At 43.9% G+C, this 72089-nt stretch overlaps 1 protein-coding gene across 1 annotated transcript; it reads left to right on the forward strand.

The window, feature by feature from the left end:
* Positions 1–21513: 21513 nt before the first annotated feature.
* Positions 21514–58234, forward strand: tekt3 (tektin 3). The gene is made up of 8 exons (XM_028792893.2): positions 21514–21669; positions 26506–27102; positions 39428–39511; positions 45729–45799; positions 46817–46960; positions 47436–47658; positions 57531–57685; positions 57797–58234. Exons 2-8 carry the CDS (start codon positions 26524–26526, stop codon positions 58011–58013), a joined length of 1473 nt encoding a protein of 490 aa, XP_028648726.1. The 5' UTR covers positions 21514–21669; positions 26506–26523; the 3' UTR covers positions 58014–58234.
* Positions 58235–72089: the final 13855 nt, after the last annotated feature.

Below are 72089 nucleotides of genomic sequence, written 5' to 3' on the forward strand. Positions count from 1 at the left end.
ACCAGCCGAGTGACTCATTTAGTAAGTTTAACCACCTCAAGTCAGACGTAGTCAAGCCGTTCACACAAGGCCTGTAGTCCAGATATCCTGATGAACTAAAGCAGGAGCTCTTGTAACATCCACACATCCCACCCAGGATCACTTACAATAAATGCTGCCAGTGTACCGAGGTGTACATAAGAATGGAAGGTGGATTTAGGTTAGTGTTGGATTGTGTGTTGGCGGTCACCAACCGTGACTCATTCACAATAGTGAGGATCTCCAGCATCCCAACGTTTTAATTTTTCCCTTTAATTCTTCACACGAGGGCACTTGGAATGGCATGGGTCTGCTTACCCTTCTATTAGATTGCAAGCCCACCTTCCTCCGCGGTGGTCTGATGGTAAGTGGTGTCCACTCCTTTGTTTTCTGTACTCTGTACTCCATTGGACAGACTCACAATGGGACATGTGTGGCAATATAATAAAGATCCTGTGAGTTCACGCATTCATGCCAGTCACCTAACACCGGATGTTAAAAATGGCGATCACGGGCCCTTTGTCAAGGTAATGGCGCTTATGCTCACACCATGGACATGACTAGGGACAGTGCCCACCTAAAAGGGATGTCTGCCCCCCAGTGAAAAATCAATAAAAGCATTTTTTGATATCAAGTTACTCTTCCAATGCCCACCCCAGGATGACGTCCTCGTAACGCCACCAGCTCACACACCCCCTGTGCTTAGTGTTGTCAGCATTTGGAGTAAAGATGGCAGAATGGGACCAACAGCGTAATTCGTGCCCTGCATCTGTCCTTTTAGATATTAATAGCCCATGAAGTCAGGTTAGCCCCCTTCACCCCCCCCCCACCATAAGTGTTTGAAGTTTGAGTCTCATGATATGCTTCAGTAATGCAGAGCCAGGTCCGTGCCACTGCAGAATCTGCCCAGGGCCGCTATATATAGCATGGCATTTATTGCAAAACATTTGGAAATTTGAAACTGCACGCGCTCTTGCTCCTTTTTAGAGAAGCCCCTTGCAATTTGAGAGGCCGTAAAGAAGAGCCTAAAAACTGAGAAGGTGGAATTAAAATGGACGGGCTTAGGGATTGAATTGATGCCACATGCTCTGTGCCCTTGAAGGGTCTCACAGATCCCTACGCCATTCTCAGGGTTGTACCCACAATCCTGCTGATAAACGGTCGTCTCGTCAGCAGCAGCATCAATCCCCTCTGCTCTCCTCACTAGCCAAATTGTTGGCACTGTTGGCGCGACCACTCTCTGTTTTGACATGGCTTGGTGTTCATAACGTTTCAGAAACAAGCCCCTTTCTACTCGCGTCACACTCTTAGCTTCCTGGGGTGAACGGCGGTTAAACCACAGGATGCAGCAGTTCAGATTCTGATAAGTGCGCCACGTCTCAGCGGCTCACTGCTCTTCACGCCAGAAGAGGACATAACATCTAAAACCTGACATGATTTAAGTGGAACCCTCTTATGTACAGTCATGTGAAAAAGTAAATGCACCCCATGAAGTGTCGTTTTTGCTTATGTATGGACTTTGGACACCAGGGGGTGCTCCAGCTCCCCAAAACCCACCACAGGACAGACAAGTTAAAAGCTCAAAGATTCATTTATTGTGTGAGAAACGCTTTCCAAAGCGTTTCCCACCACCACAGCCACAAGTACAATACAACACAATTACAATTCTCTGTTCTTCTCTCTCTCTCTGTCTGTCTCTTGGTCTCTGCCTCCTTTGCTCCTCCCAGCAATCTTTGTCCACTGTCCAGCCGACTCTGTGAGGCCCCTTATATTGGCCAACCCGCCATTGCTACTGCTCTTCTGCCCAAGTGGTCTGGAAGCACTTCTGGGTAAAGTGGAAACCCCATGCCATACAGCTCCTCAGTCCCTGCAGCGCCACCTGGCGGCACCCACAGTACCCAAAAAGGGCTAAGGTAAAGAATTCCAAGTCCCACGATGCCCTGTGGGAATGCGAGGCACCACTGCAAACCAGAGGAGCTGCCATCTAGTGTTCTGGGGGAGGCTGTGTCCTAAAGAAGCCGCCTTTCCCCCAATCCTTCCGTCTCCTGGAGGTGTAGGGGGCTCACCACAGAAGTCTGGGAGGCACCTTGGTCTTTGGGGTCCCAAGCATTGGGTCTGGAGTGGGCATATTATTACAACCATGGAGTGGCAGGGACTAAGACCCGAAGAAAGATGGTAAGCGCCCTTCAGATCGCTGTCTCCTCCGGATGCAAGGTCCGGCCATTTTAAAGGAGTGCACCCAAGCTCATGTCTTTTAAAGAAAATTCCATCCATGTTTTAACCTCATTTTAATGGATTATTTATTTTGATTGCTTTTAACCTCCACATAGACACCTTCTTTTTTATGGATTATTTATTTATTTGAGGAAGATTTTTGAGCACTGCACTTTTGAACATCGTTTGGATTTTGAATTATTTTTAATGAAAGCACCGTTCACTTTTTGCGCCACCCCTTGCTTTGTGTGTGTTTGTCCTCATCAAGCTCATCCTGGTCATGACTCTCAATGGTGTTGGGTACAAGAGGCTCCCAAAGCTGAAGTGGCAATGTGGAGTCGACCCGCACCGTCACAATCCCTCAACACATCACGCAGCTGAAGGAATTCTGCATGGAGGGTGTAGGGAAAAAACTTTCCCCCAGTCGATGTCTGAAATATCTAGGCAGTTATAGGAAATACTGACCTGGGGAATTGCCCCATATAATGTCCAGCGGACATTTTGAAAATAGCAACCAAAAAACCAAAGCATTTGATAATGTACAGTGGAAGAATGGCATTATTTATACAAGAAAATGGCTGTCGGATGTGATGTGGCAGGAGATGACATCAAAACTGTTGGACGGAAGTGATGTCATCGGGAAGGAACCGTAAGTGATGTCATCATGATGGAGATGGAAGTGAAGTCATCCTCGGGAGACAGACGTGACGTTATCGTTGGGACACCAGAAGTGACGCCATCCTCGGGAGACGGACGTGACGTCATCCTCGGGAGCCGGAAGTGACGCCATCCTTGGGACACCAGAAGTGACGCCATCATCGGGAGACTGGAAGTGACGTCATTATGGGGAGTCAGAAGCAGAAGTGTCGTTGAGTGGCCATTTGCGAACCTGTAATAGGTGAAGGTGAGGGAATGGAATCTTTATTTTTCTTCTTTAGTTCTGATGAGAAAGAGAGATGCGTTATTATCTTAAATCAACCCTTCACCTTGCGGTATTTCATTCACCTCATGGCTTGTTGACTGCGTCCTAAGCACACATGTGTGACAGGGGGCAATGCCAGCTATTAGAGCCAAGAGTGGACTTACTTTATCCACAAATTTAAATGTCACCTGTTGGTTTTTCATTTATTGCAAAGTTAAATTTTCATTGTTGTATTTCCAGTTACATCACCTTTACATAAAGATACTGTGTAAATGAAGAAACGTCCAAATACATTAAAAAAGAAAAGAACATTTTCGAGATGTAAGGTTGTGACACCTCTTCCATTCATTAACTTTTTCTGGTATTTTCTCTCACTTGAACCAGCAAACGGTGTCTTTTGCTTATCTCTTTGAATTTCTTTCCTTTTCAGGAAATCAGATCAGGTCAACCTGTAGGACAGGCTCATTAGAGAGGTCAAGGAGGGGACATCTCGACCTCTGCCACTCCGGACAGCCCTTTAGCCTGTGGCTGAGTGACCCATCAGGAATCTCCTGCACTTTCATTGGATTTGAGCCTTTGGACAATTCACTGGAAATGGAAAATGGGTTCTGGTGGTATACAGAGTGTGTGTTGGATCAGCATATGATAAGAAACTAAGAAGACAAACTGGGGTCATGCAGGATTAGATGTGAAAAATTAAGAGAGAAAACTATCCTCACATTTGAGTAAAAAATGAGAGTCTAGAAAGAGAAATGGGCCTTGTTTTAAATACAAAATGAGAAACTAGGAAGCTGGGAAGAGAGAGTTCTCACACCCAGGCAGAAACGTGAAACAAGGATGGGGAGACAGACCACTTACCTTCATAGAATTGATAAAACTTGAAGAAGGAAACTATGCAGAAATGACAAACTAAGTCGGGAGACTAGCTACATACTACAATGAGAATCTGGTAGGAGAAATTGGTCTCACATCTGGTTATCCATCCATCCATCCATTTTCCAACCCGCTGAATCCGAACACAGGGTTAAATCTGTCAAACTAAGAAGGGAAACTTACCTCCCACCCAGGTGTAAATGAGAAACTAGAAAGAAAAATCAGGCAACACTCCCAGGTAGAACTAAGAAACCAGGAGGTAAAAAGTTACTTTTAGCAAAGTTACTTTGCTTTCAGGAAGAAATAAGAAAGTAGAAGAAGATAACTGGTGTCTCATATGGATAGGAATGAGAAATCAGGAGAAGAGACTAGCTTCACAATTGAAGAAAAATGGGAGGAGAAGTAAACCTCACACACAGATAAAAATGAGATGTTAGGGAGCTGGAACAACAAACAGGCCTCACAGTGAGGTATAAATGGGAAGCTAAAAACTGGGAAGAGAAATCGGCCTCATGCCCAGGTAGATATGAGAAACAAGGAGAGGGATACAGACCTCTTACCTGGAGAGACGTGTGAAAGAAAGAGGAGAAACTAGCTTCATACATGGGAAAAATGGGAAACCAACAGGCAAAGCTGGCCTCCCAACTGGACAGAAACAGAAAGGAAGAAGGAAAAACCCAACTTATATCTAAATGTGGAACGAGAAGGAGATACGGACCTCACACCTGCATAGAAAAGACAAAAAGTAAGACTCAAGATTCAAGATTTTTTATTTGTCACATACGCAGTTATACAACATGTTGTGAAATCGGCCCATGAGACTGCAACAAGTTAACAAATAGATAAATTAAATTGAATTTAAATTAAAAAAGAAGAAATTTAAAATAATAAAAAGAACATTAACAGGATATAAATAAGGTGATAAAAAATATAGGGAAAAAAGTAAATATCCAAAGCATTAGAATTTAACAAGATCTGAACTGTGTACAAATGTAACAGAATAGCATATATGTGTACTGTAAGGTGCAGTGTGCTAGTCTGATTGTTAAATAGACTTAATGACATGGCGGCAGCTGACAGTGAAGTAGAGAACTCAGTCTGTGTTGTTATAAACATTTGAAAAAAATTGTGGTGGCATTTCCAGGTTACGAAATTTTATAGCCTATAGATAGACGCTCCTCCTGTTTTGGCCATAATACTCCTAAAGCCATCCATCCATCCATTGTCTCCCGCTTATCCGAGGTCGGGTCGCAGGGGCAGCAGCTTGAGCAGAGATGCCCAGACTTCCCTCTCCCCGGCCACTTCTTCTAGCTCTTCCGGGAGAATCCCAAGGCGTTCCCAGGCCAGTCGAGAGACATAGTCCCTCCAGCGTGTCCTGGGTCTTCCCCGGGGCCTCCTCCCGGTTGGACGTGCCCGGAACACCTCACCAGGGAGGCGTCCAGGAGGCATCCTGATCAGATGCCCGAGCCACCTCATCTGACTCCTCTCGATGCGGAGGAGCAGCGGCTCTACTCTGAGCCCCTCCCGGATGACTGAGCTTCTCACCCTATCTTTAAGGGAAAGCCCAGACACCCTGCGGAGGAAACTCATTTCAGCCGCTTGTATTCGCGATCTCGTTCTTTCGGTCACTACCCATAGCTCATGACCATAGGTGAGGGTAGGAACATAGATCGACTGGTAAATTGAGAGCTTCGCCTTGCGGCTCAGCTCCTTTTTCACCACGACAGACCGATGCAACGCCTGCATTACTGCGGATGCCGCACTGATCCGCCTGTCGATCTCACGCTCCATTCTTCCCTCACTCGTGAACAAGACCCCGATATACTTGAACTCCTCCACTTGGGGCAGGATCTCGCTACCAACCCTGAGAGGGCACTCCACCCTTTTCCGGTTGAGGACCATGGTCTCGGATTTGGAGGTGCTGATTCTCATCCCAGCCGCTTCACACTCGGCTGCGAACCGATCCAGAGAGAGCTGAAGATCACGGCCTGATGAAGCAAACAGGACAACATCATCTGCAAAAAGCAGTGACCCAATCCTGAGCCCACCAAACCGGACCCCCTCAACACCCTGGCTGCGCCTAGAAATTCTGTCCATAAAAGTTATGAACAGAATCGGTGACAAAGGGCAGCCCTGGCGGAGTCCAACTCTCACTAGAAACGGGTTCGACTTACTGCCGGCAATGCGGACCAAGCTCTGGCACTGATCGTACAGGGACTGAACAGCCCTTATCAGGGGGGCCGGTACCCCATACTCTCGGAGTACCCCCCACAGGATTCCCCGAGGGACACGGTCGAATGCCTTTTCTAAGTCCACAAAACACATGTAGACTGGTTGGGCAAACTCCCATGCACCCTCCAGGACCCTGCTAAGGGTATAGAGCTGGTCCACTGTTCCGCGACCAGGACGAAAACCACACTGTTCCTCCTGAATCCGAGGCTCGACTATCCGACGGACCCTCCTCTCCAGGACCCCTGAATAGACTTTTCCAGGGAGGCTGAAGCGCTAAAGCGCTTGTCTAATTTCATCAAAGATAGTTACTGAGGTGATCCTAGTTGCTCTGGTCCTGCATCTCCTGGTTTATCCTGCAGAGACGGTAGATCAGATCTGGTACAGCGTTCCGCCACCCGGATCACTCTCTGTAGTTCCTTAATGTCCCATGCACAGTGTAGATGCAACATGGGCTAGACGGGCATCCCGGCCAGAAGAGGGGATGGTCCCTTAACCGGATGGGAAACTCCTAACAGGCAGATAGGCCTTCCAGGTGGGGGAGGAGAAAGGGATCAGACCTGGAATGAAGGAAGGATCAAAAGGGATGGACGGACAGCCCACTGAAAAGAGAAGATGTCACTGGGGGTTTTGTACCCCCCCATCACGCTAGATGGCAGCGTTCCTGGATATCAGTGTCCAGTGGGAAGCCAGCAGGGCATGCCGGGAGATGTATTCTGGCAGATCAGCCCTGCTGGGGTCACTGGATGCCGCAAGATGGCGCTGCAGGGAGAAAAGCTCCCTGTTATAATGGATTTTCACATGACCCGGAAGTGCTTCCATTGGGCAATCACCCTGGCACTGGAAGTACTCCTGGGTCCATAATAAAAGAGACGCACTCCCTTGGCGAGGCAAGTCGGAGCTGGGAGGACGGAGAGCAACACTCAACTGGAGGAGGGTAGTGTGGTGGTGAGAGGTGAATTGTGGAGAGAGAAAAATCTGTGCTTGTGTTACAGTGAAGGTATGGTGGTGAATAAAAACCATCCTTTATTTGAACCCGGGACTCTTGGTATGTTCATGTTGAGGTCTGGGGCTTGCTGGCGCCCTGCTTTCCATCACAACAGCTGTTCCCAAACTAGGAGGTGATGTTCTGAACTTAGACCCTTTCTACAGCATCAGTTTGAAAAGTCCTGAGGATCACTGGAGAAACCCAAAACTTCCTCAATTGTCTAAGCTGGGAAAGACACAGCCTCTCCATTTTGGATTCGGCTTGAATATAATCAGTCCATGTCAAATCCTCTGTGATGTGAAAAGATATTTGAAGCTGCTCACCCTCTCCACTGAGAGATGTTGGTGGTGGGGGGGGGGGTTATAGGTCTGCTGCCCACTCCTACTGAGGTCCACCACAAACTGACATTCAGTTGGAGGCTGTTCTTCTGACACCACAATACCAGGTTCTCCACTTCCACCATGTATGCTGTCTCATAATTGTTGGAGATGAAGCCCAGCACCACTGTGCCATCAGCAAATTTGATGATGGAGTTGGGGGCATGAGTGGTGATGCAATTGTGAGTGTAATAAGTGTAGAGGGTATAGAGAAGAGGGCTGAGCACACAGCCTCGTGGCGCTCCCATTGAGTGTGATGATGCCAGAGGCTCAACGTACCAATTCTCGCACCTGCAGTCTCCTTGTCAGAAAGTTGAAAGTCCAGGCACACAGGAGGCCGTTCCATGCCAGCTCTCTCATCTTAGTGAACAATCAATGGGGGCACAATTGTATTGATGGGTGGAAATGGAGAAACAAGTGGTAGCTCGCCTCACATCCATGTTAGAAATGAGCAACCTAAGGTGGGGAACTCGGTAGAGAAATACGCCTCACCAATCACCTCACATCTGGGCAGCAATGAAAAGCTAAGAGGGCAAAATCACCTCACTGCTGGGTGTAAATGAATAACTACAGACGTCAAGTCAAAATAGAAATGAGAAGCTAGAAGAAAAATTGCACCTCCCGTCCAGGCATACATGAGGAACCCAGAAGAAAAACTCACTTTGGGCCTATCATGCACCTCAGATTATCTGTCTAGAAATGTACTTGTTCAGTTTTCTACGTGTTTCGTGCTTTCTTTCTATTGCAAGATCATTTTGGTGGTGTCAGCACTGAAATGTTAAAACAGCCGAACCACCGTATTGCTTGTAGAAATGACCTCGTTGGTATCCACATGACCCATGACTTCATTGTCTTGCCACTGTAGAAGATGATGATGGACATTCACCTGGTGTCTTTATTTAAATCTCTTTGATTAGAGCTCACACATTTCTCATTTGGTAAAGTCCAGTATTTTCATCTCTGCCTTCAACTGTCCCCTCAGAACAGCCTTCCATCTCCTGGTTATGAAATCTCTTTCTTCACCCTGTGGACACCTACCCTATTAAAGGGGATTGCCAACAAAGACCGTGTAGAAGTGCTAAACTTGGAGGAGGCACCAGTCCAACCGTCTATTTTTAATTTTTTTGTCATTTCCACATTCTTATCTTTGCAGCCTTCCTCCTCTGTATACAGCTATTCTTGAAACACAGGAACCCGATGCAGATCTGTTGTGTGTAAGAGGAACCTGGAAGGACTGTCGTTGCGTCGTAGCGTCTCCAGCATTAAAGATTCATGAGGACGGTGCAGGTGCCTTTATGTTACCTGCTGAATGCCCGGCTCAGCTTGGCCGAAGAGATTCCTCAGCAGATTAGATCTTCGACACCTTTCTAGGAAAATAACCAAGAGGAGATCAAATATGCCATCAGATCATTATGTGAGATCGACCTTATGACATCTCCTCTCCAAAAGGCGGCTTACAAGACTTGAAATACAATTCCCTTTGCTTTTCCAGCTGGATCATGGGAAGCTGAAGTGACTTGGTCAGTAGTGGGGCTTGAACCCCCACCATGCCACACAGCCCACATCATTAAATCCCATGAACCAACCTGGTGTCACCTGTTGGGCCAGGTGGACACAGGAAGATGGCCTGTCCTATCTGTGATCTCGGTCACACTGCGTGGAGGAGGGCTGACCTCACTTTGAAGGTTACTCTTGACACAGTTACATCCTAAGGCTTCTCTAAACTCTAATTACAGGCTTTTATGGTGCAGCCGAAGTGCACTGCAAGCAGCAACTTGTTCCCTAGTCAAATGTTAATTAGCGGCTGCCCCAGCACGGCGTGGACTCTGCACAAACTAAATGGTTCCATGGTGACGGCCTGCACGGTTTTCATAGTTTTGAGAAGGGCAGATCCATGTGGAGAGGCAATGCAAGAAAGAGAGAGTAAGTGGAAGAAGAAATAAGTCAGGCATGGGAAGATACAGGAGAGCTGTCCTGTGCGATCATATGAGGGGTCCATAGAGGGTGGGGGACAGGGGGGCAGGGAGATAAGTCACAAGACTAACCACATCAGAAGGGGCAAGAAGAAAACAGAGCATCCACCAACTCTCCAAATGTCAGGTGCTCTCAGATCTAAGGCAGAAATGTCCTTCTGGTTAAACACTACAGGCGGTAAATGGCCCTGGGGACCGAGGCCTGTCATTCTGGGGACACGTCATAAGCTCAAACCCCACAACAAAGAAAAGAAAAAGGCAGCCGTGTCATGCGATCCAAATGTGAGGTCAGCTTCATACAGTGGGTCAGTCACGAGAACAGACAACTGGGCCAAGATCCCAGGTCGAAAGCAGCATTCTGTTTTACAGACCACAACTCCTAGGGTCCACTTGTTCGTACTCAAAAATGACACATTTATGCTATAAGGTGTGCTATGGATGCACATCTGTGACAGAAGTGACACTCTGGGAGCAGAATGGAGGAGATGATCAGCACTGAGGACCAAGACCTCCAGTGAAAGCAGATAATCAGGTAGCACTCCATAAGTGATGAGGAAAAGGATAAAGAATAGTTGAAGATACCAGAGAGTCTGGTCAACTACTCTTATTAGATATATGTTTCTACATAAAACAAAAAGATGGCCCCCTCATCACACGTTTATGATAATAAGGTACGTTGAAGACCCAAAATGTGGTCACATATGAACTAAAATAAGATAATTGTTATAAGATCAAATGTGGCATTTTCCTTTTAACTCTCATGAAACCCAGTTCTGTATAAAGCACAAATGTGGCACTTACTATGGAGACACAATCTGTGACAGAAGTGACATTCCGGGAACAGCACAGGGAGCCAGCATCTCCGGTGAATGCTGACAATCTGGTTACACACTGATTCCAAATTAAAGGCAAAACTCCTTAAGCTCAAAACGTCAAAACAGAATTGACAGTGACAGATAAATAAATTAATAATTAACAGATCCCACCAGGTTAGACAAGCACCACCAGGCAAAAACCTACACTTTTTTACATTGTCACACACGTGTGCGTGGGAGGCTGCTAGAAGGACCAAAAGAAGGTAATTCCACGCCAGGCCAGTGGGTGGTGGGGTGCTGTAAACCTTTCTCGTTAATCCTTGCAGACCAGACATGGGAGATTCTGCCTGGTCCCGATGACATCACTTCTATTTTCTGGAGCCCCGATGACGTCACTTCCGGTTTTTCCGGGACATATAACGTCACTTTTCCGTTTCCAGACGATGACCTGACTTCCGGTTCCAGCCCTGAGGACGCCACTTAGGTTCCCGCCCAATGACCTCATTTCCAGTTCCGGACCCCGATGACCTCACTTATCTGCTGACCTGCCTTAAAAGCAAGACAACTTACCCACTCTGAATTCAGTTCTGTTTTCGACTCAACCTGTCGACTTCTGTGCTACCAAACCTCAATTTTGCAGCCTTCTTCAAGTATACGGGTGGCTGCCCCAAACCTCTCTTTTGTGTCAAGATCTTTCATTTCACAACATACACGTATGTATTAGAAACCTCTACCGAGGGTCTTGCTGGTATTCAGATTCTAGCATTACGCTTTTGGCCTCCACATTCTGGGTTGTGATATCAGTTTTGATGTTCTCGCCCGTTTGACTTCTTAGCTTGTTCTGACCACCTTTATCTCCCGGTCTGTTTTTACCGTCTCACCCCGAGACAAAAAACCATTTGGCCCAATTAGCTGTTCACCTCATTTTTCTAAAATGGCGTCATGTTGAGTTTCGAATGTTCCTGCTCTCTATCATACTACACGCATGTGCCTATGATGTCAATGAAAATTTTGTAACCTTCACGCAACACCTACCCTTAACTATGCCGTACCAAGAAAGATGAGCAGATGAGCCTACCAATTCCATTCAACACCACAGAGCAGTCATACCTTTCATCGAAAATCCAAAATGGTCTGCATAAACATACTCAAGAATCGAAGCGCTAAATTCCGTAAACTGAAACTCAAAATGAAGAAACCACATACCGCTGAGCAGAGTCTTTTTCCTCAATCTTGGATAAACCGGGGCTGACGTTTACACAGTTGCATAGGTGACATCATGCGCCACCATGTTTGAGCCGAGCAACGCTGTAACAACGAGCACAAAATGGCAGTGCCCGACGCCAATCAAATAAAGTAAAAATATCTGAACATCTTTAAGCACTTTTCCGATAAAATCTTCTGAAACAGGCGTTGCTTCATTCATTGTGATTTTCTGATTTTGTATGAATGATTAAAAAGGTGGATTTTTAGGGTCAGTCATCATTACATCATTATGTGAATTTCCCATTGGGATTAATAAAGTATCTATCTATCTATCTATCTATCTATCTATCTATCTATCTATCTATCTATCTATCTATCTATCTATCTATCTATCTATCTATCTATCTATCTATCTATCTATCTATCTATCTATCTATCTATCTATCTATCTATCTACACTGGGGGGATTGCTGTACAATTGCCAATTAAATTGGGAGGTTTCATTGTGCGCCCCCTAGCCCCACATTTATATGTGCCACCCCCAACGTTTTCAGAGTCATCACCCACTTTTACAAATGGCAAGTTTTCAGCTTATTACCCCCCCCCCCCTTCACTGTCAGCCAGCTTTCAGTGGGACGCCCCCCCCCCCCCCCCATTCTAAAGGGCAATTTCAAGGCCCCATTCTCCAAGTTTCTTCAAACCGCATTCCAGGTTTGTGTTTGTGTTGTTTTTCTATTTTAGAGAAGTAGCCCAAGGACAGACCCAGAAAGAAAGCCGGTCCCTCAAGCATGTTTTGTGTGACTGTAGGCACCCAAGGAAACATCAAACAATGTGCACCAAAGAAACGACATGTGGCTGCCTGAGGGTCCTCCCTGACTTTTTGTACGCTGCACCTGCTCACATTTTTCTGCAGCTTGTGCGAAAGCACATTGTGTACTCTCAACTGGATTGGCTTCTGTAGCTACACCAGGGTGTAGGCACATGTGCTTTGGCGCAACATTCTCAGTTGCCCCTCATTTTGTCCACAGCTGACGAGTCAGAGGTTCTCTTTGTCAATAATGGTGGACTGAGCCGGAAGTTATACATGCTGCAGAATTGACTATGAAACCGTGAATCTCAACTCTTTCTGTATATTTACAGTATGTGTGTATTGTGACTGAGTAGGCAGACCACAAGGATGCTCCAATAAAAATTGGGGCACCGAGTGGGTATCCCCGTTAAATGAATAATAAAACAGCAACTTTAAAATATATATATATATATTCACGGCATTCGTAGTCTGTGTCACAATCTGATTGTATGGGTGGTTACCTACCAGGTAACGCTTGTGGTTGGCCAGCAATCTGCTAACATCCGCCACGGTGCCCTCAGTTTGTGAGGCGCAACGTTAGGGGCATCGCCTCTGACGCTGACGTCCGAGGTTCGATTCCCGAGAGGGAGTGCAGTGGAGTGTGTACACTTAATGAGCCCAGAATTAGGGCGAAACACGTGTCGTGTACTCTTTGCATTTATTTGACAGTAAACTATTTCAACCATATATATATATATATATATATAGTCCAAACAAAAGACTCTCAATCTTGTACAGCTTCCCAAGGGTAACACGTAGGAGCTCTGTCCATCACAAGAACTTGGTTAGAAATGAGGTGACACCTGCTGGGGCCATCTGTTTTCATGGAGCCCAGACCAAAGGGGTGGGGCCTGCTCTGGGCTCTGTGGGTGGAGTTAGCAACCCTCTTCTTGGAGCTAAGGGTGAAAAAGGAGAGACAGTTAGCATCCTAGAGTGGCATCATGTACCTTTGATGTGGCAGGAAGTTGATGTTCAGGCACACATGTTTGACTATATACTCTAAGTTGCTATATACTATATTTAAATCTATAATATCTCTCTATTATATAAAAAAATCCTTCAATGCAACGAGACTTTTTGGAGACAAGACTTTTTGGAAGAGAGATTTTTTCAAGTCCTGCGACACGACACTTTTGCCTTGAGATTTTTTCAAGTCACGCCCTCCTTTCCACCATTTTCAAACAAGACCACAGTCCTCTCAACTGTCATTCGTGTGAATGCTTTTGTCAGAACACTTCCTGTGGTCTCAGCTCTTATACATTTTAACTTTTTCATCACTTTAAGTTTCCAATTAAAGAACATGTATTATGTCCAAATCTTCATCACAAAGGGTTATTAACAGAAGAAATGAGTACACGGGCAATCCTAGCACCGAGAAACGATGAAGTCAAACGAAATAAAATAAAAAATGTCGATCGGTTACACGGCAAATTGATTAAATGCTTCCAAAAATGTCGAACAATTACATGGCACATTGGTTAAATGCGTATCAATAGACTGTGATGAAACAGTTGGTGGAGATCGTCCGGAAGATGAAAACAACGACTTACAATATCAAGAAGAATATCTGAAACTGTTAACCATGTCCGGTCTTCCAGCACACAAATTACTGTAGAAAGAAGGATGTATCCAAGAAAGGTAATGTAGTACATCTTCCGCAGATAACATTAGACACCAAAGGAGATCTTGATATGCCATTTGTATTAAAATGTTAACAGTTTCCCGTTAGAATAGCTTCTGCAAAGACAATTAACAAATCTCAGGAGCCAAACATTCGATAAAGTCATTTTATCTAATAGAGAGAAAGAAATGAAATTCAATCACAGGCAGTTATACGTTGTGTTGATGCATATGTAACAATTCCCATGAAAATAAAAATCTGTTTAAATTGTATATGTGCATCCCCATATGCGAGGGGCAGAACCGCAAAGAGGCTAGGTGTGTAGCATAGGCCAGAGGGTTGGCAAGCGAAGCGTGCAGGGGGTAAAGCCCCTTAGTATACTTATTATATATATATATATAGTAATAAAGAAACAGAATTGCATAAAGGTTTGGGGTTTTTAGCCCCGTATACTGTAACAAAATTCAAGGTCAATAGTTCAAAATAACTCAGAGACATAGAAGGAGGGGTAGGCAGACAATTTACGGGGACGGACCGGAAATTAAACAGTGGGATGCTGGGAAAATTGTGGTGCTGGATGGGTAGCTGATGTCATCACAGGGGGACCAGAGGGAAGAAAGGAACCCGGAAGTGCAGCGGCTCTTTGGATCATCCGGGTGGTATTACGGTGACGGAGCCTTGTTCTTTCTGAAGAAATAAAGAGAGAGAGGTTAGTACGCCGCTGCTGTCCCCTGGCATGACTTGTCACGGTGCGTGTTGGGTCCTTAAACTGCTCCCCATGTGGACGTGCATGACAATATATATATATATATATATATATATACTGTCGTACATGGCTGGGGGTCAGACCCGGCCGGGACGCCTGGAAGGACTGGGTCGTGGCATATTTGTCCTCAGGGCCACGAGGGGGCAACTGCCCTGGAGTAGAAGATGCCCACGGAAGGGTAGCAGGGAGGCTCAAGACCGTTGGGGACTCTGGTCACTGCCAGGGGGCTCCCCGAGCCTCATGGAGCCGGGACTTATTTACTTCCGCCACACCCATGGAGGACGATCCTTCCAGGGTCACCCAGAGTGCTTCTGGGTGCTCTCCTGACGCTTCCGCCACACCAGGATGTGACATCAGGTAGAGCAGCTGGAGCTCATCCGGGTGAGGATAAGAGGGGCCGCCTCCCTCCAATCACCGAGCTGGAGTCGGGAGCAGGAGCAGGATGAAGCTCCTGGAGAGAGAGTACAGGTGGCCCAGGGACAAGGAGAGAGAAGGCCCAGGAGAAGGGAGACTGGGGCTAGAAGCACTGTGTGAGTTGTGCGGGACTGTGAGTTGTGTTGTGGAGAAGAAAAATAAACATATCTTTGATAAAGATGCGGTGTCGGTCTGATGGTGTCCAGGCAAATATCACAATACATAAATATGTATATATATATATACTATATACTATATATTTACTTATTTCCACCTTAAGTTAAGGACAAGTTTCTATGTGGTATCTGTGCGTCCATCTGGTTGCTCATGTTAGAAAGAAAAATGTAAAAATTGGCAAAAAATGTTGAAAAGGGTAAAAAAAAATTATAACAGAAATACCAAATAAGGGTCTGAAAATGAGAAAACTGGTCTTATTGACATACGCCGGCAACACAAGTGTGGTACTGACTTTCTTGCACCCACGTGAATGAGATTTATAGCTTTAAGACTTATGACTGATAACTTCATGTAATGGGCAAAAAAGGAGTGAAAATAACGATAAATGGATATGCACATCGGAAAACCTGGACCCGACCAGACTAGAGGTGTTAAATCAGAACAATACTGTAGTGACCACTGCCGCACTATCCTAGCAAAACACTTCGACTATAACAGTGGTCAGTTTGACGAGTGAATCTATCCAAAGATGAAAAGGCTGCGGCGAGGGAAAGGGATCAGGTGTCTATTAGTATTTCATATCAAAGAGACAAAACATGTATCAAATTTAAAAGCATGAGGTCTACGTTGATTACTTAGATTTCAACTTGTCTTGGATGGGTACTGCAGCTAGTACATATACAGTATATAGTATATACATATTGTGGTCAAGTGAGGAACCACAAGTCTCATTTAGTAAATGCTGGGGTGCCAACATTTAATTTAAATGAGAATAAATTAAAAAAGCAAAAGTGATCAAAGGCACAGAGGCAGTGAAATAATCGATAACAAAATGTAGGCAAATTTGGGCTTTTGTCCTTGTGTCTTTTTCAAGTAAATCAATTGTGCAGGAGCTCCATCCTGAGTCGTGATCTGCTCACAGACAGCCTGATAGGGGCGAGTCAAGTGACCTCACTAGGTGTCTTCTTGGAGCTGTGGAGGGAAAAGGAGAAGAGATGACTAGCAACACCACCCCCTCTTGAATTGGGGTGATATCACATACCTTAGTGGAGCCCCAAGGGTGATTCACAGATGTGCATGCACGACTATATATATTTAATTAATCAGTCTTTCTTTCATGGAATAGCATGTCACAACAGTCATCATCTCAGTTCACTTTACTAGACTAACAAGAACACAAAACACTAGACAACTATACTGTTAAAAGAATTAGCGAGAATGGAAAGTCATAGATTACGGGACGGCAGTTAAAAAGCCAGAGGGAACACTTGGGGTCTTCAGTCTGGATCTGAATTTGTGAATTTGGAAATTGTGAATTTCCCCTTGGGATTAATAAAGTATCTATCTATCTATCTATCTATCTATCTATCTATCTATCTATCTATCTATCTATCTATCTATCTATCTATCTATCTATCTGAATGTCAAGGACCTCACCAGTAAATCATGAGGACTATGAGCTCAGGTCACTGCTCAAAGAAGAGTCAGCCAGGAGGTGTGAAGTTTCTCCTCATTGATTTCAAAAGGCACAGCCGCTCTCAAAGGTATCCACAACAAAACAGGGGAAATGAACACAAGGGCCATGCTGAGCTCAACAAGGCAACTCCTGCCGTCCTCTCTGCTAACAGGGAGTGTGTGAGCTCAGGTGCTGGGCTATCGGATCAGTCCTGTCACAAACCTGACACGACGGACACAGAGCCACAAAACGGAAACGCATTCAATACCTGGTGACAAGTAAATAAAAACTGTAGTGACATACAAAAGCAAGCACATGAATAACAATGTACTATATACTGAAAAGTGCAGAACAAAGAGAATCTATCTATCTATCTATCTATCTATCTATCTATCTATCTATCTATCTATCTATCTATCTATCTATCTATCTATCTATCTATCTATCTATTGTGGCAAACGGCTGGTGGCGGTACTCAGCCAGGATGCCCAGAAGGACCAGAAGAGGGTTTACACCTTTTCCGGACCACGAAGGGGCAGCCGCCCTGGTTGGTATGGGGACCACGAGAACAGAGCATGAAAGCTCAACCCTATAGGGGCCCGTGGTCACCGCCAGGGGGCGCTCGAATGCCTGGAGAGCCCTGGACATCAGCAGTGCTGGCGGAAGGAATACCAGGGACACCCAGAGTGCTTCCAGGTGTTCGTGCGACACTTCCGCCACACCAGGAAGTGCTGGCGGAAGTTCATTGGGAGGCACCTGGAGCACGTCTGGGTGAACATGAAAGGGGCCGCCTCCCTCCATTTGATAGCTTGAGTCGGGTGTAAGTGGACGTAGCTCAGAGGAGAGGAGTGGAGGCAGTCAGGAGAAGAGGCATCATTGTGGAAAGCAGCCCGGACACAGACAGGCAGACACTGATGGTTTAGACCCAAGCACACGTTTATTCATCACTACTATATACAAGTGTACGCACAACCCAGTGCCCCTGCACTAAATCACCCTCAGTCCAGGCCTTTCACGATGATGCATCTTCTCCTAACCGCCTCCACTGCTCTCCTCCGAGCTACGTCCACTTCCACCCGACTCCAGCTATCGTCTTGGCTGCCTTCAGGCATCACGGCCAGACCGTCCGAGGTCGGCTCTCCTCCCTTCTTCCTTTGCACTCACATAGTCGCACCTTGGAAGCCTAGGGAGGGCACCTGCCTTGCTCGCCACACTCCACATGGATGTTCAGTGGGGCGAACTAGCCCCTAGAGCGCCACGGCTAACGCTCCTTCATGGGGCCCCAGCTTGCACTGCTTCCTCCTTTCAGGTGGCCAGATCCTCCTGCTAAGACTGCCTTTCATGTCTTTCAACCTTCTTTTCTCCTTTACTTTGACCTATCTATCTATCTATCTATCTATCTATCTATCTATCTATCTATCTATCTATCTATGCAATCCTGCCAAATACACTAAATTATCTATCTATCTATCTATCTATCTATCTATCTATCTATCTATCTATCTATCTATCTATCTATTTAATAAAGGTTTTTTCACCTATCAGTTTTAAATTGCTCTTTTAGCAAATGTATTTTGTTGTATGTAATATTTTCCTACTGCCTCTTTTCATAGCACCTTTACATAATGGGTGTAATGTATTATATATTAGCAACTCCGTTGGAATGAAAGCCAGTGTTCCTCAGATGTTAAAAATAAGGAGACAGTTTGTATCTGCATTAGGAAAACTTGCTGCTAGAGTAAGTGGTGACACCATAAGCCTTTAAATACAATTGAGTCCGACGTCCATCCAAGAGCAAGTGGTGTGAATGAGCTGGACTGGCTTTCAACTTTCAGGAAATGGTTGTGACCTCTGGACGCCTCTGCTGAGGTGTTTCTGGCAAGTGAATACAATGACTGAGCCTCTCCTCCCGATGTGATGAACTCTGTTTGTTTGCAGACCACGCCACGGTGAAAAATGGAAGAACTGATGTGCCGTCTCTAAATAAAAACATTCGTTTCCGCTGACAGCCTTTGGAATTTCTCCAGTCAGCTTACACCCACCAGAAAGATCAATTGGACCACAGGGAACGGGTAAATCTGCTTCTCCCACGCTGCGATGCGCTTGAAAGGAAGTCCTGAGCAGTTCTGTGGAAAGTGAAGCTGCCGGAGCCTGCCCTCCGCCTGCTCTCTGTTAGACCCAAATGCAGTAATGAGGACATTTCAAATCCGCTGTTTCCAAGTGTGGTGATATTTTAATCTGGATAACAGAAAGTCGTCTATTTGTGATTAAGGAACATTCAAGGTCTGAACTTTAATAAGAAGTGATATAATACATCATGTAAATTTCAAAGCATTACAGAACAACATGGGATCAAATGTATTGTGTGAAGATCTCAGAATTAACCTTGGGGCCTTTAACTTCCATTATAAATGAAGTACCTTTGGACTACAGCACAGCTCCAAAAACCCTAAACAAGGCTTGACTGTTTTGTTGCTTTTTGGGTATAGATATGTTTTAAGGGGCGGCACGGTGGCGCAGTGGGTAGCGCTGCTGCCTCGCAGTTGGGAGATCTGGGGACCTGGGTTCGCTTCCCGGGTCCTCCCTGCGTGGAGTTTGCATGTTCTCCCCGTGTCTGCGTGGGTTTCCTCCGGGCGCTCCGGTTTCCTCCCACAGTCCAAAGACATGCAGGTTAGGTGGATTGGCTATTCTAAATTGGCCCTAGTGTGTGTGCTTGGTGTGTGGGTGTGTTTGTGTGTGTCCTGCGGTGGGTTGGCACCCTGCCCGGGATTGGTCCCTGCCTTGTGCCCTGTGTTGGCTGGGATTGGCTCCAGCAGACCCCCGTGACCCTGTGTTTGGATTCAGCGGGTTGGAAAATGGATGGATGGATAAGACAAAAAACAATTGAACCTACTTGAAATGTGTTTCAAAACGAAAATTTCCAACTTGTCCTTGATTGTGATGATTGTGGAGCCATGGAAATGGAGGGAGCAGTACACACCACTGTACACCCTTGAGGCAGAGGTGGAGAGAGTGAAAACTTTAAAAGTCTCATTTTCTCAAATAATTTATATTACTGAGGAACTTACCTGATCCCACAGCATTATTCAAATGATAAAGTACTCTCAGTAGCCTTTGAGAAATTGGTTTACTGGCCTGTGAGAAGCCTTATTAACTCTGAGAATTACCCGATTATGTGACGATGAAACCTTTAACTGAGTTACCGTTCATAATTCTTTAGTCTGCGCATGTCTGTTGCACTCTGTACGCCTGCGCATATCTTCGCTTCTCACACTGTCGGCAGCCACAGATAGAAGCGTCAACAAAATGTATATCCAGGCGCAAATGTTCGGGCGATCGCATTATTCCTTTTTTCTCTGTCAAAAACAATCCGCCTCAATATTACAGAAGTCTCTAAATTTATGTCGATCAGTTTAACGCATGGTGATAAACTCAGCCGCACAATCTCGAGAGGAGTAGAGAACACGTTCAACATAACGCGCGTTACGTGGGGCGTTTTCTTTTGAATGTAACGAGTAATCTAACGCAGTATTTATCTTTTTAATTAGAGAAAAGCCAAGCAAAATGACACCTTTTATTGGCTAACTAAAAAAATTACAATATGAAAGCTTTCGAGGCAACTCAGGCCCCTTCTTCAGTCAAGATGTCTTTTTAATTAAAAATACTTGCGCTGTTGTTATTCCAGCAGCATTGGGTGTAAGGCAAGAAGCACAGATATGGGGTCCTTTGCAGGGCTCAGTCGCACAGCCAAGCAGAAAAGAGTTGGCAGCCTGCACACCAGTAACAGAAACCTGCAAATAAAGCGTCAAATTGACTGAACTTATTTATAAATTACAAGAAAATAATCGTAGGCATCATGCTTATTTTTCTGATTCACGGTGGCCAATGATGCCGTTTAACTCTTGTTTTGAACGGTGTAGCCTAATTGACATCGGAGCGTGAAGCAGAAATCCAGAATATCAGATGCGCGTGTAAACGCGGGTTATTAAGAAACCAGGTTTGTTCCTCAATCGGCTTAATCCGGTTAATGTGTGTGAATGTGAACGCCCTGATTAAGGGGCGAACAGGCAGCTTTCTGCCTCTTAAAGTCAAATATCATGTTTGTGGTCTTTTTTTGACATTCAGACTAATGTACAGGATTTCTTATTGCAGAGGTTTACCAAACAGTCGCATCAGTTTTAAGTAATGGCTTACATCCTCTCTGCAGATATACGTCCTATCAGCATGGTGTCATCAGCATACTTGATAATGGAAATGCTGGTCATTGTTCTGTTTCGAGTCACTTGTGTACAGAGTGAAAAGTAATGGTGATAAGATACATTCTTGGGGACTTCGTATGTTTTGATGAATGCCTTTTGAAAAAATTGACCTGTGCTTTGACAGTCTGTGTGAACGTATTTAGAAGCAATTTATTCTCCTGAAAATCATTTACTTGCCCACATGCCATGTCTCTCTCTCTCTGTTTCTCTCCCTCTCTCGTCTGTCTTCTCCAAACTTTTTGGTTTCCAAGAGCAGCCACTGCTATAGCAACTAAGTTACTTCGAACAACTTAACTATGGAGGGTAGTAATAAGGCCCGCCCACCCGCACTACTCTTCTTTTTGGCGTAGCCCCGCCTTCTCTCCATTCTTGTCAGCCTTTGGCCCGTGGGCCTGTCACTCAGGAGCTTTCGCGGTGGTGATCTTGTCGAGGCTTCTGAAGTGCTGCTCAGGTGTGAGGTACACAGGCAGATAGCCAGCAGGCAGGTAACGAATCCGACGCTGCGCCACAGGTAAGTGCTTCTCATCCACACACTTCGATCCGCTCCGTCGGTCTTTGTAAACAGACCCCTCTAAGCCCGGCCAGGTGTACTTGTCCAGACTAGCTGTTCATAGCATCGATGCAAGTCGCTGGCAGACGAGTTTGCTGTCCCCCATCTCTCTCGCTCCTGTCACTCTGTCTCTGCATCTTATCTGAAATATCTTGTGATGGAAAGACCGTAGCAGCAGCAGGCGCCAGTGACAGAACAGAATTAAAGTTATGACAATCCACACCTCCACGGAGGGTCTGAACTTAACAATACCAGTTAAAGCTACGGGGGGGACATGAAGTTTAGCATCTTGCGCAAGGATGGAACTTGTCCTGGACGCGGCGACAGATAGGATTATAATGAATATTAAACGGTAAAGTTAATAATATATATGACGGTAAAGTTAATAATATATATATATGACTCTGCTCCGTGTGTCATATATGTAAATCCCCTGCCTGTTCCACAATGCAATTAAACACCACGAAACAAAGGAAAGAAAACATTAAAAATGCACAAGAAATCTCTACAGAGTTCTTTTTCCTTTTGCTACATAGACAATAATAACCTAATTTACTTTTTCGACTACTGAGTGTCTATCAAGAACAGATTTTATTTAAGAACGTAACATCTATAAACGCAATTAAAATATATATACAAATAAATATGTCTGTTCCTAAGTTGCACCAAGTGGTGTCAGGAAAGTCTACAGGTCCACATAAACCTTGAAATATGTAGCGATTTAGAAAAAGAACAGATTGATGGACACACACATACACAGTTACTGGAAACTTAGTCAAAGAGAAACATTAGGGTTACTTATAGAACATGAAAAGGAAGGTTATCAGTTCAACACAGTAGATGACCAAGGAAGAACTTTTCTTTCTTTTGAATTTTTGTGCTTTATAGTCAGGGTGTGCTCAGACCAAATGGTGTCTGTATATTCATTTATTTCCTTAATCTTTTTTATTTATTATATAATTATAATTATATAGTGCCTTTCATATCTATCTATCTATCTATCTATCTATCTATCTATCTATCTATCTATCTATCTATCTATCTATCTATCTATCTATTATATAGTGCCTTTCATATCTATCTATCTATCTATCTATCTATCTATCTATCTATCTATCTATCTATCTATCTATCTATCTATCTATCTATGTTTAATTTAATAGAGAGGCTTTTTGGGGGATTGGGAATGGTGTACACTAGGGTGGGCTTTCTGTTTTGGTTTTAAAATAACAAAAAGAAATGTAGACAATGTAAATTTGACAAACTTTATTATGGGGAAAAGTAAATTAGCTATTTGGAAAACTGGAAAATATAAAATTGTAGGAGGTGGTTTGCAAGATCCAACTGTAGTTTTTAAAATACTGAGCATTAGTCGCATTTTGATAGATTTTAATTTTTACAAATCCACAAAAATCTTGACAAGTTTAAAACCATATGGTGTGTGAATGGTATGTTATGTGACTGTATTAATGAAGAACTGCGGTTTGTTTTTTAGGGGAGTTTGTGGGTTCAGTTGTGTTTCCAAAAATATTTAACATGAAAATGTATTTATAATAATATAGCGTCAGTGCCGGATTAACCAATAGGCACATGTAGCATATGCTACGGGCCCCCACAATTTCGGGGGCCCCCCAAATGGTGAACCCAATATTTAATGAAAAAGTGTAGCATTGAAAAACTGGTCTTTAAAAATATTATCTTTACGTTTTTAAACTGTAAATTTCTTACACAACAAAACTTTAGGGGCCCAACACATAAAATTCACATAAATATTATAAGATTCTTATTATAATCGAGAGTAAAATAATTATTTAGTCTGGTTTGAACTGTTCAGAATCTAAACTTCAGATGATGCACACCAAAAGGGCCCCCAAATTTGAAATGTGCTACGGGCCCCCAAAGCTCTTAATCTGGCCCTGTATAACAATATAATGTGTAAGTTGTTGTATAGTTGCCTGATGTTTTTGTCAATAAAGTTTGTTTTTAAAAATAAAAAAAATCTATCTATCTATCTATCTATCTATCTATCTATCTATCTATCTATCTATCTATCTATCTATCTATCTATCTATCTATCTATCTATCTATCTATCTATTATATAGTGCCTTTCATATCTATCTATTATATAGTGCCTTTCACATCTATCTATCTATCTATCTATCTATCTATCTATCTATCTATCTATCTATCTATCTATCTATCTATCTATCGTTAATAAGTCAATGACTAGATAAAGTGTAATCCTTTTGTCATGACCAAGTAGATGTCACCACAGAAACGATCAATTATTTGTCCTGCTTTGTTGCTTTGCTCTCGATAATTAAAAAGAAGGAAACTGAAATGGGGTTTGGCATGGAAACTGTATGAGTCCGACAGAAGAAGGAAGCAGCACCGAGAGTGACGCTGCCCTCTTACTTTATCATATGATTGTGTGATAAACTTTTTTTTCTTATTTTCATTTTTCGGAAATGCAGCAGCACAAATTAATGTCAGGCTTTGGCGAGTGAGTAATGCCAGGCAGGATTCCTACCCAACGTGGTCTGTCATACGCCTGGTAGACACGTGGCGTTTTTTTTAAGAGGCATTTCTTAATTCACATGACTTTATATACGATGACGCTTCAAATAAATGAGGGATCGTGCAAATCAGCTCTTGTCAATGGGTCACTTGAGAACTTTGGATTTTAGAAACGAATGTTAAACTGGAGCTGTGAGGTGGGCATGTTCTACCTGTGTCTGTTTGAGTTTTCCTAGCGATGACCCGTTTTTCTCTCACATCTCAAACACTCGAGTGTGTGTTTGGCTAATTGGCAGCCATTTGCCCTGTATGTGTGAGAGTAGGTGTGGCGGTGGTGGACTGTGGTGGTGTCCCATTCAAGACTGGTTCTTTGTTTGTGTCAAATACATCCAGGATTACCTCCTGCTCCCTAAGACTGTGATCTGGATTAAACCACTTGATGGTGGAATAAGTGATGGTGATCTGTGATATATACAAAGCAAAATGTACAAACAGAGAAAGAGGTAAATCCAGCAGAGAGATAAGGATGATCTTAGTGTGCACTGTGTCACCATTTTATGACATTCACCTACTATCTATTGGTGAGTTGACTCTTCGTTTGCCTACAACAGCCTGAATTCCACAGTGAGATTTCATACTTTTGGCACAGAAATATCAGCCCCTTTGAAAACCATGTGGTGGACCCCTACTCAGAGTTTCTCATTCCTTTTCATCCTAGAGATGCTCGACTGAATTGGGATGGCCCCTCCATAGTGATGAATTCACGGCCAAGTTATCTGAACCACTCCAGGTCTTTGTTAGCTTTGTGGTGTGCAGTGTTAGTCTGCCTAAAAGCCCATTTACAAATGGGCACACTGCCACCATGAAGGGAAACACCAGGATGACATTGGTTTTCATATATTTTGTGGCACATTAACATCTCTCTAGTTCTCTCACAAAGACACAATGTTCAACCCTGCTAGTGGGGAAGTCTGTATTGTTGTTGTTCTTCCAGTAGGAAGGATCCATGGCCTCCAGGGGTGTTGCACGGATGATCCACATCCAATATGATGTGTTGTAGGAAGGACCCATGGCCTCCAGTGTTGTGGTAAAAATGATCCATGGCATCAAGTGGTGTTGTAGGAAGGATCAATGGACACAAGAGGTGTTGTATGGGTGATCCCCGTCCTTATGATGTGAAGTAGGAAGGATCAGTGGACTCAAGGGGTGTTGTAGGAAGGACCCATGGCCTCCAGGAATGTGGTAAAAATGATCCATGGCATCAACTGGTGTTGTAGGAAGGATCAATGGACACAAGGGGTGTTGAAGGAAGGATCAGTGGACTCAAGTGGTGTTGTAGGAAGGACCCATGGCCTTAAGGGCACTGGTAAAAATGACCCATGGCATCAAGTGGTGTTGTAGGAAGGATCGATGGCCTCAAGGGGTGTTTTATGGGCGATCCAAGTCCTTATAATATGAAGTAGGAAGGATCAGTGGACTCAAGTTGTGTTGTAGGAAGGACCATGGCCTTAAGGGCTGTGGTAAAAATATCCCATGGCATCAAGTGGTGTTGTAAATAAGATCTATGGCCTCAAGTGGTGTTGTATGGATGATTCATTTCCTTATGATATGTTGTAGGAAGGATCAGTGGACTCAAGGGGTGTTGTAGGAAGGACCCATGGCCTCCAGGGGTGTTGTACAGATGATCCGGGTCCTTATGATGTGTTGTATGAAGGATAAGTAGACTCAACGGGTGCTTCAGGAAGGATCAATGGACTCAAGGGATGCTGTAAGAAGGACCCATGGCCTTAAGGGGTGCAGTAAGAATGATCCATGGCATCAGGTGGTGTTGTAGAAAGGAGCCATGGCTTCATGGGGTGTTTGTAGAAAGAATTCACAGCATCATGGGCTTTTCTTCATATCAGCAGGACCCACACGTCATCAGAACAGGTGATGTTTTTCCACTTTTCCAGTGTCTAATGTTCCTTATGTCACTACCACCACACTTTCTTGTTTTCACTGATGGGTCCTATCTTTGAGACAGAAGCAATTTGTTTACAGCTGATTGACTGTAACCTGTATGTTATGCTGCCCAAGTTGGGTCAGCTTGAGCCTTTTATCAAGTGCTGCAGTGTAAATAGATAATTTATGTTTCCCTCAACCATAATGTTATGTCAGATACATAACCAAAGGCAGATTGATGCAGTGAGATAAGTTCACCTAACATGCATCGGTACTTTGAAATCCTTCTTTGTGACAGTTCGCCTCCTCTGACTAACCATTCTCCTTTTGAATTGCAGAAACAAGCAGGTCCCACTATGGACCTTCTGGGCTCAACTATGACTGCCACCTACATGCGACCCCGATCAACAGCGACTAACTTTCTCCCTGCCATTTCCACGATGGCTTCCAGCTACAAGACCCATTTCCCCCAGCTGGCTCTGAAGCAGAGCCTGAATGTGCCTTGGAGATCCAACACTCAGTACAAACTGGCCTCGATCGTTCCTGGCTTCGGCTCATCATCCAGAGCCAGCTCTGAGCTCCTCAACACCAACATGAAGTTTTATCCATCCAACAGGGCCAGCTTGTTCACCCGTTACAACCCAGACGACTGGCACAAGTCCAACCAGACCAACTACAGGGAGTCAGAAGTGGCCAGGCATAGTGCCGAGAGGCTGCGCCTCGACACGGCCCGGCTTATTCAGGACAAAGACCAGATGACCAGAAGGAGCCAGGACACCACGAGCAGGACCATTGGTGAACGGGTCAATGACATTGTATTCTGGAAATCGGAGCTAAACCATGAGATTGAAAACATGGTGGGTGAGATCAACATGTTGAATGAAGCTAAGAAGAGGCTAGAGAAGGCCCTAGCTGAAACCGAGGGGCCACTACAGGTAAGGAAAGAGTGAAGTGAAGTGAAGTGAAGTGAAGTGAAGTGAAGTGAAGTGAAGTGAAGGGAATGCATAATGATTTAGCAGACCATTTCAGCCATAGTGAATAGATAACAGGCTGTTAGGACATTTCAGGTGGACATCCGCATGGACTTGAAGGCTCACCGCCTTTATACATAGAAGGTGCAGGAAAGGCTCCATCAGCTGGGATGCACGCTGTGAATACTCCTGAAATTTAACTTGAAGCATCTGACTAATGCTGGTCTCGTGAGCTCCCAGGTGGTTGTGGGAAATGTAGTCCTGAAGCACAAGGCGGGCGATTCACCTTTAATTGAAAGTGAGCTGAGGTGACTGGGAAACAATCAGGCTCTAAAGGGAACGAACAGAAACAGGCAGGTTAAAAGCATGGGGAGACAAAAGATCAAAAGGACAAGGGGCCAAACACTAATTAAAAGATAGGCATTAACCAAATGAACATTTTAAAACAAACGAGGAGAACACAGCAAGTCATCGCAAAGTAGAAGAAGCTGCTTTGTGCAGCACCATCTTAAATAAGGCAGTGTTGTGATGTCACATAGAGTGACACCGGCGGTCATTGTTTCTATGAACAATAAAGCTGTCACCACAACTACCCCAAAATGGCAGTGCCTGGAAGGCAGAATGCTGTCACAAAATTATGTCAACGGAATAATGCGAAAATGAATAATACTCAAAAAATAGTGACGACTCAAAGTTCTGAGACAGTAATAGGCTTGTTCAAGCCCCAGATCGTGACATACTCTTGCTGAGTTTTAATATTTCTTTCAATCTGGTGATCCCTGTGGGACATCCTGAGATTTTGCTCGGTCCCCTCAAGGTTGCTGGATATCATGGCCGGCCTGTAAACTGGTAAGGTGAGTGCTGTGCAGAGTGGAGGCAGAACCTCTGCGTTGTTTTCCCGGTTGATTCTGGGGTCTGTCAGGGGTCTGTTTTTGCTCATACTCTGTTCAATGCTTGCATGGGCTGGGTGTTGGGCAGGGTCATGGGGTCCAGCGGCTGGGGGCATCTGTTGGTAATGAGAGATTCACTCATCTTGACTTGCCAATGATGTTGTGATCTTCGCGGAGTCAATGGGGACTCTGATCAGGGCTCTCGAGGGACTGTGCAAGGAGTCTGAGTATCCTGATAAAAACTTAGATCCAGGCCTTTAATGACCTCTTGGGCACGGCCATCAGCAGTGTGTCTGTCTGCGGAGAGAATGTCGACCGTGTCGAGAGGTTTACTTATCTCAGCAGTGACATTCATGTGTCAGATGACTCTTCCTATGAAGAGTCATTAAACGGATTGGGAGAGCATGGGGGGTCAAGAGGTCATTGGAAACAGGTGTGTGGTGCTCCTGATGTCTCTGCTAAAAGACGAAGGTCCAAGTCTTTGGAGTCCTGGTGCTTCCTGGCTTGCTGTATGGTTTCGAGACATGGACGCTATCCAGTGACTTGAGATGAAGACTGGACTCCTGTGTCTCCTCAGAGAGTCCTTGGGTACCGCTGGTTTGACTTTGTGTTGCTCATGGAGTCCCGAATGAGGCACATTACTTGCATTGTGAGGGAGCGTCACTTATGGCACTACAGCCATATAGCGCGATTACCCGAGGGTGATCCAGTTCACAGGACCCTCATTGTTGAGGACCCGAGCAGCTGGACCAGGCCAAGGGGATGTCCACTTAACACCTAGCTGTGGCAAATAGAGGGTCATTTCCTGAGGGTGGGACTGGACCGTGTGTCTGCCCTAGGGGTTGCCATCCAGGATCCTGAGCCTTTTTTTGTCATGTGATGGGTGCGGCAACATGCTGTACCAGTGCATGCTGCCCAACCTGACCTGACCTGACCTGACCTGACCTAATCTGATCTGATCCAATCACCCTGGACTTTAAAGCTCACGAGACAATGGAGTGCATCCTCATTTCACACAGTCAGCTTGGCGTTTCAGAGCTATTGGGCCAAATGTATTTACTTTGAAGATAGTGCTGCTATCTCCTCTGTAGATCTCACCGTCACCTCCCTCTATCTTGGAGGACCCTGTGTGCTCTGACTGTCTCTATTAGATACATTTGGATTTATCGCCTTGTCTCAGTCGGGTCTCAATCCAGGTGGTTTGTCGTGTGGTGGGTGCAGCAATGAGCTATCAGCACATGCACCCAACCCAACCCAACCTCGGCTCAGGAATTCACTCCGGGCAATGCCACCCTTCTCAGTCAATGCAGCTACAATAAGACCTCACCTTGTGATCAGGGCTTCAAATCATGGGGGGTCTCTCCCTTGTGTCTCTCTCTCTCTCAGCCTTGTAGCTCTCAACCCACACATTACAAGGCTTTAGCAAGTGAACGATAATTTAGTGTTGTGTCACTGGCAGACTGGCACCCTTCTGCCTGGCACAAAGGCTAAAGTTTGTCAAGACGTCGGGCTTCCAAGGCCGTTTGATAGCGCACTGCATTTTAACGATATGTCACTGCTCAATGATACCTGGAAATTATATAAATAGAAATAATTTTGAAATTATTAATTTGTTTTCTGACCTGGTGTCAGTTTATTTCAAGCTCACTCAAATTACTGCAGCTACTACTACACACTTAAATTCATTTATTCATTCATTCATTTTCTCTGTTTACCCAAACCCTCTTTTTCCAGCACAGGCCTTGAGTGGGCAGGTGGCTACCCTGGCAGCAGCAGGTGCAAGGAAGCCAACCCTGAACTGGACGTGAGCCCATTGCCAGCCATACTCCGACTCGCATTCATTCATCTTTTTCATTAGTTTCTCCAATCTGATAGAATGTCACAGTGGCACGGGCCAGTTTTAACAATCTCCTCACGGATTGAGTACCAGCTCCTTGAAGGGCATACTTATGTTGGTGATTGATCGATTTATGATTCATTCGTTCATTTTCCAGATCCTCTTATTCCGATACAGTGTCACAAATGAACTGTAGCCTGTCTTTGCTGCAGCAGGTACAAGATAGGAACCAGCCCTGGCATGGATGCCATTTCCTTGAAAGTTGAAGTCACATTCACACTTTCACTTGTAAAAATTGATTGCTTGACTTTTTAATTTATTCATTTATTTTACAAATCCTCTTATTCCAATGCAGTGCTACAGTGGGCAGCAGTCGATCTTGGCATCAACGAAAACAAGATATGAAGCAGCCCTGAAGTGGATGTCAGTCCATTGCCAGCCTTCTCAGACTCATATTCATTCATTTATTTTTCCAATCCAGTAGAATGTCACAATAGACAGGGGACAATTTTCTCAGTAAATTGCGCAAGATGTGAAGTTGCCCTGGACTGAGTGCCAGCCCCTTGAAGAGCATACTCACATTCACAGTGCTCCATTATTGATTGACTGATTCATTGAGTCATCCATTCTCCAAATCCATTAATTTAAATACAATATAACAGAGGGCAGAAGCCTACCTTGGCATCAGCAGAATATAAGACAGGAACAGGCCCTGGTATGGATGCCAGCCTTCTAAAGGGCATACTCACATTCACACAAACATTAATTAAGGAATAAAGGAATATTCCCAATCCTCTTATTCAAATACAGTGACAAAGTGGAAAGGAGCCTTTCTTGGCAGCAAAAGATACAAGATAGGAACCTGCCCTGGAGTAGATGCCAGCCCCTGGAACGGCATACTCAAATTCACACTACCACTTTCATTTTCCAGATCCTCCTGTTCAAATAACAATGGCACAGTGGGCAGGAGCCTACCTGGCCATCAACAGATTCAAAATAGGAACCAGTCCTGCAGTAGATGCCATCACTTTGCAGGGCATATTCACTTTCACATTAATATTAATTAATTCATTAATTTTTCCAATCTTCTTATTCTAATACAGTGTCACAGTGGGCAGGGGCTTATCTTGGCATCAACAGATTCAAAGCAGGAACCAGCCCAGGAGTGGAAGCTAGACCCATAAAGGGGATATTCACATTCACACCCTCATTAATAACTGAATGGATGAATTTTCCAAATCTTTTTATTCCAATGCAGTGGGCTGAAGTCAATCTTGGCATCAATAAATACAAGACATGAACCAGGAGTGGACGCCAGCCCTTTAAAGGGCATACTCACATTCACACCGACGTTAATTAATGAATAAGGGGATTTTCCAAATCCTTTTGTTTAAATACACTGACACGGTGGGCAGGAGCCTATTTTGGCAGCAACAAGCACATAATAGGAACCTGCCCTGGACTGGGTGCCAGCCCCTGGAAGGGCATGTTTACATTTACCCAAACTAACTAACTAACTAACTAACTAACTAACTAACTAACTAACTAACTAACTAACTAACTAACTAACTAACTAACTAATTTTCAAAATCCTTTTATTTAAATACAGTAATAAAAGGTGGCAGAAGCTTATCTTGGCATCAGTAAGTTCAAGAGAGAAATCAGCACTGGAGTGGATGCCAGCCCCTTAGCCCCAGGGTCATACTTACATTCACACCCTCATTGATGAAAGAATGAATGAATCTTTTAAATTCTCTAATTTCTATACAGTGTGCAGGAACCTATCTTGATATCGTCGGGTACAAGACAGCAATCTGTTCTAGAATAGATGCCAGCCACTGGAAGGGCATACTCCCATTCACACTTCCATTTTCATTTTCCAAATCTTCTTATTCTAATACAGTGTCACAGAGGGCAGGAATCTATCTTGGCATCAATAGATACAAGACTGGAGTGGATGCCAGTCCCTTAAAGAGCATACTTACATTCACCCCAGAGTAATGAATTCATTTTTTAACTCCTCTTATTTCTGTACAGTGTCACAGTGGGCAGTCCTAGCCAGGAAGTCACACACTGTCATATACACACACTAACTCTCATTCATTCGTTCGTTCGTTCCTTCAGTGTTTCATTTGTTTGTTTATTGGTTTGTTTGTTCTTTCATTCATTCATCCATTTATGTAACAAATCCTCTTATTCTTATACAGTGCCACAATGGGCAGTCCTAGACAGGGAGTCACACTATGTCACCTTCATACACTAACTCACATTCATTCATTCACTCACTCACTCACTCACTCACTCACTCACTCACTCACTCACTCACTCACTCACTCACTCACTCACTCACTCACTCACTCATTCGTTTATTCCTGTAACAAATCCTCTCATTCCAGTACAGTGTCACAGTGGGCAGTCCTAGCCAGGAAGTCACACTCTGTCACATTCACTCAATAACTCTAATTCATTCATTCATTCATTCATTCAATAAATCATTCATTCATTCCTTTGTTCATTTATTCATGTAACAAATCCTCTTATTCTTATACAGCATCACAATGGGCACTGCTAGACAGGGTGTCAAACACTGTCACATTCACTCACTAACATTCATTCATTCTTTCATTCGTTCGTTGATTTGTTTGTTTGTTCATTCATTCATTTATGTAACAAATCCTCTTATTCTTATACAGTGCCACAATGGGCAGTCCTAGACAGGGAGTCACACTATGTCACCTTCATACACTAACTCACATTCATCTGTTAGTTCGTTCACTCACTCACTCACTCACTCACTCACTCACTCACTCACTCACTCACTCACTCACTCACTCACTCGTTTATTTATGTAACAAATCCTCTAATTCCAGTACAGTGTTACAGTGGGCAGTCCTAGCCAGGAAGTCACACTCTGTCACATTCACTCAGTAACTCTAATTCATTCATTCATTCATTCATTCATTCATTCATTCATTCATTCATGTAACAAATCCTCTTATTCTTATACAGTGCCACAATGGGCAGTCCTAGACAGGGAGTCACACTATGTCACCTTCATACACTAACTCACATTCGTTCGTTCGTTCATTTGTTTGTTCATTCATTCATTCATTCATTCATTCATACGTTCACTCACTCACTCACTCACTCACTCACTCACTCACTCACTCATTCGTTTATTCATGTAACAAATCCTCTAATTCCAGTACAGTGTCACAGTGGGCAGTCCTAGCCAGGAAGTCACACTCTGTCACATTCACACAGTAACTCTAATTCATTCATTCAATAAATCATTCATTCATTCATTTGTTCATTTATTTATGTAACAAATCCTCTTATTCTTATACAGCATCACAATGGGCACTGCTAGACATGGAGTCACACACTGTCACATTCACTCACTAATATTCATTCATTCTTTCATTCGTTCGTTGATTGTTTGTTCATTCATTCATTTATGTAACAAATCCTCTTATTCTTATACAGTGCCACAATGGGCAGTCCTAGACAGGGAGTCACACTATGTCACCTTCATACACTAACTCACATTCATTCATTCATTCATTCATTCATTCATTCATTCATTCATTCATTCATTCATGTAACAAATCCTCTTATTCTTATACAGTGCCACAATGGGCAGTCCTAGACAGGGAGTCACACTATGTCACCTTCATACACTAACTCACATTCGTTCGTTCGTTCATTTGTTTGTTCATTCATTCATTCATTCATTCATTCATTCATACGTTCACTCACTCACTCACTCACTCACTCACTCATTCGTTTATTCATGTAACAAATCCTCTAATTCCAGTACAGTGTCACAGTGGGCAGTCCTAGCCAGGAAGTCACACTCTGTCACATTCACACAGTAACTCTAATTCATTCATTCAATAAATCATTCATTCATTCATTTGTTCATTTATTTATGTAACAAATCCTCTTATTCTTATACAGCATCACAATGGGCACTGCTAGACATGGAGTCACACACTGTCACATTCACTCACTAATATTCATTCATTCTTTCATTCGTTCGTTGATTGTTTGTTCATTCATTCATTTATGTAACAAATCCACTTATTCTTATACAGTGCCACAATGGGCAGTCCTAGACAGGGAGTCACACTATGTCACCTTCGTACACTAACTCACATTCATTCATTCATTCATTCATGTAACAAATCCTCTTATTCTTTTACAGCATCACAGTGGGCAGGCCTAGCCAGGGACTCACACAGTCACATTCAACTCATATTCATTCATTCATTTTACAAATCCTCTTATTCCAATCCAGTGTCGCATTGCACAGCAGCATATCTTGGCAGCAACAGCTACACAACAGGAGCCATCCCTGGACTGGATGCCAGTTAGTTTTTGGGCACAACCGCACCTACTCATTTTATTATCTTCTAAACCCTGTTACTAAAATGTAGTGTCACAGCAGGCAGAAGCCTAACTAGACAGGGTGTTGCTTCATTTCAGAGCACACACACACACACACACACATGCACACACAGACACATACGCACACGCACGCACACACACACATTCATTTGATTTTCAAAGCCCGATAAACAAAGCTAACAGTATGGGACAGGGGACCAAGAGTCCCTTCCAACAATAACAGGAGCAAGTCGGGGTCAGCCATGGCCGCACACAGCCCACTTAGTCCGATACGAGGCTGCCGAGCTCAGCGTGCCCCCCCTCAACCGTGCAGGAGCTCCACGTTAGGTTGCCTTGCCTTGCCTGATTCTGTAGCTCACTGCGCTGTTGTAGAGAAGCACACAGTCTGCAGTATCCTAGCATTGCAGGGCTTTACTTTCGCCAAACAGTTGCACCACCGATGGTAACCTGGCAACCCGAGGCCGAGTCGGTGAGCTGGTCAATTAACTTATTAGGTTACCTTTAGGTCATGTAGTGTCATGTTGAACCTGCTAAAGATCTAATGGCATGCAGGGCTCTCAGCGAGCTATCGGGTGTCAGAAGGCCCTTTTGAGGATTCTCGGGTAATCAATGCTGTGTCACTAGACACTGGCCGTTTATTCTCTGATTGCCGGCTTGTCTCGCCTCCCTGGGCTGGCTATGCATCATTGATAATATCATGTTATTCTAGCTGCACTAAATACACACTCATTTTATCCCATTTTTATATGACATTCTCAAACCCACTTAATTGAATTCAGGGTTGCTGTCTATCCTGGCAGCACTGGGCATGAGGCCTGAAAACCGCCCTGGCATATGGGGGTCAGTCCATCGCAGAGCTTTTTATCTTTTTAAATTATTCTAAAATATAATAAAAAATGTCAATGATCAGACACAGTGGTGTAGTAGTGAGCTCCGTTATCTGGAGGACTTGTTCTGATCGTATTTAACGTTTGATTGGCTGCTCCGACATCTTGTGACCCTGTGATGGAAAAAAAAAATTGGTGTGAGACTAAAATTTAGATGGGCAAAGGTGGCACGGTGGCTCTCTGGCTAACATTACTGACTTACATCTCCAGGGAGCAGGATGGTTTCAGGTCCTCTTTGTGGAGTTTACGTGTTCTCTCTGTGGGCCGATGTGGACACATTCTTCTTACATTCGTCCTAAGCATGTGCACATTAGTTTAATTTGTACACTGCCAAGAAAACGTATTCATCACCACCATGGAAGTTTTCACACTTTATTATGATAACTCACTGTTTCATTTGGCTTTATGGACAACAGAGTAAAAGTCTTTAATGTCTTTAAGCTGCGAGTGATAGTCAGGTACTTAGCGGATGCACCTTCGTCAGCCATGACAGCCTTGAGTCTGTGTGCTCAGGTCTCTCTCTAGCAGTTTTGCAGATCTATACATGGCCATTTTTTTTTCCACAGTCTTATTTGTAAAACTGCTCAGGCTCTGTAAGGGGACACGGAGATGGTGAGTGATCAGCCTTTGTCACGTCCGTCCGGTCACAAATTCTCAACTGGATTAATGTCTGGACTCTGACTCGGCCACTCCAGGACATTCACATCGCTGTTTTGAAGCCATTCCTGTGTAGCTTTCGATTTCTGCTTGAGGTTGCTGTCTTCCTGGAAATTTAAATCTCCTCCCAAAGTGTAGGTTTCTTGCAGACTACATCAGGTGTTCATCCATGGTATCCGCATAAGCCTTCCAGATCCTGCCTGCTGCAGTGAAGCATCTCCACAGCCTCATGCTGCCACCACCATGCTTCACGGTGGTGTTGGTGTGTGTTTGTGATAATGCCCAATGTTCCAATGTGGCACTTAGTCTGAATTTCCATCTCATCAGACCATTTAATCTGCGTCCAATTGACTTCACAGTCTCCTGTGTGCCCTCTAGGAAATTCTCTTTTCGTGTTTTGTCTGAGATAGATAGAGCTTGGATAGAAATAAAAAGAGCAGTCTCAGTCCCTGTGAGGCATCAAAAAGGCGTATTGCTCTTAGTATGAAGGAGTCCTCAGGCTGAAAGTCCTCAGCATTGGTGTGTCAGAGAGAGGATGTGCAACATTCTTCATAATGGCATTCAGTTATGTCTTCATTCTCTCCTCCTCTACTACCTCCATTAGGTCCAGAAGGCATCCCATAACTAAGCCTACATTTTTAATCTTGTTACTCTCCTATAAAGCTGTGACTGGGGAAACACCGTTGATGTCTGCACACGTCCTCCAATCTTATCCACTGTAGTATAGATAGATAGATAGATAGAATTTAATTTTAGGATAGATAGATAGATAGATAGATAGATAGATAGATAGATAGATAGATAGATAGATAGATAGATAGATAGATAGATAGATAGATAGATAGATAGATAGATAGATAGATAGATGGATGGCCAGGGCCCATGCCTGGCTGGGACACCCCTGCAGCATATGTACCAGGGGAGCAAGCATGAGAAACACAACATCTCCCCCTGGACACTAGATGGCAGCCTCCCTGAATTGCAGTGGTGCCTCGGACCCCCCCGGGGCTTCATGGGGGTTGGAGTTTTGTGCAGCCCTGTTGGTTTCCGCAGGCGCCGCCAGGGGGTGCTGCAGCAGGAGCTGCTGGACCCTTCTGGGCACTAGTTTTGCCATACCTGGAAATGCAACTGGATGTCGCAATCGAGCACCTGGAGCACTTACCAATAAAAGGGGCCAGCAATCACCACTCAGCAGCCAGAGTCGGGAGGAGAAGGACGAGGTTGCCTGGGAGGAGTGGTGGTGCAGAGGAAGAGTGGTTTGGTTTTGGTGTGTTGGTGTTTGGGGATTGTGTTGTGGCTGGGTGACATGGGGAAGATGTGCCCTCCAGGTGAAGAAAAATTAAAGTCTTTTTATTTTATACGTGTGCCTCCGTGTCCATCTGTGTCGGCTCAGGCGCCTATATAGTGCCTTTTTTTACAATAGATAGATAGATAGATAGTTTAGCGTCAGGGCCGTTCTTAGCAGTTTGGGGGCCCTACATGGTTCAGAAATGTGCAGGCCCCAGATCGGGGGAGGTGGGGGGTTCAAGAAGGGCGGAGCCCTCCCGGAGCTCAGGAAGGTATTCTAATAAAACATCCAGAAAAGGCCTTAGATGACCAGTAGGCCTACATGTACGCTTGTGTGTATGCAGAGTGGTAAAATATTGATTTTGTTCTGGATCTGGTAAAGGCCGGTAATATAGGGATATTTCATGATTTTATGGGAATCTCTCTGAATGAATCCGAAACGAATCTCTAAAATTAATGGTTGCTATAGTGCATTTGGCAAAGTAATGACGGCGTGACAATATTATTAGGGATTTAGGTGAAGATTGCACTTTGGATAATAAATTACCATTGTTAATAAGACTAAGAGATGCACTGAACTGAATTTCCTGGGGCTGGCACAGATGGCTTCAGTGCCAGGGGCATGACAGGGGCACCAGGCCCACAGCCCGACAAAAAAAAAAAAAAATTGTAAGTCAGGGCCCTATGCGGATGCGTAGTTCGCGTATGCCTAAGAACGTCCCTGTTAGCATAGTTGGCAGGATTACATAGATAGACAGATAGATAGATTTTACTAAATGTCAATAATAATACATATTAGATAGATAGATAGATAGATAGATAGATAGATAATTTAGTGTAGTTGGCAGGATTTGATAGATAGATAGATAGGTTTTACTAAATGTCAATAATAATACATAATATTAGATAGTTAGATAATTTAGTGTAGTTGGCAGGATTTGATAGATAGATAGATAGATAGATAGATAGATAGATAGATAGATAGATAGATAGATAGATAGATAGATAGATAGATAGATAGATAGATAGATAGATAATTTAGCGTATTTGGCAGGATTTGATAGATAGATAGATAGGTTTTACTAAATGTCAATAATAATACATAATATTAGATAGTTAGATAATTTAGTGTAGTTGGCAGGATTTGATAGATAGATAGATAGATAGATAGATAGATAGATAGATAGATAGATAGATAGATAGATAGATAATTTAGCGTATTTGGCAGGATTTGATAGATAGATGGATAGATAGATAGATTTTACTAAATGTCAATAATAAATACCTAATATTATATTTTTATGACAAACAGGAAGTCCCCATCACATATGCACCAGAATGACTAAAACTGAGCCCCAGTCACGTTTCTTGACACACTTCTGCTGAGTAATTAGTCGGCTGAATGTTCTCAGTGTTAGTGTGTCAGAGGGAGGATGTGCAGCATTGTTCATGATGCTTGCAGCTCCTTCAGAATTCTCCGAGGTCTCTTGATGGCCTCCCTCTTCTTCTTGCACCATTGCTTAGGATTTGTGGATGGTCTTCTCTAGCAGATATACAGCTCTGCCATGTTGCTCACTAACTGAATTATTTGGACTCCAGTGTATACTGAGTCCATCATGTATTTTCCATGCTCCATCCCCTGACTTGTGCTTTTACTCGGAGTGTTTTTCTGACCTCATCGTGTTGGTTAGCCCGTCTTACAAGCACTTTGAGCTACTTTTTGCATGAAAATGTGCTATATAAATAAATGTTGTTGTTGTTATTGTTACTGACTCCCTGCAAGTTGTGCCTCCAACATTCAGTCCATTTCTGCTGCAATGAAGTGAAACCCCAGGTAGGTGACCTCCATTGAACTAATTCTGAGGCTTCTAACACCAACGATCTGCAACAGTGCTGATTTACTGTAAGGGAGACGTTTTAATTTTCCCTGCAATCTCTTCCTACTGTGACAAAGCAGCTTGAGGAAATAAAGCAAGAACTGGGATGGCCCAATGCTGCACCTGGAATTTTTGATTTCTGTGGCCCCCTCTGTACTTCTATATGGTTTATTGACCTGTTGATCCACCTTGAAATCCCACAGTCATGCCAGTGTGGTGCCCATTTTTATTTTGGCAGTCCTTTACCAACCACTTTAGCCTTTGTCACCTCATGTCTGGTTTCCTCTTATTTTAAGCCTATTAACTTTTCAGTTTGATGGTGAAATCAGTAACAGTGAATATTGAAGTTCTGTTAGTGGTCAGCACTTCAGGATGGACTCAGAACTGAGAGCTCATCATGACAGCCGTCTTGAATGGATGTCTAACGCAATGTCATTTTCACAGGTGGCCCAGGAATGCCTGTACTACAGGGAGAAGAGGATGTCCATTGACCTGGTGCACGACGAAGTTGAGAAGAATCTCCTACAGGTGAACACTCCGGCATTTGTGTTATTTATCTGACCCAAGACAATGAGCCACAGCCATGCTTTACAGTGAAGTCAGGCCATTAAATGTTATGCTTCATTTAGATATCCCACAAGCCTCTGAGATCAAAAGTAAATTCCGCCAAGTGTCTTGAATGTGCTCTTTGCTGATTAAAGCTGTAGAGAACCAAGGCCGATCTCAACAGTACAGAACAAAAGCTGGGAGCCAACTCTGAGTGGTACAGCCAGGCCAAGTGGCTGGCAGCATTGTGTTTTTGGAGGGTGAAGTCCCCAAAGGAAAGTCAAACAAAACTCACACGATAGGCACCCCCACTAAGGTGACGTGTCACCCACTTTGTCCCCACATTATACCCTGTATAGCCTGAAAGGTCAACACCACATGGAGTACTGTTGCAGCACTCGTACGCTGAGATTATTAGGAAACTGTAGCCGCTGGCGTGTCCACCTGAGCCTCCCAGCAACAAGGACTATAAACGCATTGCTGTCGCCTAAATAAAGAAAATAGTTGACATCCTCTGACCTCCTAACTGAGACCAAAATAAAGCCATACACGCAGAAGGAGTGAAGGGAGTGGCACACCGAACATCAGCTTTAAACCAAAAACATGGCCAATGTGCCCTGAAACCTGTGATACGAGCAACTGCGACGTTTACTTACAGAATTTAGGCGTGAAAGGAGCTGAAGGTGTAACAGCGAAACAGAGGCACTAAGGTTAGGAGCACGCACTGAGTGTGCAAAAAGAAAGCAAAAATAGATAAAAGAATGAGTAAAAGAATAAATAACAGTTATTAATTAAAAGTTACATAAAACAGTAGGAATGAGAAACAGAAAGTCTGGACACGAAGGCAACCACCACAACCCTGAACAGACATGGGAAGGACTGGGAATTGGACACACCACCTCAGCGAGCCATATATTATATTATATTATATTATATTATATTATATTATATTATATTATATTATATTATATTATATTATATTATATTATATTATATTATATTATATTATATTATATTATGGGACAGCACAGTGGCGCAGTTAGGAGACCTGGGTTTGCTTCCCAGGTCCTCCCTGTGTGGAGTTTGCATGTTCTCCCCTAGTCTACGTGGGTTTCCTCCCACAGTCCAAAGACATGCAGGTTAGGTGGATTGGCGATTCTAAATTGGCCCGTGTGTGTGTGTGGGAGTGTTTGTGTGTGTCCTGCGGTGGGTTGGCACCCTGCCCGGGATTGGTTCCTGCCTTGTGCCCTGTGTTGGCTGGGATTGGCTCCAGCAGACCCCCGTGACCCTGTGTTCAGATTCAGTGGGTTGGAAAATGGATGGATGGATATTATATTATATTATATTATATTATATTATATTATATTATATTATATTATATTATATTATATTATATTATATTATATTATGGGGAGGCACGGTGGTGCAGTGGTAGTGCTGCTGCCTGGCAGTAAGGAGACTTGGGTTCACTTCCCGGGTCCTCCCTGAGTGGAGTTTGCATGTTCTCCCCTTGTCTGCGTGGATTTCCTCCCACAGTCCAAAGACATGCAGGTTGGGTGCATTGGCGATCCAAAATTGTCCCTAGTGTGTGCTTGGTGTGTGGGTATGTGTGCGTGTGTGTGTGTGTGTGTGTGTGTGTGTGTGTGTGCCCTGCAGTGGGCTGGCACGATGCCCAGGATTTGTTCCTGCCTTGCACCCCAATGATGGCTGGGATTGGCTCCAGCACCACTCGCAACCCTGTTCAGGCCTAAGCAAGTTAGACATAAATAATAATAATAATATAAGTTGAATAGAGGGCGGCACGGTGGTGCAGTGGTAGGGCTGCTGCCTGGCAGTAAGGAGACCCGGGTTAACTTCCCGGTCCTCCCTGTGTGGAGTTTGTATGTTCTCCTCATGTCTGCGTGGGTTTCCTCCCACAGTCCAAAGACATGCAGGTTAGGTGCATTGGCAATCTGAAATTGTCCCTAGTGTGTGCTTGGTGTGTGTGTGTGCCCTGTGGTGGGCTGGCGCCTTGCCCAGGGTTTGTTCCTGCCTTGCATCCTGTGTTGGCTGGGATTGGCTCCAGCAGACCCCTGTGACCCTGTAGTTGGGATATAGCGGGTTGGATAATGGATGGATTATATTATATTATATTATATTATATTATATTATATTATATTATATTATATTATATTATATTATATTATACAGGGTGGCACAGGGAAAAGGGAAATTTCAGAACTAGGTGTTGGTAACCTGGCAGTTGTTTGGGACAAATGTGACCTCGTTTAGACCCCTTGCCATTAGCTATAATGGAGCGGTGGAGTGGTGCGCCCTGAGGGTTTGCTGTGAACGCCTTTTTTAAGAATGGTGACAGTGTGACGACTGCGCAAAGGGAATTTCGGCTTCATTACCACTTAGGATGTCGTGATCGTGTCCCGTTTGCTCATGCGATGACAACATGGGTGCATAATTTCGAAGAAACGGATTCAGCCATAAAAAAAAGAAGTCCCCAGGTGGAGCCACTTCACGTACTGCCTGCCCGATAATCGATGGCAGCTATTCGGCGATTGCTTGGAAGGTGCATCATTTCATGTAATGGTGACATTCCATGGCCTTTCTCAGAGATCCCCGGATCTCACTGTTTGTGATTTTTATTCTAAAAGCCAAGTGTACCGCACAAGGCCTGCAACCATTGCTGAACTAAAAAGGAAGATTGAAATCTCTGACATTCCTCTTGACAAGTTACGTCGAGCAATGCGGGCTGTCAGAATGTGTACAGAGAAATGGACAACAAACATACAATGAATATTGAATGAATATTGATTACCATCATGAATTGCATATCCTGTACTTTACATTTCCGCATTAAAAGTATTTTGTAATGTGTCTATTCATGCATTGAACGTTAATTAAAAATTTCACATTTCCCTGCTCCACTCTGTATTATATTGGTAATAGTAAGATTTCCTAAGTATATCTGTGCAAAAGGCAAATAAAAATCTGTCTATTATACTATATTGTACTAGCTGTGCTAACAGACTAGAACAGTTTAAAATCTAAGTGATCGATATTGACCTCAGCATTAATGTTTGAAGGGCATCAGCTATTTGAATGCATTTTACAATGCATGCAGTAATAAAATCCATTGCATTTTTCATTCCAACAGAAGGCGCATCACAAACATTTGTTGTAGTAAAATGCATCACTTTAAATGTTTCTGAAGTGCCATCTGTGAAGATGAGCTCATCTGTCTGATGTCTCATGTTTTAATACCTTGACAAAAAGTGTGTTATTGGCTGTCAGAAATGGGGGCGAGCGTGACGGCACAGAAAAGTCATCAAGCAATCCCTAAACTTGACACGCCAACAATTTACAGTTGTGTGAATTGACATGGAAGGACCTGCCAGGAAATCAACAACAGCAGTCGGCAATTCTGGCATATCCTGACCACAGCACCACTCTGTTATCCTAAATGTACTGTGTATAGATGTTTTGTAACCATTTAAACATCGATATCTTGTGGGTGTATATATATGTATGTATATATTATATATATATATATATATATATATATATATATATTGTAAGAGCTAGCCCGGCCACAGACAGACATGACTCGAGATGTTCAAACACACACACGTTTATTCCACTATTTACAATAACTATTTACATGTTTAGCTCAGTCCTTGTTCTTCCGGGCCTCCTCCACTTCTGTCTCGCAAGCTCTGTCCTCTTCCACCCGACTCCGGCTCCCTGAATGGAGTGAGGTGGCCCCTTTTATAATGCTCCAGGTGCCCCCCAGTGTGGCGGAAATGCTACCCTTGCACCTGGGAGCACTCCGGGCGTACACCATCCCTGGTCTGTCAGCACTTCCTTGTGTCCCGGAAGCGCTGTCCTCCAGGGATTAAGGACCGTCCAGGTGCCCAGGGAAGAGAAGTGCCGCTCTCCTTCCTCCAGGTATCTCGGCGGTGCAGGGTTCCTGGCCGTCTATTACTATATATATATGTCTGCAGTGGGCTGGCACCCTGCCCTGGGTTTGTTTCCTGCCTTGCACCCTGTGTTGGCTGGGATTGGGTCCAGCAGACCCCCGTGACCCTGTAGTTAGGATATAGCGGGTTGGATAATGGATGGATGGATGGATGGATATATATATATATACTAGTCATTTAGCCCGTTACAATAACGGGCGCTAGAACAGTAGTGCATAAACATTAGTAGGAACAGTCTATATTAAATGGCAAGGGACTTTGACCTCATTCTTTTTGTTGGTCGTATTTTTCTTTCTTTCAGCCTTTCTTTTGTTGATGTTTACTTGCTGAGCTGACCGTTCTTCGTGGGCTGCCGTCGTGTACTGTGTGTCTTTAATTTTCTGTGACAGTAATACTGTCTTGTACGGCTCTATTCAATAAGGGCGCGTAGATAATTTAGTTCAAATGGCTCTGGAATATGTGAAGAGCGACAGGTGCAGATCTTTATTTACGCGCGCCTTTATTCACTGCGCCCAATTGAGGTCGTCCTTTTGAGGCTCGCCTTTTTGTGCGCGCCCTTATTGAAGGATACCGTCTTGTATGTCCGCTGGCTTGTACGTCCGTAATATACCTTTAATTTTCTCTGGCGGTAATACAGGCGTGCGCTTCGGTAATATGCCTTTAATCTCCTCTGACAGTAATACTGGCTTGTATGTGGTTGTAATATGCGTCACTGTATTGTGTACCTTTAATTTCCTCTCGCAGTAATACTGGTTTGTATTTCCGTAAAACGCCTCTAACTTTCTCTGACAGTAATATCGCGCATAGCACCGTGCCCCGCGCATGCGCACTTCACCAGAAGATACCCACACACGGACACCTGGACGCACATAGGGATTTTATATATATAGATATATATATATTATGGAGAGCAGCCCAGACACAGAAAGGCAGACACCAATGGTTCAACACCACACACACATTTATCATACATTTTGCTATTTACAGTACTGCACACAACCCAGTGCCCCTGCACCAATCACCCTTAGTCTAGGCCTCCTTCTTCAATGCCTCTCTTCCTGACCTCCTCCACTCCTCTCCTCCGAGCTCTGTCCTCTTCCACCCAACTCCAGCTGACGAATGGAGGGAGGCAGCCTGTTTTATGTTCACCCGGACGTGCTCCAGGTGCCTCCTGATGAACTTCTGCCGGCACTTCCTGATGTGGTGGAAGTGTTGGCTGAGCACCCGGAAGCACTCCCTGGTAATCCTTTTCCAGCTCCTCTGGGTGTGATGGAAGTGCTGACATCCAGGGCTCTTCAGGCATCCAGGCACCCCCTGGTGGTGACCCTGGGCCCCTTTAGGGTTGAGCTTCCATGCTTTGTTCCCGTGGTCCCCATACCAACCAGGGCAGCTGCCCCCTTGTAGTCCGGAGGAGGCATAATCCCTCTTGCGGTTGTTCCAGGCGTCCCTGCTGGGTACCGCCCCCAGCCATTTGCCACACTATATATATATATATATATATATATATATATTCACGCCATTTGTAGTCTGAATCACAATCTGATTGTATGGGTGGTTATCTACCAGGTAACGCTTGTGGTTGGTCAGCAAGTCGGCTAACATCCACCACTGTGCCCTCTTTCAGTTGCGAGAAGCAGATCATAGTATGGTTGAAATAGTTTTACTGTCAAATAATGCAAAGAGTACGCAACACGTGTTTTGCCCTAATTCTGGGCTTATCAGGCGTACACACTCACTGCACTCCCTCTCGGGAATCGAACCTCAGACGTCAGCGCTAGAGGCGAAGACTTCTAACTTTGTGCCACGGCGTGTGGTTTGTTCATTTGACAGCATATAGATAGATAGATAGATAGATGATACACACACACATGCACATTATGAATTCAGCTGAGTGCAGAGCTGTGCCAGTTAGCTGGCTCTCTCCCTCTCTCTAAACTGTGAATGTGCCAGGTGATGTTTTGGGTTCCGTCTGCTGTTTGCACCCATTGCTGCTGGGACAGATATCCCTGTGTAAAGTTTAAATGCACGTTCAGAAACAGTTGCACAAATGTAATTTAATGATAACACTGAGTTATCCTACAGACGTTCCTTTTTGTGTTTTTGAGCCATTGCCCCCCCGTCTCCCCTGTATGTCATTTTATTACTGCATGCCGCTGTTGCTCTCATGTTCCTCATTGTTTCTTTTTTTATGCCTGTGAATGTCTTTTTTTCTTTTTTTTTCTAAACAGGAGGTTGAAACCATCAAATCCTGTCAAGAAAGAATGAGACGCCACCTTGACCGCGCCAACTCCCAGCTTGCGTAAGGCAAATGACTGTGAAAGCAGCACAGAGTGGGGCTAAAGACAAAGTGCTGATATAAAATGGCTTCATGCAAGCCTGAGGTTAAAGCTGTTACGGCATACGTTTGATGGGATCATTGGTGTCATTTGTGTATTTTTATTGTTTTTTAAATTTTACTTAATAAGAATGTGCCTGTTTTTTGTTGGTAGTTTAGTCTCCACTAACATTAAGTTGGTAACAGACGTCAGGACAGAATCTGGAAAAGAAAGTGGAGAGAGGATGTGCTTCCCAAAACATTCTAACCCTAATTTGGACAATACTTGAGCCTTTATTTGTCTAATGTAGTGCCTTGCACCATGGTGCTGCACAAATCACTAAGAGTACAATTTTAAAATAGCACTGCCAGCTGTGCAGCCTGACATTTCCAGTGAACATTAGGCCCGGTGCTCATCCTGGACTTCAGGTAGCCATATGGTGCCCTAGAGCCACCTTGGAGGAAGACCTCAAAGAAAGCCAAGCCAAGGTTTCACCTTCCTGTTCATCAAAGGCGCCTTGTTCAAACTCCACAGATGCTACGATTCACAGGGTGCCGTTTATTCAGATAATTGGAAGTGGGTGGCATGATGCTGCGCTGGTGCTCCTAGATTCAGATCCTAATAGGACCACTGTCTGTTTACATGTACTTCTCGTGTATCTTTCTCCACATCCCAAAAAAGTTAATATCAGGTTAATTGACCACCAAAAAAAATTGAACACTTTGGGTGTGTGCCCCATAATGGGGTCGGTTCCTACACTGCACCCATAAACACCTGGATAGACTTCTACTTGCCACCTCCATTAACCTCTTTTAGAGGATTGATTTCAAAATGGGTGGATGGATGTATGTGAAGATACCACCATTCCCACTGATGTTTACCACATTTTAAAATGGTGCCCTCACTCTCCTGTCTATCAGGTCATTAAGAAGGTCAGGTCAGAACAGACCTTCTGTGTACTGAATAGAAATTTTTTTTTCAGAAGCTTCTTGATGTTTCAGGTCCAACCGGGCAGCCCAGCATGAACTTGAGAAGGACATGAATGACAAGCTAATGGCTCACCGTATCGACGACAAGTGCCACCAACTGAGAAATGCTTCCGATGGCATCAGTTACCACCGAGGAGTAGAGACTTTCGAAATCAAGTAAGGAAAGGCCTAGAAAGGTTGGGGTCAGGACTTCCAGGTCCATGAATGTCCTCCTTGAGTTCAGGATGACTGAAGAAACAGTGATGACTTCTCAAAAAAGAGAATCACTGCCCTTTTTTATTCAGTATGAGCACTAGGGTCTGTCACCCAATTGTCCAAAGTCTCACTTCTTTCTTTATCATGTCCTCATACAGAGAGGCTGGCTGTGAACTTAGGGCCACCAACTCAGAACGCTCACCTGTTTGAGCTAAAGGAGGACTACCTGTGTAATCCCTGGGTCTCAAATTCATTTCATGAGCAGTTGAGAGGTTGGGAACTCACCCTAAGAAAATTCTTCAGCCATTGAATCACATGCCTTGAGGACCTTCATGGATCATGGTGTCACGTCAGTGAAACTGAGAGAAACTGTTCCAGAGATATCCCCTTCAGTGAGATTTTAAGATCTTCTCCCCTCATTTACTCTCCAATGCAGAAGCTCTTTGCCAGAGTCATGGGCCAAGTTCACGGATGACAATATATTGCTGTCCCAGAGTGAGCGCGCAGCATCTGCCAAGCTTCGCAACGACATTGAGAACCTGCTGAACGTGACCTCCAACGAGATGTGGAGCCAGTTCAACACGGTCAACGTGTCGTTTGCCAACCGCTTATCGGAGACAGCGGACACCAAGAACAAACTGCAGGTCCACTTGGCCAAGGTAAGGAAGCTTTGTCATATAAGGGGACAGGTCTCTAGCAGATAGGAATGAATATCTGTGCTGGTCTGTATGGACCCTTCCATAGTTCATGCAGTTCTGTTCAGGCTGATGTGATGGACTCAGATTGTGCTGCAGAGCTTAGAAATAGGGGGAGTAGAGCCCAGTTCAATTTTCTGATGAAGTGACCAACCTCTCCATGATGTTTGCAAGCTCTTTTCTCTCCCCATGTCATTTTGTTTTGTGTGTTTGACACAATGGGTGCATTAGGTGGGCCTGAGATGGACTAGAATCACATCTAGGAGATCAGCTCCTGCTTATGAATAAAGGCAGGCAGTGTGGCCCAGCGCTTTGGACGTATTCAGAACAAGGATACCCCGACAGCCCATCATTTTCACACTGCATCACCTTATGATATTCCCTAAATCTGACTGTGTTACCACTACAAATGGTCTCTCTACCCCTTACATAGACCCTTATATGGCCCCAATGGGTAATGCTTAAGGTTACCAGCACAATCCTAGCCACCTTTATAACCTTAAGCTATTTTCCTCAACTTTCTTTGCTCCTGTATGATATGAATGTCTTAGGCAGGCAGTGTGCCCCCAACGTTTCTAAGGACTGTTAATCTCAAGCTTGGTGGTTTGGTGCACACCCGTACCTCCCAGTTTGACTCTAAGAAATTCCCTGGAAACTTCCGTTTCTCTCACATCAGGTAAAGTTTGTTTGCTTGTGTCCTTATCTTCTCAACGTGTCCCTCTAGTGGTCAAAGGTGGACAAGCTCAAGACTGCCAGTTCAATCGCCACTATTTTCACACCGTGCAGGTCAGGTTAGGTCAGGTTGGGGTATCATGCACTGGTACAGCGCATTGCCACACCTACTACATGACAAAACAGCTCAGGATCCCAGTTGGCAAAGGCAGGCAGAAACGTGGTCCAATCTACCTGCCGCAGCCAGGTGTTATATGGGCATCCATTTAGCCTGGTCCAGCCATGCAATTCTAAGTTATTTTCTTAACCTTCCTTTGCTCCTGTAAAAAGTAACATTTTTATATGGGCAATGTGGCTGCCAGGTTGGCATTGTCATTAACATGGACACTGCTGGAAGGTCAAAGGCTTAGATTTTGGTTAATTACAATCCAGTTTGGAAAATCAGTGGTCTACAAATTGGCAGAGATTCAATACAGTGGAGTTGTAATTGTAAGAACAAAACCAGACCAGGCTTGGCAAGTCTAAGAAGGTTTGAAATGATATAATAATTTCAGTGAATCATCTATTGGAATTTATTTTGTAATGCATGTAGTAATCAAATGGATTGCATTTTTCATTTTAACAAATGGTGCATCAAAAACATTTGTAGTAATAAAGTGCACTGTGTTTTTCATTCTAACAAATGGCGTATTATTTAAAAAAAACTGTAGTAATAAAATGCATTGCATATTTCATTCCAACAGATGACACACCCAGGGCTGGCTGGTTTTTGGGCTGCCTTAGGCAACAGTGAAAATGTTGCACCCAAATCACGGAGTCTTGAAGCCAATTACTGTGCACAGCATTTTTCATTCTAACAAATGGCGCATTATTTAAAAAAACTATAGTAATAAAAATGCATTGCATATTTCATTCCAAGAGATGACGCACCCAGGGCTAGCTGTTTTTTTGGGCTGCCTTAGGCAAAAGTGAAAATGTTGCACCCAAATCATGGAGTCTTGAAGCCAATTACTGTGCACAGCATTTTTCATTCTAACAAATGGCGCATTATTTAAAAAAAACTGTAGTAATAAAAATGCATTGCATATTTCATTCCAACAGATGACGCACCCAGGGCTGGCTGGTTTTCGGGCTGCCTTAGGCAAAAGTGAAAATGTTGCACCCAAATCACGGAGTCTTGAAGCCAATTACTGTGCACAGAATTGTGGGTCGCAGTGTGAAGGGGTGTGGTAATCCACTTTGAGGTTTTCCACGAGTGTCATTTTGAAGATCTGAATTTGGGGGTGGGGTAGGGGGGGTGTCCCTCTTGACAAATTTTGGCACAAACAGATACCTTTTATCAATCGGGGCTGTGGGGGGGGGGGGGGGGGGGGGGGCATGGGGGGTATTATCTCCTAGTAAGGATTTTGATGAACGGACACTCAAATCAATTGTTTAATGGAGAGGGAGGGCATGCAGACGCTCAATCAATCTATCATAAATTCCCTCTTCGTGATTTCAGCATGCAATCACTCAGATAACTAAATGCTGGCCCCTAAAAACTTTGCAGTACAGTATATTATACAGTATATAGTGCAGTTTGCCTGTATGGTAGAGCCGGCCCTGGACGCGTCATGAACATTAGCATAGATGCCATATAACCAGAGACACAGCTCCAGTCACACACTCACAAACTTGTCCTTTTATTAAGGTGATATCACTTTTGAATTAAGTATTCCTTACCTCTTATTTTACTGTAGGCAGGGTGGTCTCCTAGTCTCTAAGGACTGTTTAACATAGGGCTGCCAGCTTTTCCCCCACCACTTTCTCACCATATGACCCTAAGACATTTCTGTGCTTCGTTTGACGAGTAAACAGGTAAATACCCCTGTACTTATAAAAGGCCTCAGGACGTCCCATTTCCTTAAGTTCCTTTTTTTTCAAGGACCACAGAAACATGCTTTACAGTTATGCTGGTTTGCCTGTATTCCCATGTAGGCAGTGTTGCCCCCTAGTGGCTAAGAATTGTCAGGCGCAAGGCTGCTTATTCAGTGTCCCCTGACTTGCACAACCCTCAGCAAATTACTGCCTTTACTCTAACTTAAAAAATACAGAAAGAAGGACGACATGATCATGTGCCACTTATAGAAAAACAGTATATAAGATGAAAAGAAATAATGTCTTACTTTTTACGATGAAAGGTGCTATACTTAATTAAAGCTGTTTGTTCCTGAACTGCTCTGGTCCAGGTTTAAAGCATTCAGAGGCCTCTTAGTGTTACCTGTGACAGGTGGCAGAGCTCTTCTTCATCTGTTTGGAGTTTTGTCATTGAAGTGATGTCTGTGCTGCCCCCCATTTGCATTTCTCCCTGTCATTGTCATGTCATTTTCTAACCCACTCAATCCAGACCAGGGTCGTAGGGGGTGCTGGAGCCCATCCCAGCTAACATAGGGCGTAAGGCAGGAAAAAAACCTGCATAGGGCACCAGTCCATTGAACACACACACACACCAGGGCCAATTTAGCACTGCCAATTTATCCAACTTACATTTATTTGGACGGTGAGCCAGACACGGGGAGAACATGCAAACTCCACGCACCTAGGAAGCAAACCCGAGTATCCTTAGTCCAACTCAGCAGCGCTACCACTGCGCCACCGTGCCAACCCCTGTCTCATTGTGAGGATCCCATAAATGTTCTTTATATCCTTAATTAGGGGGAGTTTATTCTCCAGCGGGACAGAGTCTTCTTCCTAATGTGTCTCGGCGGCTGTAGCTTTCTTCTGTGCCAAGCATTCAATTAGTCAGACATCATTTAGTGAACAGCACAAGCTGGCACCCGCTGCCAGAAAGTGCAGCAGATAGGTAACATAACATTTATTTAGGTAATGAGCCTTTAAAGACCTGCCTCCTCCGGCGCATTGTCACCCAGTGTGCCATGGAGGGCATTTCTAGGCATCGCTGAATGTGGAAAGGTGGCTGTAACAAAAGTAAGTTCATGACAATATCGAGATGTGACATGTGTATGTACATTTTATTTACTCCTGCTTTTATTACATTTTCCATTTAACACATTTGAAGGGCTTTTTTTAATGTATCTGGGGTCCACGTTGAACACTAAGCATTCAGACACCCTCACTTTTTTTCACATTGTTACAGTGCATCCAGAAAGTATTCACAGCGCATCACTTTTTCCACATTTTGTTATGTTACAGCCTTATTCCAAAATGGATTAAATTCATTTTTTTCCTCAGAATTCTACACACAACACCCCATAATGACAACGTGAAAAAAGTTTACTTGAGGTTTTTGCAAATTTATTAAAAATAAAAAAACTGACAAATCCCATGTCCATAAGTATTCACAGCCTTTGCTCAATACTTTGTCGATGCACCTTTGGCAGCAATTCCAGCCTCAAGTCTTGTTGAATATGATGCCACAAGCTTGGCACACCTATCCTTGGCCAGTTTCGCCCATTCCTCTTTGCAGCACCTCTCAAGCTCCATCAGGTTGGATGGGAAGCGTCGGTGCACAGCCATTTTAAGATCTCTCCAGAGATGTTCAATCGGATTCAAGTCTGGGCTCTGGCTGGGCCACTCAAGGACATTCACAGAGTTGTCCTGAAGCCACTCCTTTGATATCTTGGCTGTTTGCTTAGGGTCGTTGTCCTGCTGAAAGATGAACCGTCGCCCCAGTCTGAGGTCAAGAGCGCTCTGGAGCAGGTTTTCATCCAGGATGTCTCTGTACATTGCTGCAGTCATCTTTCCCTTTATCCTGACCAGTCTCCCAGTCCCTGCTGCTGAGAAACATCCCCACAGTATGATGCTGCCACCATCATGCTTCACTGTAGGGATGGTATTGGCCTGGTGATGAGCGGTGCCTGGTTTCCTCCAAACGTGACGCCTGGCATTCACATCAAAGAGTTCAATCTTTGTCTCATCAGACCAGAGAATTTTCTTTCTCATGGTCTGAGAGACCTTCAGGTGCCTTTTGGCAAACTCCGGGTGGGCTGCCATGTGCCTTTTACTAAGGAGTGGCTTCCGTCTGGCCACTCTACCATACAGGCCTGATTGGTGGATTGCTGCAGAGATGGTTGTCCTTCTGGAAGGTTCTCCTCTCTCCACAGAGGACCTCTGGAGCTCTGACAGAGTGACCATCGGGTTCTTGGTCACCTCCCTGACTAAGGCTCTTCTCCCCCGATCGCTCAGTTTAGATGACTGGCCAGCTCTAGGAAGCGTCCTGGTGGTTTCGAACTTCTTCCACTTACGGATGATGGAGGCCACTGTGCTCATTGGGACCTTCAAAGCAACAGAAATGTTTCTGTAACCTTCCCCAGATTTGTGCCTCGAGACAATCCTATCTCAGAGGTCTACAGACAATTCCTTTGACTTCATGCTTGGTTTGTGCTCTGACATGAACTGTCAACTGTGGGACCTTATATAGACAGGTGTGTGCCTTTCCAAATCAGGTCCAGTCAACTGAATTTACCACAGGTGGACTCCAATGAAGCTGCAGAAACATCTCAAGGATGATCAGGGGAAACAGGATGCACCTGAGCTCAATTTCGAGCTTCACGGCAAAGGCTGTGAATACTTATGTACGTGTGCTATCTCAGTTTTTTTATTTTTAATAAATTTGCAAAAATCTCAAGTAAACTTTTTTCATGTTGTCATTATGGGGTGTTGTTTGTAGAATTCTGGGAAAAAAAATGAATTTAATCCATTTTGGAATAAGGCTGTAACATAACAAAATGTGGAAAAAGTGATGCGCTGTGAATACTTTCCGGATGCACTGTATACTGCAGCCTTGTGCTAAAATCATTTAAGTTCATTGTTTTCCCCCCCTCATCAAGCAAAACTCAACAACCCCAGAACGACAAAGTGAAACAGGATTTTGGATATTTGTGCAAATGTATTCAAAATTAGAAACTAATTGACTCTCGCATTCAGACCCCTTTTCACAGCACTTCATCGAAGCCCCTTTGTTAGCCATTCTAGCCTTCTTGGGTTTGACGTCACTTGGATTCGGGGTGTTCTGCCGTCCTCTCAAGATCTATCACGTTGGATGGGGACCATCAGAGCACAGCGACATTGTGGTCCCTGCAGAGATGTCCATTTGGGGTCAAGTCCAGACTCACGAACATTCCCAAAGCCACTCCTGTGTTGTCTTTCCTTTGTGCTGAGGGTCTTTGACCCTTTGGTTAGCCCTCTGGAGCAGATCTTCATTAAGGATATCTCTATGCTTTGCTCCAGTCAGCTGTTCCCTCAGTCCTGTCTAGTGTCCCCGTCCCTAACCTCACAGCGTGATGCTGCCACCACCACACTTCACTGCTGGAATGGTTTTGCACAGATGATGAGGTTTCCTCCAGACATGATGGTTTCATCAGACCAGGGAATCTTGTTTCTCACAGTCTGGGGGTCCTTTAAGGGCCCCTTTTCTTACTCTAAGCAGGCTTCCTTATGTCAGACTTCAATCTGGCCACTCTTTCGTAAAGCCCACTTCAGTGGAGTGTCGTAGTGATATTTTTTTATTTTCAAAAGTTCTCCCATCTCTATACAGTTGTGCTGCTGATGCTTTTGGTCACTTTGGCCCTTCTTCCACCATTGCCCAGTTCGGCTGGGTGGTCAGCTCCTGGAAGAGTCGCGGTTGTTCACAACATCTTCCTTTTAAGAATAATGAAGACAACCGCGAACTTTCAAGGCTGCGTATGAAAATCGGTAGCACACACTCGATAGTCGTCTATCCTAGTCTCCATGAATCTACTAATATGCACATTTAGTATGTTAAGGGTATTTTTACATTATCAAGAAAAAATATTCATGGCGGGGTCTAGCAGTCTGATTGGATGTGGACCCCCCAAAGATGACACAGATAACGGGTCAGCTGTGCAATAAATTCTTTTTTTTTTTTCATTATTTCTCCATTAGATGTTATAGAAGATTAGGCAAAGCGCTGAATGTCACAAAATGAGTCCGTTCTGAGATTAACATTTCATTTATTTTTTTGGCAACTAGTTATGTTACCCAGCTTCGTCTGGTAAGACAATGGCTGTCAGTTATAGTGACGTCATTTTATCGGATATATCACTTGTCACAGGTGGCTGGGGGGGGGGGGCGACCCAGCCAGGATGCCCCAGCTGGGATGCCCCGGAGGACCAGAAGAGGGCTTATGCCTTCCCGCCCTGGTACCTTTGGGGACCACAGGTACAGAGCTTTGAAGCGCAACCCTGTAGGGGCTCGTGGTCACCGCCAGGGGGCGCCCCAATGCCTTTGGAGCCCTGGGCCTCAGCACTTCTGCCACACCCGGAAGTGCTGGGGGGAAGAGAAGCGGGGACACCCAGAGTGCTTCCGGGTGCGCAGCAGGAACTGGGGAGTGCCGGTGGAAGATTGCTGGGAAGCACCTGGAGCACATCCGGGTGATTATAAAAGGGGTCACCTCCCTCCATTCGAGGGAGGAAGAGGACGGAGCTCGGAGGAGAGGTGTGGAGGTGGACCAGAAGAGAGACAAGGCATTGTTTTGAGGGCCTGGACTGAGGGTGATTGGTGCTGTGGCACTGGGTTGTGTGTGTGTAATGACTTTAAATCATGTCTACCTGTCTGTGTCTGGGCTGTTCCCCACACACTTTGTAACTAACTAAGTGCTTTTCTATCCACAATATTTGTAATTGTAATGGCTAAGGTTATTAGAACATTAGAACACTCTGGACGAGAACGGGCCATTCAGCCCAATTAAGCTTGCCAGTCCTATCCACTAAAATAACATCAAGTCGAGTTTTGAAAGTCCCTAAAGTCCTACTGTCTACCACACTACTTGGTTGCTTATTCCAAGTGTCTATCGTTCTTTGTGTCAAGAAAAACCTCCTAATGTTTGTGCGAAATTTACCCTTCACAAGTTTCCAACCGTGTCCCCGTGTTCTTGAAGAACGCAAAGTCTCGATCCACTGGACTAATTTCCTTCATCATTTTAAACCCTTCTGTCAGGTCTCCTCTTCATCTCCTGAAGGCTCAGCTCTTTTAATCTTTCCTCATCACTCATCCCCTGTAGCCCTCTAATCAGCCTTGTTGCTCTTCTCTGGACCTTTTCTAGTCCTGCTAGATCCTTTTTGTAGCCTGGAGAACAAAACTGCACACATGACCCCCAGAAGAGGCCTCACCAGTGTGTTATAAAGCTTGAGCAGAATCTCCTGTGACTTGTACTCCACTCATCAAGGCGCTATATAACCTGACATTCTGTTTGCCTTCTCAATGGCTTCTGAACACTGTCTGGCAGTTGAACATGTCGAGTCCACTACAACTTCTACATTGTTCTCTATGTGAATTTCCCCTTGGGATTAATAAAGTATCTATCTATCTATCTATCTATCTATCTATCTATCTATCTATCTATCTATCTATCTATCTATCTATCTATCTATCTATCTATCTATCTATCTATCTATCTATCTATCTATCTATCTATCTATCTATCTATCTATCTATCTATCTATTGTCAGGCAGTATGGTACAGTGGTCAAGGCTTTGGGCTTCAAACCCTGAGGTTGTGGGTTGAGATCCCACCTCTGACACCATGTGACCATAAGCAAGTCACTTGGCCTGCCTGGGCTGCACTTGGGAAAACAAAACAAATGAAACCAATCACATCTCAGATGTTGTAAGTCACCTTGGATGAAGGCATCAGCCAAATAATAAGTAATAAAAGCATTATTAGATCACTGGAGCCACTTACTCTGGAAAGTGCTATATACAATGAGTAAAATATTTCAGCATTAGATCAGTTCCTGCATTTTCCTATTGGCTTGTCTTTCGTCGATGGTCATTGCAAACCACAACTCTACAGGACAGTGTCTTCTTTGGGTCTGAAACGGATGATCAGAAGGAAAACTGGACCATCCTCAAGAAACTGTGACACACAGACAGACACACACCCATCATCGAGATATCAATGTTTTCGGTATCAGGGGACCCTTGTTTTTTGCTAGGGGGCGCTAGCTCCCTGGTTGGAATATTTTTTTGTTTTTATTCATTCCCACATTTTATAATGATACTTTGGACTTTTAAGTCCAACCCTCATAATGCGATTAGCAGAAACTACCACAATTCATCGGCAGCTATCTGTATTTTTGCCCATGCACTGTTGCCCATGTTCCGAGGACCGCCTCTTGCACTTTCACACGATTCCCATTCCAGTTAGGACCAGGCAGTATAACTCGGCCATGGGAGTCCATGACAGTGCACGCGACCATCCTGATATACTCAGTATCTGACAAGACCTTCCATGCTGTCATTATCAGAAGCGTATTTTTTATATATATAATACATTATAAATATGATACGGTTATTAATTTAGCCACAATCCTGCCGACTATGCCATTTGTTTTCCCCTGGGGGGCACTAGCTCCCTGGTTGGAATAAGTTCTTTTGTAATTGCGGCGTCTTAAGTAACCCGAAACTATATAGATATAATATTAAAAGGCAATACCCCTCCCGTAGTGATACGGCGGTAAGAAATCACATAAGAGAAAATAACTTAATGACGATTTACGCAGCATAAAAGACGGGAAGCCGATGGACGGATGGCGCAGCGACAGAAATGGCAGACTCTACACAAAGTTCTTTTCATGGCTTCCCGTATCACTATGGGTGGGGTATCACCTTTTAATATTATATCTATATTGTTTCGGGTTACTTAAGACACCGCAACAACAAAAGAATTTATTCCAACCAGGGAGCTAGCGCCCCCTAGAGGGTGGGAGGGTGCAAAGCAAAATGTAAAATCTGAGTATGTGTTATTATCATTTGTAGACGTTTATTAATTTCCTTACACTGTTAACTCAAGTAAAGTATTTTGAGTAATTTGGCAGTCCCCAGATGTGAATGTATATGCAGATCAGTGCTTGAAGTGAATATACTGAGTCATATATGAGCGGGAGTCAAGTTAGAAAATGAGATTTATTAGAAAATAGAATGAACTTTAACAAAACTAACTACATTTCTCAATGGAGTCTTCACCCTTTTCAATGCACTGGAAGTGCCTGGATTCCAGCACAATTAAAGGTTTTTTGTCGTGTCTTCGCCACCAGGCTATGCCACCCATGCCAAATGGATTCCATCAGAGCTTCCTTATGTTTGGCATGTGACTGCATAAATGCACAACTGATGTTAAATTTTTATACCACCTTGACTTACAGACTCTGCAGGAGATCTTCCAAACTGAAATGCTCATTGAGGCCCTGAAGAAGTCCATCCGTGACAAGGAGAGCCCTTTGAAGGTGGCCCAGACCCGGCTGGATGAGCGCACCAGAAGACCCAACATGGAGTTGTGCAGGGACTCTGCCCACCTTCGGTACGTCTGGCTGTGGTCGGGGTGCTCCAGTGGCACTCTTCAGTCCAGTTAGTCCGGCATGAGGGTTTTTGGTTCTGCTCCTAATTCCACTCCTTGTCCTTTCATTCCCAGGCTAGTTAATGAGGTCCGTGAGATTAATGACACCATTCAGAACCTGAAGCTCCGACTGCAGGAGGCAGAGAACACACTTCAAATGTTGGTCAACACCAAAGTGTCCCTCGAGCATGACCTTGCCGTCAAGGCCAACTCCCTCTTCATTGACCAAGAAAAATGTATGGGCATCCGTAAGAGCTTCCCCAGCACTCCCCGGCTGGTGGGCTACACATAAGTGGGGGAGTTGGGTGGGTGGGAGACTACCGTCATACAGTTACTGTCCAGAACCCAGCTAGCTTTGGTTTTTGGCTTTCATTTTCCGACATCCCCGCGTCCTTAGCGGCCAAAAGACGGCAGATGGGCGTCTCGTTCGTTTTCTCCTCTGTTTGCTTTTGCGGTCTGTTTGTGATGTCAAATAATAAACTGGCAGTGGCCCAGCTGCTGATTTTGTCATCATCCTTCTTGTCCAGCTTCCTTTTCTTTATATTAAACTAAATCAGGAGAGTGGCAGGGGGTGGCCAGAATAGGTCACTGCCATGACTGGAAGAAAGGACGAGTGCTGTGTTGTCTAGTAATGAATCAGACATACTTTGATAGTGTACTTGAGTATGTTTTGAGATCATCCCTACTTCACCTCCCTTACTTTTCCTAGTTTTCGGTCACCTCCCATTGGGGACTTTTCTGCCAGTTCGTGAATGCTAAGTGCTGGCCAGAGTCTACCGTATATCACATGCGTTTTCGGTTGTTGAAGTGTGGATGACGTGAAAAACCCTAATGTGGACAGCTTATGGGTATTAGAATGAAAATGTAGTAATGAGGATATAGTCATAGTCACTTGTGCGAATGGCAGGCTTCTCTTGCCACTCTTCAAATGAGCGCTGCTAGTGCTAACACTCTATATATCCGTAGCAGCCCACAGAGCTGGGTGGAGCTACTTGTTTGGGGTGGGGCCTAATATTGATGATGCGCTGTCCCAGTCTCAGTTATGCTCAGGGCAGACACTCCCCGTGGTAGCCTGATGACTGGGGCGGAGCTAAACATTTGGGGCGGGTCTGGAAATCCATTGACATACAGTCGCAGTCTTGGTTATTTCCACAGTAAGGAAGAGGCTAGTTTTGTTCGTGCTTATTATGTAGCCCTTCCCCAAATGGACCTTGCATTTGAGAATGTCCCATCCTCTGATTATTTGCCATTTCTTCATAACAGACATAGAAGATTTACTTTCTGTGGTGCTTTTTGTGTTTCTTTGTTATGCTCAGAGCAGACTGCAGTATTCAGACATTCCCCGTGACAGCATGATGAATGGGGTGGGGTTAAACATTTGAGGCGGGGCAGGAAGTCGATGACACATAATCACTTTTTTGGTCATTTCCACAGAAAGGAAGAGGCTACTTTTGTTTGTGCTTATTAGGTAGCCCATCCAAATCTGGCTACGTGATAAACATGAACAAATGCTGATTTTGTTCGTCTGTACAAATTTCTATTTTCTGATTATTCTTCTTTCATTGAAGACAACCTTATTCCATCACAGCGGACATAGAAGAGCTGCTCTCCGTAGTGCTTGTTGTGTTGCTTTGTTATGCTCAGAGCAGATTGTGGAGTTCAGATACTCTCCATGGAAACCTGAGGAATGGGGTGGGGCTAAACATTTGGGGCGGGGCTGGAAGTTGATGACACACAATCACTTTTTTGGTTATTTCCACAGAAAGAAAGAGGCTACTTTTGTTTGTACTTATTACGTAGTCCTTCCACAACTGGCTATGTAATAAACATGAACAAATGCTGATTTTGTTTGTCTTTACAGAGTCCCATTCCCTGACTGTTTGTCCCTCACTGAAGAAAACCCTATTCCAAAATTGCAGACATAGAAGAGTTGCTTTCCGATGTGCCAGTTGTGTTACTTATGCTCAGAGCAGATGCAGAGTTTGGATACTCCCCATAGCAGAATGGGGTGGGGCTAAACATTTGGGGCGGGGCTGGAAGTCAATGACACACATTCCCAGTCTTGTTTTTTTCCACAGTTTTGTTTGTGCTTATTACGTAGCCCTCTCCCGATTTTATCCTGCTCATTGCAATGTCCTGTTCCCTCATTGGTCATCCTACATTGAAGAAATCCATATTCTAACATACTGGACAAAGAAGAGTTGCTTTCAATGGCATAAGTTATGTGGCTTAGCTGTACACATCAAAATTAGGTTTTGGACAGTTTGAATGCTGCATACATCTTCATAAGGCAAATAATTTACCCAACGCCGTGGTGTCAAACATCCCTTTAAGGATTTTTCTGCCAACGTGTGCTTGCCCAATGCAGGCGAACATCTACATTATATACTTTATGTTTTAGTGTGCATGGAGCTACTTTTGTGAACAATGTGAAAAAGACTAATGTGGACAGCTCATTTGTTTTAAAATGGAAATGTAGTAATGCAGGTGTAGCCTTAGTCATTTGCATAAAATACAGGCTTTCCTCACTCTTGATATTTGTGCCGCTGGTGCAATAATTCCCAAGCAGCCCACAGAACAGGGTGGGGCTCATTTAGTTGGGGCAGGGCAGAATGTGATGATGCAGTCTATTCTCAATTATTCTCAGTTCCGGAACTCCCAACTGCAGGCTGCTGGATGGGGTGGGGCTAGACATTTGAGGCAGTGCTGAAAGCCAATGACACACAATCCCAGTCTCGGTTATTTCTACAGTAGAGACAGGAGCTAGTGACCGGAACCATGTCGGGTTCACCTTGTCACGTGTGTTACTCACATCTTCCAACTTAAACAGATTGTGAAGTAAATGGGATAAAAACAGGAAAACCAAAATGTACGGAGCCCCGTGGGTTTCAGGAAAGAAAAATCCATTTGAATGAATTGTTAAGTCATTCAGACAAATTAGTAACTTGTTTGAATGAATTATTAACTCATCTGAATGAACTAGTAACTCATTTGAATGGATTAGTAACTCGTTTGAACAAATTAGTAACTCGTTTGATCAAATTAATAACTCGTTTGATCGAATTAGTAACTCATTTGAATGAATTGTCAATTCATTTGAATGAATTATTAACTCTGCGGTGGGTTGGCACCCTGCCCAGGATTGGTTCCCTGCCTTGTGCCCTGTGTTGGCTGGGATTGGCTCCAGCAGACCCCCGTGACCCTGTGTTCGGATTCAGCGGGTTGGAAAATGGATGGATAGGTGGATGGAATTATTAACTCCTTTGAACAAATTACTAATTCGTTTGAATGAATTAGTAACTCATTTGAACAAATTAGCAACTCGTTTGAATGAATTATCAGTTTGTTTGAATTAATTAGTAACTCGTTTGAATGAATTGGCAACTCATCTGAACGAACTAGTAACTCATTTGAACAAACTAGTAACTCGTTTGAATGAATTATCAGTTTGTTTGAAAGAATTAGCAACTCATTTGAATGAATTGGCAACTCATCTGAACGAACTAGTAACTCATTTGAACAAACTAGTAACTCGTTTGATCAAATTAGTAACTCGTTTGAATGAATTAGTAACTCATTTGAACAAATTATTAACTTGTTTGAATTAATTAGTAACTCGTTTGAATTAATTAGTAACTCGTTTGAATTAATTAGTAACTCGTTTGAATGAATTAGTAAATCATTTCAACAAATTACTAATTCGTTTGAATGAATTATTAACTCATCTGAACAAACTAGTAACTCGTTTAAATGGATTAGTAACTCGTTTGAACAGACTAGTAACTCGAATGATCAAATTAGTAACTCGTTTGAATGAATTAGTAACTCATTTGAACAAATTATTAACTTGTTTGAATTAATTAGTAACTCGTTTGAATTAATTAGTAACTCGTTTGAATTAATTAGTAACTCGTTTGAATGAATTAGTAAATCATTTCAACAAATTACTAATTCGTTTGAATGAATTATTAACTCATCTGAACAAACTAGTAACTCGTTTAAATGGATTAGTAACTCGTTTGAACAGACTAGTAACTCGAATGATCAAATTAGTAACTCGTTTGAATGAATTAGTAACTCATTTGAACAAATTATTAACTTGTTTGAATTAATTAGTAACTCGTTTGAATTAATTAGTAACTCGTTTGAATTAATTAGTAACTCGTTTGAATGAATTAGTAAATCATTTCAACAAATTACTAATTCGTTTTGAATGAATTATTAACTCATCTGAACAAACTAGTAACTCGTTTAAATGGATTAGTAACTCGTTTGAACAGACTAGTAACTCGAATGATCAAATTAGTAACTCGTTTGATCGAATTAGTAACTCGTTTGAATGAATTATTAACTCATCTGAACGAACTAGTAACTCGTTTAAATGGATTAGTAACTCGTTTGAACAAACTAGTAACTCGTTTGATCAAATTAGTAACTTGTTTGATCGAATTAGTAACTCGTTTGAATAAATTATCAATTCATTTGAATGAATTATTAACTCCTTTGCACAAATTAGTAACTCGTTTAAATGAATTGTCAATTCATTTGAATGTAATTATTAACTCCTTTGAACAAATTACTAATTCGTTTGAATGAACTAGTAACACATTTGAACAAATTAGCAACTCGTTTTAATGAATTAGTAACTCGTTAGAAAGAATTAGTAACTCGTTTGAATGAATTAGTAACTCATTTGAACAAATTGTTAACTTGTTTGAATGAATTATTAACTCATCTGAATGAACTAGTAACTCGTTTAAATGGATTAGTAACTCGTTTGAACAAACTAGTAACTCGTTTGATCAAATTAGTAACTCATTTGAATGAATTATCAATTTGTTTGAATGAATTAGTAACTTGTTTGAACAAATTACTAACTCATTTGAATGAATTTAACTCTTTTGACCGAATTAGTAACTCGTTTCCTTTAAAATGAATTATAATTAGGTGTGGCATTATTAAAATTCACTTTACAAAGGGGATTCCAGGAATGGATTGGTTCCCTCTTAAAGCGCTGGAAGCCTGCACCCTTTCCCCCACTACGCTGAGTTAGGGAACAATCAAGATGTCAGCTCACCCTGAACGTCACAACTTCAAGTTGCAGTTGCTGTATTTTAATATTTGTAACATGTAAAAGGCAGGTAGCCTAAGTCTGTCTGTCCGCTTTCATGAGAAAACTACTTAATGGATTTAGATCATTTTTTTTTTCTATAATTTGCTTGAACATTCCGGTTGATTCTGCAACTTCTCTCATCACGCTAAATATCAAAGTTTGGTTGCAGTACTGATTTATTAGTCCAAATCAAAGAGAGACACGCAGTAGGCCGAGGGGAGAGGGGCGGAGGCCTTCTCACTCACTCACGCGCCAGCCTCGGGGCGTAACCTAAACCTCTGCTTAGCTAGTGAATGAGAGAACTACTTAACGGATTTAGATCGTTTTTTTTTTTTTCTAGAATTTGCTCGAACATTCTGGTTGATTTTGCAACTTCTCTCATTGCACTAAGAATCACAGTTCACTTGCAGAAGCAATATATTTGCGCTAATTGGAGACGGAGGCTGAGGGCTGAGGGGAGGGAGATGCGTGACTGAATGATAATTTGGCTTGCCATAGAGCCCTCCTCACTGTCCTGTTTCAATTCTACACAGGCAAAGCCGCAGGGCATGGCTAGTCATTTAATATGTGTAAGAACGTTTTTTGACTACATATTATATAGCGCAAGGTCCTACATTTACTTGTACTTAATATCTGATACTGTAGCAGTTTTCATAAGGGACAATTTTAACTTTTGCTCATGTCACGTTTTAGAAAGTTCTCCCTACTTTAATTCAAGGATGACTTTTGGGTATTTTATACATGGATTTTTATTAATTTTTTTTTAAATTTTTTATTTATATTTTTAAACTGTGGGTCTGATGGGCTGTTTATTAAAATAATTGCTATGCTCTGGCCCTCCACCACCCCATTAAGTGAACGGGCACCCCCAGATTATGATATCTGACCACCATGGCCTTTATTAATGAATAACTAATGCCACACCGTCTGCTCTGCCCGCTAATGTGTGCCATTATATCGATTCTCAAATAAACTGGCGCTTCCCAAAGATGAATAAAGAGTGCTGGCATTGCCAGCTATGAGGTGTAGCTTACCCATTTTTGAGGGACTGCCAGCTCAGAGGTGTGACATTTTTACCGGAAAGGCAATGTCCACAAATGATGTAATTTTCAAAAATTCCAGTACAATTTATTTAGCAGCAGACTGGTCACTTTATAGAGGAGAATCCTAGAAAAGGTTGAGAACCCTTACTCAAGCACCTTCATCTTAATGTGATGGATGTATGGCAAATCAGCTCTTTGACGTCTTGTCCCCCACCCCAAAACTGTTAGCTGGGATTAAGTTTCAAAACACCCCAGGAAAATACATGACTTTTGCTCTTTACGTCTGTGCAATGTTGAAGTCAAAGCCTTTTGTTTCCCTGCCTGCTGAACCTGACATGAGGCAGCTGTTAGCCGGGGAGCCCCCTCTGAGGCGCAACTCAACTGGTGGAATTCCTGAACAGACTCCGCCCTACGCATTCCAGCCTCGGCGTTAAAAAGACAGGCTCGGCATTCTTCTCTCGGCCTCCATGTTTCAACGGCGAGAGCTGCTCGAGTGCAGAGCCTGTGTGGGGCCACTCCATAACAGCGCCAACCCGAGATGAGCAGACAACACGGAATAAAAATAAGGAGGCCTCAAAAAGAATGAAAGGGGCTTTATGTCGTAGATCCTGGATGACTTCTATATGTCATTAAGCCTGAATGTCTTCATAGAAAGCTTGCAGTGAATGTTGAAAGCTGTCTCTCCAAGTGGGCACAGCATGTGGCAGCTCACTGGACTGGCCCCTGCTGTGACTGTCATCTGTAACTCACTGTGGCGTGAGGCAGGTCAAGGACTTCCACACATGTGCCGTCCACATACAAAAAAGTGAAAAGCATAGACGGGTGGTCTGCAGATTCTTTCCTTTTACACAAACGCAGCAGCCACTTGGCTTAAAACCAAAAGCGCTGTTTTATCAACATTCATTCATCCAGTTCAGAATCCATGATTCCACTATGAGCACCACCTTCGTGACAGGTAGGGACACAAAGAGCAATCCCCCTTCTTCCATACTTCCGATTGACGTCCCCTCACTAAGTGTTTCTGCTTCTGCTATCCATTCTTTCTCCAACCCCAGAGAAAGGGGCAGCCTAGCTGGGCAATACAGAACAAATATCTATCTATCTATCTATCTATCTATCTATCTATCTATCTATCTATCTATCTATCTATCTATCTATCTATCTATCTATCTATCTATCTATCTATCTATCTATCTATCTATCTATCTATCTATCCTACCTACTATAGTAAAATTAAAATCTATCTATCTATCTATCTATCTATCTATCTATCTATCTATCTATCTATCTATCTATCTATCTATCTATCTATCTATCTATCTATCTATCTATCTATCTATCTATCTATCTATCTATCTATCTATCTATCTATCTAGAACTCATTGATGTCATGATGGATGAAGTTCCAAATCTACAAGTGGTCTGAGGTGTTAACATTTCCACAGATTGGTGGTCAATTTCAGGTGCCTCATCACTTTAAATGGTGGTGAGCACTGATTCAGATGTGTGACAGCCTGCCTCATCATTTATTCCGTTAGGTCCCCAGATAGGTGTGAGACCCTCCCTGCTATTTTTGTCATCGTCACCATTGGCTACCACATCTATTAAAAAATGTCAGAATCAGGGAGAGCAACCATTCAGCCCTCATCAGTGTTCATATAACAGATGAGCACAGTCGTGTGTTGTGGTAGCAGCGGGCCCCTAACCCTAACCTTAACCCTCATCTGTCTCTGCCTTTTTAGTATCATTTTATGATGAGACCCCCAGTGGTGGCCTTCCATATCGGCTTTTATTGTAGCCTGAACAATCTTTCTTGGAATGTATGACTAAGAAAACCATGGCTTCTTTAGAAAGGTGGGCTTAGAGAAAAGGCAGCGTCTAATCAGTAAAGCCCCCCACTCCTCCAATCTTTAAGCTTGTGTTTACATTTTCTGCAATCTGACCTTCGACCCTCATGGGTGTTAAGAATAAGAAGACAAATACAGGAGCCTCCATCTGCTTGTCACAGTGAGCGAGGTACTGAGGAATGTGGAGAATTGTGAGCTGTTGTATCCAACGAGGAATGGTTTCCTGTGCCGCTCCTATCGGTTCATGCAGGGTGGGTAGACACCATGAATTTTTAACATCAAGAGTTACACTCAACGACTACTTTATAGCTGCAGACATTTTATAAGTCTCTAAAAAGTCTGAACAATCTTACACAAGACTGTGTGGGGAGACCATGGGGCGAGTTTGACACTGAGAAGGACGATGGATGGATGGATGAATTTCATAGGCTTGTGACGATGCAGGTTCTGCTCCAAATTCCCATCTGGCTTCTGGGGAGCTCTCGAACCCGACACTGTCGGTAATGTCACCGATGAGCTAGACAGTGAAGACATCAACAACGAAGCAAGGGGATGGTGCAAAAAGTGCAAAGTGCTTTTATTAAAAACAAAACCAAAAACAGTGTCCAAATAAATAAGTGCAGTGCATCACAAATCTTTAAATAAATAATCCATTAAATCAGAGGTGGTGATTCTAAATTGGCCCTAGTGTGTGCTTGGTGTGTGGGTGTGTTTGTGTGTGTCCTGCGGTGGGTTGGCACCCTGCCCAGGATTGTTTCCTGCCTTGTGCCCTGTGTTGGCTGGGATTGGCTCCAGCAGACCCCCGTGACCCTGTGTTCGGATTCAGCGGGTTGGAAAATGGATGGATGGATGAATCCGTGGATGTTAAAATCCAATAAATACATCCTTTTAAAACGAGGTTAAAATCATAATGGCTGGAAGGAGTCTTGTCTTAAAACTCCGGTGCCTTCTTCTTTCTTCTGGCGGCTCCTCTGCTTCTCCCATACAGGGGGGTCGCCCTACCAGCAAATGCAGCTCCCTCCTATTCTGGTCCTGTAGCCTTCCAATCCCCGGCTATGTAAGGCTCCAGCCGGACTGAGACTTGGGTTCCCCTCCCCAGGGTGCTCACGCTGGGGCTCATCACGCCCAAAGCCTCCTGGACTGCCAATCCATTCAACAGCCAGTCCACCCCTCTGCCGGTCATTCCAGGTCCTCAAAACTGCTCAGCTGGAGCGACCGCTTCAATCTGACCGAGAGTTGGCCAAACACTCCTCCGGGGTTCTCCTACCAGCTGTATTACCGTCAATAACCCTGCTTTCACTCTCACTCTCATGCACAGGTTTTCTCCTTCCTGCCGCCTTCTTCTCCCTTTACCTCCGTTCCCGTTCTTTCCTTTTTTTTGACCCCTATCCGCCTCACGCTTGTACTATATATTACGGGGATGTGGATCAGGTGTGGCGATTAGCAGCTCTCGGCAACAATTCCGGATGCGGACGACCTATGCACTTAAGCGAGGACCACCCGCATCACGAAGCTCCCGGGAACTGCTCCAGCTACACTACCATGCCCCCTCTAAGCCATTATCTGTTACAACTGGCCTTTTCAATATGGCCTTTTCTGTGGATGATCTGTTAAAAATAGAACCATGAAATCCTACCAGGATTCAGTAGTTGCTCTCCAACGTCCTTCCTTGAAGACCCACTCGTGGCTTTTCTCGAAAAACAAATGTCACTCAATGGCCACAACTCGACCAATATGTTTTGCCTCTCACATGTCCACGAGCCGTGCTGGCACTGCCACAAACAAAGAGTTGCCCCCTGGGTGGCCACTGGAAATTGAAGTGCAACATGACTTGCTACGAGTTAATGTTTATCGATTAAAGATTTGATTTTGTCGCTTAATCAGACTTTTGTGCGGTTTTGTTCTTATTATTTTACTAGCTGCCTGTGGTCACTGGAACAAAAAAACAACCCGACGACTCCCGAGCAGTTTTATTGCATTCGAGAAATTGGAGAGGCTTGTCAGTTAACTCTTGAGAATAACTCAGGGCAGAGGACGTGGACCCACCTGTGCTTGCTGCCCCTTTTGTATGCCATATCTTAGCCATGTAGGTGGCATATGAGTCCTATTCATCTTTGTCTCGAGAAAACACCTCCTGATAGACAACGTTTTTAGTGGAAACTTCAAGCCTAGCTCTGCGTTGCTGAGGTGTTTGACTTGCACGTTGTTGAGCCGCGGTGTTTGCTTCGTTTCGACGTTGTGTCTCTTCATCTACGTCATTAGCGTGACGTCATTTGATCTTTCGTAGTGAGAAGTGAGATGCATGGAAGCAGGGAAAAAATATGTAAAAGTGCATGGGAGCGCCACCTAGTGGCTGTGGTTGAGTGTGAGCAGGGCGGACTGTTCCATACACACAGACACACACAGAGGTCTTTTGTTTATTTATGTCTCATTGGTGACATCATTCTGAGTTGCTGCTGCCTTTCTGTTGTTGTGATGCCTGATGACCGTCTCATGATGAACGGTGAGGCGCCTCGTTACATCTTTGTTTCTGTGACTGTTTAAGTGGTTGCCATGGTGTTCTAAAGCTGCGGTCACGTGCTATTGGACAGATAGGAAATATAAGTTACAGAGTTAGACCAGTGGCGCTTACGTCTCACATCATGAAGACTTTTGAGAGGCTGGTCCTGGACTATATGGGTCCTCTTGTGGTAGACCACCTGGACCACCTGATTTGAGTGGAAGATCCAATGATCTGTCTGTTCCACAAGGCTGGACAAATCTGGCTGCACTCTGAAGATTATGTGTTTTGATTTCTCCAGCGCCTTCAGTGCCATCCAGCCATCAGTGTTAAGGGGTCAACTCAGAGACATGCAGGTGGATGGGCCTGTGGTGTCCTGGATAATAGAGACCACAGTTTGTGAGACTCAAGGACTGTGTGAGCAAAAGTGGAGCATCACAAGGAACAGGCCTGTCACCATCTCTCTTCACTCTGTGCACCTCAGACTAGAAATAGAACAGCAGGTCAGGTCACTTGTGGAAATTCTTAGATGATTCTGCACTTATGGGGTCTATCAATAAGGGGGGATGAGACAGAGCAGAGGACTTCACTTCTATGAGCAGCAAAACCCCAGAACTGGCTATTGAATGTTGCCCCACCAAATAAGGGGAGTTGATTCAGGGGTGGGCTATTCCTATCACGTAACTTTGGGGGTCCACATCAATTTCAGGTTGGACTGGTCTCGTAATACAGATGAACAATCGAAGGAAGGGCTGAGTAGGTTCTTTCTTTTTGAGAGACTGTCACAATTTGCTACCTTTCTGATGTTCTCATCTCTCTTCTGGAGGACCTGATTGAAGGTCACTGATAATAAAATGAAGGCCTCTGGTCCTTTATTTATTTTTGAAGCTAGCTGGAATCTATGCTGCATTAAACTTGATTGTGTTTTGTCTCCTGAAACGTGTAGCAGTCTGGTGCCGCTTAGATTCACACTGTCGATAGGACGATGACTTATTTATTTTTTCGGTGGAGATTCCAGGAACACATCCAGCTTTGGCCCAACCCACACACATTTACAGACAGAGACACAAAACCAACAAATAAATAAATATATTAAATGATAACCTAATACACAACAACAACAATCAGACAAACCTCCCATTCCCCTACGGCGATACAACACAACAATGAACCATGACTAAAATTCACGATAATGTCCTTATATGGCATAAGCGGATGGAACGGTTTGGTATGAAGATGACAATCCTGGGAACAGCTTCCGTAATAAAGGAACGAAACAGTCCTGCCGAGTAGTCCTGAGCGGCGAGGGGTGAGATTTGGGAGAGCGCTCCTTTTGAAGCCACTAATCCACCACTATACACGCAACAGGTGGGCACAAGACAGTCCGTTCATCCTAACGGGAATTGACCTTTCAGACGACACGTCGGACAGGTGACACAAATTTCCCCTTTTTCAACTTTCCTGCTGGCCTTTCTCGTCCCCAGCAGACCCCTGCTCCAATGAGGGCAATCCCCCTTTGGGGCTGCTGGGAAATGGAGTTCTTACTCCATTGTAGCATTGCTACAAACTGCTGAGCAATATGAGAGGTCACCAGAATTCCCAGGCTTTGACAAAATGGCTGCCGTCCATACATGGTGAGTAGTCATGTGCATTTCCAGGGCTGAGTGACCGAGCTTCTCTATGCCTGATGATACCTTCTGATTTCTCAGATTCATTTTGATTTGGTCTGTAATTACCACACAGCTTCTGTGGTTCACAGCATGAAATGCACAAACACACATGCATATCCGCAGCCATGACACATGCGCTTCAGGAGAGGTCACCCACCTGAAGCTAAGCTTGTTCGGGCCCAGCTAGTACTTGGATGGGGTACCATTTCTGGGGCTTGCTGCTGGAACATATGTTGGTGAGGCCAATAGGGGGCTTAATTACCCTGTGGTCTGTGTGTGAATCCCAGTGCAGTGATGGGGACACTGGGGGGTAAAAATGATGCCATTCTTCAGATGAGATGTAAAATTGAGGTCCTGACTCTCTGTGGTCTTGAATGATCCCTGGGCATCCTTTGTAAAGAGTAAATCGCCCACCTCAGCCTGGTCACTTTGCCCCCACTAATCATCCCCTGTCTCTAATTGGCTAACAGTTTCTCACCTAACAGCTCATGTGTGATGAGTGTACTGGCACAATAATGGCTGCTGTCACATTAATGGTGCTACTCATTAATGGTGGCTGAAGTGGCCCCCCACTCACTATATAGAGCACTTTGAGTAGTTAGAAAAGCGCTATATAAATATAAAGAATCATTATTATATCACAAGGAGAGCAAGGAAGAAGACAGCCCTGGACAATGTGGTAGGCCATTGTAGGATGCTCTCGCTCACACACAGAGGCCAATATTCGTGGCAGGCTTAATGCTTTGCTCGACACCAAGAACGTCTTTAATACAAAGCAGCAACCCCACTCTGACCAAAGTGACTGACTGATCCTTCAGGTCTGAGAAAAACTCTGAAACATTCCACTGTTTTCAGGGTGGTGTCCGGAATGTTTGTCCTTCCGTCTCGGTTGACCCTTTGGTCCTGAAAATATCTCAGTGCTCATCGGACCCTTCAATTCTTGGAGTTAATCGCTGAAATGAAACATGGAGATAGTCTTCATAATGGTGAAACAATAACAGATAGAAGTCTCTTATCATCTGTGTGGGATCCTGCAGGAAAAGATCCATAAAATGCTGCTGTCTGCACTCTTTAACTGTTAACAAGCTGTTGAGCAAGCAGAGTAAATAAATGCATGGCCATGCTGGAGTTACATCATGGGGTTTATTGGGGGGTGGGAATTGCCAAATGAAGCACTGAAGTCCTACTGTCACACCCAGATATAAAGTGCTTCAAGTGGTCTTATTGGCCTACTGATTATTAAAACTTGAGCACTGACGTTGCACGTTGGGAGATGTTTGGAAAGAGCCAATGAAGGAATTAACATGGAGCCCAGCATCTTAAACACCTCTGGCTCCTGTCCCATCAAAAGACTAATGTTAAAGTGGTGGAGGTGTAGTGGGGGGGTGTCTAGTGGTGATCACATGACAGTGTCTTTCCAAATCAGCTCTCACAAACTCATCCAAAGTTCCGATATCTGTAGCCAGTGGGGTCACAGCCCCCTGATTCGACTTCTTTGAGCTACTTGATTAAGTGAATCGATTCACTGGATTCATCCACAGTACAAAACAAAACCATTTGGGAAGGGGGGATCCCTTAAATTAATCACAAATTAATAATTTATTTAATTCAATCATCAATCCGTATCAGTGTCTGGTATGGTGGTATTATTGGCATCATAGTGATTAGGGGCTGTCAAAACTCATAACCAACAGAACATCAGTTAATAAGCCAGTGATCACAGGGTGACCCCTCGGTCCAGGTCAGAACATTGTGAACATCCTGAGCCGATCTTGTTTTGGAGCGTTCTAGAGGGCTGGGTCCACTCTATATAACATATAGCCCACCATCATCACCACCCCGTACATATGTCTCCCAGTTACTTACAAGGCTTCAGCCCAGGTCAGAGTGTTGTGAACATCCTGAGCTGACCTTGTACTGGACAGTTCTGGAAGGGTGGGGTCCACTCTTTATAACATACAGCCCACCACCATCACCACCCCGTCCATATGTCTCCCAGTGCTTGAATTCACTCACATTGCCTCAGTCCAGGTCAGAATGTCGTGAACATCCTGAGCCGATCTTGTTTTGGAGCGTTCTAGAGGGCTGGGTCCACTCTATATAACATACAGCCCACCACCATCACCACCCTGTCCATATGTCTCCCAGTGCTTGAATTCACTCACATGGCTTCAGTCCAGGTCAGAATGTTGTGA

The sequence above is a fragment of the Erpetoichthys calabaricus genome, chromosome 14 (genome assembly GCF_900747795.2).
Source record: "Erpetoichthys calabaricus chromosome 14, fErpCal1.3, whole genome shotgun sequence".
Taxonomy (NCBI): Eukaryota; Metazoa; Chordata; class Cladistia; order Polypteriformes; family Polypteridae; genus Erpetoichthys; species Erpetoichthys calabaricus.

Excerpts from the sequence above, each read along its gene's own strand:
- tekt3 (XM_028792893.2), top strand. The coding sequence starts at position 26,524 with ATGGACCTTCTGGGCTCAACTATGACTGCCACCTACATGCGACCCCGA. Across the intron at positions 45,800-46,816 it reads CGCGCCAACTCCCAGCTTGC|GTCCAACCGGGCAGCCCAGC; the intron begins GTAAGGCAAATG and ends TTGATGTTTCAG. Across the intron at positions 57,686-57,796 it reads AGGGACTCTGCCCACCTTCG|GCTAGTTAATGAGGTCCGTG; the intron begins GTACGTCTGGCT and ends TTTCATTCCCAG.